Here is a 70,461-nt window from a genome sequence, read left to right as displayed (position 1 = left end):
GTTGACAGCAAAATGACTCTGCAACATGTTGCATTGTCCAAGGCAAACAGTGGAAGTCCAAAAATACACACCCTTTTCTCCACTGAATGTTCATTGTATTTTGACTGGCAAACTGTTGCGCTCATGCACAGCTTTCGTTTAAGCGGACAGCCTGGTAATATTACACGCTTATTGAGTTGTACAGATGAGGACTTGAAGAACTATAAGGGCCACGACCTTGCTCCAACACACCATGTTCCATCTATGAACCGACATCCATTGACAGGGGACTGGTACAAACCTCATTGTTTAACGTTGTTTCTAAAGCTATTTTTCAAGACGACCCCCTCACTTTGTTCTTTTGCTAGGTACCCTGCAATTAATAAACCTGCAGCAGTTCTCCATTGGCTCTACCATGTGCAGACAGATGCCGAGTTCATTGTTATCCTGGATGCTGATATGATCATGAGAGGCCCCATCATCCCATGGGAATACGGTGCGAAACGTGGCCATCCTGTTTCTACTCCCTATGAGTAAGACCTTACTCTGTTACTGAATTTGTGGCATGTGCTTGGTCATTTAGTAATTTTCCTATTATGTTTTCTGTTACCAGATATGTGATTGGTTGACTTGAAGCATGTGTTCAACCACGTAGTAATATTACCCTCTTGATGTGTATCAGATACCTCATTGGTTGTGATAACATACTTGCGAAGATACACACTCGCAATCCATCGGCATGTGACAAGGTTGGTGGTGTCATTATCATGCATATTGATGATCTCCGGCGTTTTGCTCTGCTGTGGCTGCACAAATCAGAGGAGGTTCGTGCAGACAAAGCTCACTATGCAACAAACATTACTGGTGACATATATGAATCTGGCTGGATTAGTGAGATGTATGGTTACTCTTTTGCAGCAGCTGAGGTATGTGTGGTTGTAATTTTCTTTTCATTCTGGCAAGAACCACAAGCTTCATTCATACAATGCAAGTGTAATGCATGTATCTGAACTCTTATGGCTGTAATATCAACACAATGCCGTGTTCGTAACATCTAGAAAGGTAGTATGAACAGTTGCACTCATACGTTCTTGAAAGATAGTGTGGGTGGCATCAATTAGCAGTTTACGTGTCTCGTTTCAAGCAGTGAAATTTTCTTCATCCAGTCCCTGTTCATAGTTTATCTTGCCTGATGACACTTCCTTTGCAGATTAACTTACGGCACATCATAAGGAGGGACATAATGATATATCCAGGATACGTTCCACTACCTGGAGCAAAATATAAGGTTTTCCATTACGGTTTGAGATTTGGAGTTGGTAATTGGAGCTTTGACAAGGCTGATTGGAGAAATACTGATGTGGTAAATACATGCTGGGCCAAGTTCCCTGAACCACCTGATCCAGCTACTATCATGAAAGAAGATCTAGATGCACGTGAGAGGGATCTTCTCAGCATTGAGTGTGGGAGGGCCTTGAACAAAGCCCTATACCTGCACCATAAACGCAGAAATTGCCCCCGACTAGACACCATCCGCAGCACATCTAAGAGAATCGACAAAGTTTCAGCCTCTAACAAAATTGAAAAAGTTACACAGGAGTCATCCAGAAGTAGTAAGAGAGGAAACGTTGTATCCATGGATATGGCGCGGAAGAAGACTGTTGAAAGAGCTGCTGCCACTGTACCACCTGTACATAGATCAAGGAGACTCGCCAGATCTTCCAGGATGTGGATAATTGTTGTCTGGGCAGTATCAGTCATAGTGTTCTTACTGGTAATCTCTATGTTTTTCTCTGACCGAAAGAGAAGCATCTCGAGATCTAGGGCTCCTAGAAGCCTAAAAGCTCATGCCTGATTTTTTTTTAAGGACACCGTATCTGACTATAGAATAGACAAATATGCTCATAAGGTATTTCCTCTGAGAACGCTATACATAAAAGGGTACAGTCCCAGGACTCTAGAGGCGAACAACATCTGTTTGAGCTATCAGAAGAAGCCAGAGGACTTGGACCTTGTAAAACAATCTTTCTTTTGTCAAATTTCTTTGAGTTGCCAGCAGGTTTTGATGCTGCTGCTGCTTTATTCAATTCAATAGACGCTTTTAGAATGATGTAAAGTCTCACATCCCCCCCCCCCCCCTATATAGTTTCCCCTTGTCAGAAACTGTCAATTTGTAGAAGTATTAACTGAGCATAGAGGTACAATAATCTATTCTTTTGTTCGAAACTCATGGCTCTGGTGTGCAACAGTTTTTACTCTGATGCTACATAAACCACAAAGTGTTACCCATGTACTGGCAAGATATGTGTTGTATGTTCTGGCAGGAGTAATGGGACAATGTTGGATAAAATCTGGTGGCCTTTTAAAACTCGTATAACAATCCGATTGTCTGAAGCCGTAGAGTTCAATTGCCATACCAAAACACTGCATGCCACTGCATTGACATGATTCATGATGACCTCATACATTGACAAACAATTTTTTTTTTAGCTGGTCGTACTCATACATTTTTTTTAGGGATGGTCATACTCAGAGCATGTACAATGGATGCTTATAAAAAACCGTTTTTTTCTGTATTGGCACATGCGATTAGGTGGAGGATAATATACTTATTAAGCACTACCACTTATATTAATACTAATAAGATAGTTAATCATGTTTAAACATATGTAGCTTTTGTTTCTATTAAAAATTATAAATTTTATATAGGTATTTAACACTAATTTTCCTTAAGTATATAGGCATAAGCACCTAGCATTAGAATTGGCAATCATGTGACCAGGAAACGGCAAAAACCAAGTGTTGCCATCTCAGCCCACTAAAAGCCCAACTCCGCCATCTCACTGACTGAGTTTTTTTTATTTTTATATTTTTTTGAGTTTAAATTTAAATAAATAGATTCCCGGCGAAAACATTTGCAAAAGTAGGCGCCCACCGCCCTCTCAGAGGGCTGCAGCCCTCTCAGAAGGCGGGTACGGGTGCTAACCGCCCCCTGAGAGGGCGGTAGGCCTAACCGCCCCCTCAGAGGGCGGCAAGAGGGGGTAACCACCCTCTCAGGGGGCGGTTAGGCCCTAGCCGCCCTCTGAGAGGGCGGTTAGGGGCTTTTTTCATGTAAAATTAATTTTTTTCCATTTTATCCTATAAAAATGTATTATTTTTTAATTGAAGGAAAAAAAAGAAAGGGTGTAAGGAAATTAAGAAATTGAATTTGGAGTAGGTTATGTAATAACGGGAGGAAAAAATCAGTAATTAGTAGTTGCAGCATTTTACGTGGGTATGGGGTGCGAACGAGGACAAACATAGTATTGAACACATGGTGAAAACATTACAATACACTGTAACCGCGACGACACGATGAGGAAACAAAGGTGGCATGTACGGTTCGCACTAAGACCTTATTAGTGCGCCGATCCTAATCATAACATGCCTTAGGGAAGGACAGTATGTCGGGTTACATTAGGTACTCTCTACTGCGTGCATCTAGGATACTTTCCCTTTCGGAGGGCATCGGGACCTGCCGCCTTAGCACGGCGGGCTCTCTCCCGCTTCCTTTCCCTCTCAGCCTCTCGAGCCTGAGCCACGGTACGGTCGTGCGCCGCCTTCCTCATGCGCTCTTCTTCCTCCCGCTTGAGACGAAGTTCCTCTTGCTGTTGCTCGTACTCCCGACGTGCGTACGCTTCCCTTATCCACCTCATGTTCATGTCGACCCACAGCTTCTGTGAGTCATTTTGCTCATTGTCGAGCCACTGAATAAAATCACAGAGCGGTGGAGGGGACTGAACAAATGGAACAAGATGAGCGGTTAGTAAAAGAGGGTGCGTAATCGGAAGAGATGAGGCGAACATCTGTTACCGTACCGGTCGATAACCAGTTGTTGCATTGCGAGGCTTGTCATACTCGTAGTTGGCACACATGAAGAAGCGTAGTCCATAGGTGTATGAGATGTCCTGCGACTCGCGGAACTTACAAAGGTCACCACAGAAGCACATTGGTGGTTCGAGACCTTCAGGTATGGTAGTCCCCCAATGTTTCTTTGGTGGGCTTGATGGAGCTGAGGAAGACATTGCACTTGAGATATTTGAGAAATGAGCGATGCTTCTCCGTAAGGAGGTTTGGCTACTTATAGTTGGGGGAGGCAGGAGCATTGGATTCGCTCTTAAAGAAAGGAATTAGGGCATGGGCATAGCTGGCGGGAGGAGCATCGGATTCTATATTGAAGAATAGGACAGTTTTGTCATTGCCCATGGTCAGAGATTCCACGTTTATTGGTACCCGTGTTGTCATTTACTGATTTGAAAAAGCTGGGTAGTGTTGTCACATCTTGTTTAAAGCCTGCGGCAGGAGGCATGTGTTGTCAAGTCATGGTTAAAGTTTAGTGGTGTGGTCACTTGTTCATTGAACGTGTCTGAATATGAAATGTATTTACGAAATGGTAAGTCGACCATACAAAGTGAACGTGTCTTAATACATATGAGCATATCACGAAGCGAATACGCATATGTTAGTTACAAAAAATGTAAAATGCTACTCATGCCTCCCTCGTTGCCGTCGTCCGTGCGCCCCATCGTGGTCCCGATGCCGCTGGTTAACCCTCACGTGACCCCTGGAGTAGGTGAGGGGGTCAGGTGGGCCGACGTGTCTGCTAGGCCTAGTAGGGACCACCGGTATCGAGGGCTCGTCATGCGTGGGCTGGGTCCGAAGCGGTGCACTGGAAACCTGGGACCGCTGAAGGACGTCGTAGTCAGGTGTGCCCCTGAAGAAGTCACGGACGATGTCGTATGCGGTGTCGGGGCCAGTCTCATCCTCCTGACTAGGGTAGGAGGACTGTGAAGGCTCGGCAGGCGTCCATGTGTACTGGCTGGAGGGGCCTGTGAACAAATAATCACGTGAGATACGAACAATATGGTATTGAAAGTAGTAGTAAAAAATGTATAATTATACCTGCGTGGTACGACGGTGCAGCAGAAGAAGGCCACGCTGACGTGCCGTAGTACGTTGCGGGGGGGGGGTAGGGTGTGGGGCCGCCGAAGACGGACCGGCCTCATCACCGAAGTAATCTGAGCAAAGTTGTAACTTATTTTGCTGAAAGTACTAGAAATTAGGAAGAAGGGTTCCCGGAGTACCTGACTGTGGACGTACAGGGCTCAATCTGCGAGGCTGCGTCGGGACTTGTGCAGACGGACCTAATGAATGTTTAATAACAATAAGTAAAGGATATTGATCAATAATTTTCAAAAGTATAATTCGTACCATGTTGCTCGGACCCTCCAAGACGTGATAGAAGGGGTCGTGTGGGTGCCGATACTGAAGATCGGCGGTGCACGTTTGACGGCCGAGACGACTCGGCGTGTGCACCACTCGTCCTGGGAGGCGGCCCTGCTACATCTGTGGTAGATCGGCAGGAGGTGAGTTTCAGGGCGCGCGTCGTCTTGTCGAAAACCCGTCTAATGAAGCTCGCAACATCCGACGCACTTAGGTGATGCCCTTGCCGGACGCGGTCCATGGCAGCAGCTGCATCCCTATTTACATCATAAATGATATCTGTCTGCGGATACGAACAATAGTGAACAATTAAAGTATACGTTTATGTTCATTCAATATGTAGTACGGACTTCAAAAAATGACTTACTGCTAAAGCGGCGTCCTCGTCCCAATGCATCGGGTATGTCTCCGTTGTCGATGCGACGTGGCCCCGGACATCATCAGGGGTGTAGGTGACACGAGTCCGCGTACGAGGTACGTACCACCGTAGGTACTCCCTAAAGTTTCCCTCGGTGTGGGGACGCGCCTCCTCTACGACGTCCTGTAGCGCTTGGGCCCATGTTGCCACGTAAGGGGCCAAGCGGTCCGCCCAGAGGTGGCCAGCTGGCTGGCCTTTCCGCGTGTACCTGCATTGAAATCACGGTAAATGTAAGGCAAACTGAAACGAAGGTTGCTCAAACTAAAATTTATCAAATGTACCTGTGGACGTGCAAGGGGATTGTACGGATGGGGACGAGCGGGAATGTCTGGTGACGGCCAAACTGCCGCATGACGCGCTGCGGTGAATACTCTTCGACGTAGATGTCGAAGACAAGGGGCGCCTTGGTAAGCCAGTACTCCTCGTCACGGGCCGCAACCTCGGGGTTCTCTGTCGATCGGGCCTCGACCAACCAGCAAAGCGGTAGGAGTCCGGCCGCTCCCAACCTATGTACATCAATAATATGTAACAACAGCAGCGAAATGATATGTAACACCATCAGCTTTTCTAAGTACCTATGGGTCCAGCGCTCGTCTACCGTCAGCAGCTCTCCAGGGCCTCGTGGGCGAAACACTCCTAGGTCCGTCTTGTCCACGGCAGGGGCCAAAAGCTCTGGGGTCGAAGGCTGAGCCATCTCTGCATTTGAAAGACATGTACATTAATACATTGAGAAATAAATACAAGAACAACATACTTCGAATGCAAATTAACCGTACGCGAAATTAACACATATTAAAATGGTACAAAACTAGCTGACCTAGACAACAGGTGCATCACCGCCTGCATTTTTGGGACAATATTTGTAAGTGTGACCTACTTCATTGCACTGACTGCATCGCTTAATCCTAGGGCCAGCCTCGGATTCATCCATATCGTTACGAATCCGCCGAGATTGTCTTCGGCCCGGTGCGTTCTTCATCTTTCCCAAATCAGGCACATATATTCTTGAAGGCCCTGGGTATATCGTTACGAATCCGCCGAGATTGTCTTCGGCCCGGTGCGTTCTTCATCTTTCCCAAATCAGGCACATATATTCTTGAAGGCCCTGGGTTACTTGTAAATGTCTCAACAATACCGTAACCATACAGCTTCTGGTTCCAGGTGTTCAGTACTTGATCTTTCATGAAATATTGTGACACATATTGCCTTGGAAGCATATGGTGCTCCGCGCACGCAGCTATGACATGTGTACAAGGTTTGTGGAGTAATTGTGGCTTCTGACAACTACATATGCATGTCCCACTCCTTAGCACACACTCTTGAACATGCCGCTCACGTCTACCCCCCCTCCGACCCTTATCCCGACACAGGACACTGAACCTGTGCTCTGCTGTGCCCTCTTGATTTGCGCGATGCATGTGGGCCTTCCTATTTGCCTTCTCCATATACTCACATAGCATCCGGCCATAAAGCATACGATTGTCCTCCATTATAACCTTAGCAGCTGCAAACCGATCAATGAAGTACTTACAGGTGCCATGCAAAATGCCTTCTACAATTCCAACTAGTGGTAGGGACCTCATTCCTCGCATGACCCAGTTATAAACCTCTGCAAGGTTTGTAGTCATTACTCCATACCTGGCACCACCATTGTCGTACAGCAGAGCCTATTTTTCATTGGGCTCATTGCGTATCCACTGTGAAAAGCTCCTAATAGATGCTCCAGATCTCCGTACAATCTGCGAAGTATCGGTTGGGAGCCGACCGAGAGCTATTGGTTCCTCACGGTTAGGTGCGGCCTCCGCAGTTTGTTTAAGAGTTAGTTCATCAAGTCTTGCCCATAATGCATTGAACTTACGTTGTTGGTTCTGACTGCACAACTTCTTAAAGAGCTTCATTAACTCTTTGTTTTTAAACTGTCTGTAGAAGTTCGCACCCATATGCCGCATGCACCACCTGCTTTTGAGATCTGGCCACTGTACTGGTACACCCCGTCGCACGCTACCGTGTTGCATATCCAGCAAAGCCTGTAACAATCCTGCATGTCTATCATGAATGAGACACACAGCTGGTCGGTCAAGAACAATTGCATGCTTCACCCGCTCTAGGAACCAATACCAGCTGTCCCCATTCTCACTCTCCACGAACGCAAACCCTAGTGGCATCACTTGGTTGTTACCGTCGACCCCTATTGCAGACAATATCTGCCCTTTGTACTTCCCAGTTAGGAATGTTCCATCTAGGCATATGATGGGTCGGCAATATCTAAATGCTTTGATAGTTGCACCGAATGCAAAGAAAGCACGCTGCAACACTCTTTTTCCGTTGTACTCCACATCAGTAGAGGGGTAATGCTTGATATCATAGTAGCTGCCTGGATTTCTTGCATAAATTGTGGCTAATTGACGAGGTAGATTGTGATACGAATCTTCATATGTACCGAACCTAATCTCAATAGCCTTTTGTTTCGCCCTCCATGCCTTTCGCATAATTTATTGTGTACTGGAACCTTTGCTCAATAGCACGGATTATTGATCGTGGCTCATACCTTAGGTTGTCCACAATCTCTCCGTACATAACATTTGCAATGAAAGCAGAAGACAGGTTCCGATGGGCGAACTCTATTTCCTCAATATGACAATTATGTTCCTTAACTATTAAGCATTGCCAGTAGTCTGCCCATTTCCCTCTAAATGCGTGCACCCGCCAAGGGCACTCAGGAACCAAGCACTTCACATCGTACTCTCTTTTACTTGATTTAACAACCTTGAATTGCCTACGGAGAGACAACGACCAGAATTTCACAGCATCAATAACTGCCTCTTTTGTAGGGTACATAGCACCCTGTGACACCTCATTCTCATGGTATGGCCACGGTGTCTGGTCAGCCTCTCTAACCACCAACTTCGAAAATTCTTGATCCCGCCACTCCGCAGGAACTGCAGCATTACCCTCCTCATCAGAAGAATCCCCATCGGCAAGGCCTTCCTCCAACTCTTCATCCTCCAAATCCATATCTTCAATGATGCTAGGGATGTGCTCCCCTTCATCAACTACACCCATCGGCTCCAGGTCTGGAGCATCACCAACCTCCTCTCTGGACCCTACATTAGCCGCCTCTGACTCATCTTCCACTGCCTCACTTGGTCCTGCTACTGCTTCTTCAGAGTTCACCTCATTTTGATCATTCAGGTACGCCGCAGCTAATAAAACAAGCGGCATGCCACGTTCACAGCATATATCTACATACTGCCTCCAAGTTGATGTGGCTTCGATGGGAACAAGCTCACCAAAGTATCCATGACTAGCACGGCTCAGAACACCTTTCAACTTCAGCTCATATTGCTGCGGATCCAGTTGGAAAAACCGCATGAGCCATTTGCACACCCCCACAATAGTCCTCTCATTAGCCTTACTAAGCCCCTTCATAACATGGCGAAATCCAGAGAGATCTACACCGTTGGGACAGTACATAATTTCACTCTTACCATAATATATCTGAAAAATTAATTTATCTCCCATTCCTGAAAACACCCACAAACATAACACATGTTAAGACAACAAACTATATTTCTGATTATCGGATAAAATAGTTTTTAAATGCTACTCTAGGTTCGCAAATTATCATCTACTGTTCACTCATACGTCTGCATGTACAAGTAATATACTATAAACTATATACTACAAACAACATACTGAAAATAATATACTACAAATAATATACTACAGGTAACAAATTGAAAATAATGTACTAAAAATAATATTCTATATTCAACTATTATCGTGCAATTTTCTAACTAAATTTTACAATTTTTTAAACCCTAGATCTAACTATCTAAAATCTATGTCATATACTACTACTGCACTAATTAACAACAATAAAAAGAATAAAAAGATTGACCTGAATTTTTTTTCCAAATCCGCAGCCCAAATGCAGCAGAACTTCACCGATCTCTCTTCCTCCCCTCTCCTCTCCTCTCTTCTCCTCTCTCTTCTCAACTTTTCTTTTTTTCCGAATTTTCTGGTTTTTTCTCTAATTTTCGGGGTTTTTATAGACTCACGGCGCAGGGGGGCCGGCGCGAGGCGGCGGACGGGAGGAGCTCTTAAAGGACCTCTACCCGCCCCGTGAGGGGGCGGTAAGCAGGGGGGCCCGGGCGGGAAGGCCTACCGCCCTCTCAGGGGGCGGTTAGCCCCGTACCTGCCCTCTGAGAGGGATGCAGCCCTCTGAGAGGACGGTGGGCGGCTACTTTTGCAAATCTTTTCGCCGGGAATCTATTTATTTAAATTTAAACTAAAAAAATATAAAAATAAAAAAACTCTCACTGACTCGGCATCACTGATCTCCACTCGGTCGCCCCCGCCAGTTCACTTCAGACGGGGTGACGCGCCCCTCCTTCCCATGCCTGACCCGTCCACCTCGAACATTTCGAAATCTCCAACCCCCGGAAGGGCGAAGGCCCCGACGCCTCGAAAATTTCCCGCCCAAACCCCAAACCCTAGCCCGATCTTCGGGCCGGCGAAGCCACCGGCGGGCGGCGAGATGCACATCAAGGAGGTAACCCTGGAGGGGTTCACGTCGTACGCGGGGCGGACGGTGGTGTCGGGGTTCGACCCGCTGTTCAACGCCATAACCGGGCTCAACGGCTCCGGCAAATCCAACACCCTCGACTCCATCTGCTTCGTGCTCGGCATCACTGACCTCCGCCAGGTGCGCGCAGCCTCGCTTCAGGAGCTCGTCTACAAGCAGGGCCAGGCCGGCGTCACCAAGGCCACAGTCTCCATCGTCTTTGACAACTCCGACCGCTCCCGCTCCCCGCTCGGCTACGAGGACTCGCCCGAGATCAGCGTCACGCGCCAGGTTACACATCCTTGCCGCATCCTCCGTTATGCCATGCCACCTTCTGAAGTTTCTCCATGCTATGCTCGTGCGTTTTTGAGCTGCGTGGGGAATTTTGTGATGCGATTTAGGGCTTACGCTACAGTTTTGCCCTTAGCATGTTCTCAAAATCGGCACTATTTGTTTGCTGATGAGTTATAGTGGGTTTATGTGTAGTCTCTGAAGATGAGCTGCTGATTGAGGTGGTTTGGGGGCGTAGGGAGATGGTGATTTGTAAGGTCTGCAGCTGGTATTTTGAGGGGATTTTGGTTCTACGGATATGTAGATAATTTGGGTCGTTGCTGAGTGTGGACAGCTGACCTTATTAGGGCATTTCAGGAGTTCAGTTGTGATTTTGGCCTTCAAGTCTCAGAGTTGTTGAATTTCTCGATGCCAGGGTTCAAGTGGTTGCATGCTGTTTTGGTTTCTGTGGACTGGAAGCAGCTTTGTATGGTTTGGACGCTGAGAATGGATATGGCGATTGTAGAGTTGGATTTTCGAAGGGATTTAGTGTTTTTGCTAAATAATCGTATCAATTTGGGGCTTACAATTGGTTGATATGTTGGTTATGAGTGTAAATGGGTGTATTTGTTAATTTTTGTGTATCTAGAGCAGATTTCGATAGTTTCAGATTGCAAGGAGCCAGGGATTGTAATGATCAAACACTTCTTTCAGATTGCCTAAACGTTTTTTGATTTGCTGTGTCCGCAGCTGGAATTTTGAGGCGATTTTAGGAGTTTGGTTGTAATGATAGTAGTGTGATATGGTGTCGATTTGTGGAGAGCTGGCCTTTTGATATTTTGGGAGTTCAGCTGTAATTTGACCCTGCAAGCAGTGTTACCTGGACACGGACACGGGTGTCGGAATCCGACTCGGACTCGAGTGTCTGATTCGGCAAAGAAAATTTGGATACGCGAAATACAACTCGGAATCCGACTCGGATTCGGGGTGTCCGATTCGGCAAATGAATTTAGACACGGGTGTCCAGGTAACACTGCCTGCAAGGCCTACAGTTGTTGAATTTATCAATACCAGGGTTCAGACGGTTGTATGCTGTTTTAGTTTTTATGGGTTGGTGGCAGATTTGGATGGTTAGGATACTGAAAGGTTGGATATATCAATTATGGAGTTGGCTGTTTTGAAGGAATGTGGGTTGTTAATGAAAAGGGTATCTGTTTGAGGCTTAGAGTTGGTAGATCTTTTGATCCAAGAGTTTAAATGGGTTTACTAGTTAGTTTTTGTTCATGTAGGGCTGATTTGGTTAGTTTTAGATTGCAAGGATTTGGGATTGCAATGTCTGAACTATGAAGTTGGATTTGTTCTGATTTGTTAAGGTGTTCTAGCTGACCCATTGTTTGAGTCGAACACTTAGTCTCAGTGGTGTATGGACAGTTATGCTTTATGGTTCTTAATTTACTATATAGGTATCGTTCACGATTTTAGTACATCTATTGATCTTCTCATCTCATTTTGCTTGATTAGTTGAGTAAACACATATCTTTTGCATTTTGGTTCCACCTTTTTTTTTAATAATCCGTGGTGTTTCCTGTGGACCAAATTCGTCCCAAGTTTACTGGGTATCAGTTAATTACTGTCCTGTATTTGTAGATTGTAGTTGGTGGATGGAACAAATACCTTATCAATGGCCATCTCGCACAACCTTCCCGGGTGCAGGCCCTTTTCCATGCAGTGCAGCTTAATGTAAACAATCCCCACTTTCTAATTATGCAAGGGCGCATAACAAAAGTGCTGAACATGAAGCCTCCAGAAATTTTGTCCATGTTAGAAGAGGCGGCAGGCACAAGAATGTACGAAATGAAGAAAGAATCTGCTCTTAAGACACTTGAGAAGAAGCAGAATAAAGTTGATGAGATCAATAAACTCCTTGATGTTGAAATCCTTCCTGCACTAGAGAAGCTTAGAAAAGAGCGATGCCAGTACATGAAATGGGCCAATGGCAATGTCGAACTAGATCTACTCAAAAGATTCTGCATTGCTTACGAGTTTGTTCAGGCTGAGAGAGTGCGAGATGGTGCACTCAATGATGTCAAACAAATCAGGGCAAAGATTTTTGAGCTGGATGAAAGAACAGAAAAGCTAAAAGCAGACATACAGGAAATGGACAAGAGTATCTACCTTGGCTGCTGAAAAGGAAACTAAACTCTGTGGTGAGATGAAGGCTTTGTCAGATAAAGTAGATAAGCTATCACATGCACTTATTAAGGAAACTTCAGTGATGAATAATCAAGAGGAAACCCTGAAATCTGAGGAAAAGGGCACTGAGAAGGTGATGGCACTGATGTCAGTTGCTAGATATGCTAAATTTTATTTCGAACGCCTAGGTGATTGGAAGGGGTTGGCTCGCCATGCCTCGCCTTACCGTCTTAAAAACCATGTCTCTCTCTCTCTCCCTCCCTCCCTCCCTCCCTCCCTCCCTCCCTCTCTCTCTCTCTCTCTCTCTCTCTCTCTCTCTCTCTCTCTCTCTCTCTCTCGCTGGTGCAACATTTGTTTGCCGTAACATGGAGGCCGCAAAGGACGTAATGCTGTTTTTTTTTTTCCAGAAATAAGTTTAGTTACGTTAATGTTAGCCTGGTATAATACAAATTATGTGGTTTATACTGTCACAGTTAATTCTCTTCTTGACACAGGTTACATTTAATAGAGAAGTTGGCTGTACTAGTGTGACTCTTGAAGGTGACACTTTTAAGCCTAGTGGTACTTTGACTGGAGGAAGTAACAGGTAACATGTTAGTTATCATATTTTACTTAGTGTTATTATTTAGACATGAGTCTTGTTTTTTGTTGTTGAATTTGGTATTGGATGTTCCTGTGATATACTTTTTCTTTGAAATTGCGCAAATGCTTTTTTCTACGAAGAACAGTGTTTTTTCCAGCATTTTTTAGGGAGTCTAGGACCGAAATGCTCATCAGACGCTCTTAATTGTTTTGGATTGAATAGATGAAACTCGCAGCACGCATGCTTGTTTTTGGATTGTCATTGTTCTTGCTGGTTATAAGTAGATGGTTGTCAGAAAGTTAAATAACTATCCTGGATTACTGTGATCAGATAAACACATTTGTCATTTCCCTTGGTAACAACTACCATAATAATGCAGTGATCGTGGAAAAGTGTTAAGGAAACTCCATGAATTAGCTAAAGCTTAGGGTGATCTCACCAATCATGAGAAAAGGCTCTCTGTCATTGAGCAGAAGGTATTCACTAAATGCACAATGCCAGTCATGAATTTTATTCTTCTTCCTGTTCCCTATTTAATTTGTAGGACTCTCCAAATTCACACATCCACCAACCACCTTTTGCCATTAAAGAGCTGTTTTCATCTATGTTTATGTTTCCACATATTAATATTTATAAAGCTTGTAAATTCATATTATATATATGTGTCCACATAAGACAGAAAATCATGAAACATGATTGCACATCTATGTTGTCAAATACTTAACGACAAAATACTGTTTGCACTGTAATTCTTGTAATGGTACATACCTTTAGCATGCATGCACTATAATAGAAATATATTTCATTCACAGTGCTGTCATTTAATTTGCAGTTGATTAGATTTCCTAGATAATCAAGCCTGTGTTATTGTGTTGGTCTATATTGATTATCTCTCTTCATTGCTACTGAACATGTTATATTTTGGTTATGTAACTTACGTTGAATTTTATTTCTAGAAATTCTAATCTACCTTGTTTTCTAGATTGCGGCACTTTTACCTCTGCAGAAAAAGTACACAGAGTTGAAATCTCAGTTTGAACTCAAGTCATATGATCTCTCATTATTTCAAAACAGAGTTCAGCAAAATGAGCATCACAAGGTATTATCTTACACCATCGATATGGTTGCCTTACCATTTTCCACTTCAAACTCAATTAACAATTGTTGTATTTATACTTCAGTTAGGTGAACTTGTAAAAAAAGTTGAATAAGAGCTTCAGGAATCATAACAAGAGTTGACCGAAAAGCAAGCACAGTATGAAAAATGTGTATCTACTGTCTCTGGGTTAGAAAAAACAATCAAGACTTATGGCACTGAGCGTGAAGGTAGATTCAAAGCTCTGGAGAAAAAGATCAAATCATTGAAATCAGAGGTGCAGTCCATGTCGAAGCAACTAAAGGTTCTTTCTGTTTAATTGTTGCCATAAGTGATTTATTGCTTACAAATTCTCTAGAGCATTTTCAATATAGATAGTATATGTCTTGATATAGGCAGTCTTATGTCTTGATACATATAATCAGTTAGATGGAGATAGGTAGGATACTTTCTTTAGGCTGCTTATTGCTGAAAATTTAGAATTTCATTGACTGCCATGAGTTAATTGAAAGCTCTTGCTGAAGAAACATGCAAGATTGCAGAATCATCTGTTTAGTTTCGGTGCAGAGGCTAGATAGCTACCTGTGTGTTATGGTAATCATCCGCCGTGAAGATAGCCGGGCGACGTCGGTTGCTAGGGGGGAGATTAGACCATAGATTGGGGAGACAACATATTGGGAGAGACTAGAGAAGGGGATTGAGAACTAGATCTATTCTTGTTGCTTGATTACAATGACGCACGGCTACCCCTTTATATAGAGAGGGGAGATTACAGTCCTAAATCAACTTCAAATCCTAACTTACCAAACTTATCCCCTATTGAATTGAAAATTAAATCAAACTTATCTCCTAACCAAACTAAATCCAACTCCTACCAAACTTATCTCCTAATTAAATTGCAATGCTTGATCTCCTACCGTAACATCAACTAATCGAGTGCTACAGTAACCACCACAGCAACAATGGTACTGTCCACACATGTGAACAGTAATTCCATCACATAACAGGAAGAGTATGTAACATTTCAATTCTGTTGAATTTCTGGTGTTATACGGTCTGTGACTTCATTCTTTTCCATTTACTTGAACAGTAATCTTGACGATTAAATCTTTTACCATATTTCATTGTCTCTTATTGCATATTTGAGATAGGCTTATGAAAGTGAGAGGGAGAGACATATTATGGAGAAGGATGCAGTTGCTAATGAACTTGCTGTGCTAGAAGACCAATTACTGACTTCAAAAGCTCAAATTACTACTCTGTCTGAAACCTTGGATAAACAAAAGGACAAGGTAGTGCAAGTTGCTGTGTGATAGTTTCTTTGTGCCTGGTGTTTCTACCAACTTCCACATTTCATTAATTAAATATGCTGTTGTGCTTCACTTACGGAATGCAGGTGACTTCCATAAAGCAAGACTACGATCAAGCTGAACATGAGCTTGATGCTGGGTGTTCTAAACTGAAGGAATGCGACTCACAGATAAACAACATGACCAAGGAGCAGCAAAAACTTTAATAGCAATTAGGTGATTCAAATGTTGAAATGAAAAAAATGGAAAATGAGGTAGTTGTCGGTTGTAATATCTGATGCATATTTCTGTTTTATAATTGATTGCTTGAGCAGGCTTTTATATCTGAATAACATATTAGGTTAAGAGGATGGAGATAGAACAGAAGGACTGCTCTTCAAAAGTTGATAAGCTAGTGGTGAAGTATAGTTGGATTGCAACTGAGAAACAGTTGTTTGGAAAAAGTGGTACAGATTATGATTTATGACTTCGCATCTTGTGAACCTCATAAAGCACGAGAGGAGCTTGAAAATCTTCGAACTCAACAATCCAGGTACATCTGATGGTTCTATTAGCTCCATGACTCACTATGAATTTTGAATTATCAGGTGATGCTTGTGCTTCTGAATAATGTATCCATATCAATTGCTTAACTGTATACTTCCTCCGTTAAAAAATACAAGGTGTATTTTATTTTGAAAAAGTCAAACTTTGTATATTTTGACCAATAATTAGTCAAATTATAAGTATCCTTAGTGTATAAAAATTAAATAACTAGATTCATATTTGAAAATACTTTCACACTATATTTTTTGTAGCTATAAATGGTATATTTTGTGAGAAAACAATGGTCAAAGTCTAATTTTGAATACCGTGCCACAATAAAATACGCCTTGTATTCTTGAACGGAGGGAGTAATTTGCAACGCAAGCACCGCTTATCATTACCTACTAAATGCAGTCTTAAGAAGAGGGTCAATAAGAAAGTTATGGCAATGTTTGAGAAGGCAGAGGATGAGTACAACGATTTGATGTCAAAGAAAAACATCATCGAGGTGGGTCCATATGTATAGTCATCCTGTAACCTGGGAATGATTTTGATAGCAGCTCACATGTACCTTTTGTCATCTGTAGAATGACAAGGCAAAAATCAAGAACGTGATAGAAGAGTTGGATGAGAAGAAGAAAGACCTTGAAAGTCACATGGCTCAAAGTAAACAAGTCAGTATATCAATCCTCTAATAGGGAAAAATGCAACCCCCCCCCCCAATGTCACTTGGATTTTGACTTTCCCCCCCTAAAAGTTGTTTTGTTGCAAAAAAACCTCCCAAAAGTTTGATTTTGTTGCAAAAAACCCACCAAAAATTAAAAAAATAAAAAATCACAAAAAATTCTAAAAAAAACTAGAGACAATTCTAGACGTTCTGTGAAATTTGTTTTCAAAAATAATATCCTTTGCATCATATTTCATGGAGAGGAAGTTTGGAAAAAAAAGAAAAATGTGCAGCTCATTTATTAACTCATGTTATTTTAACTTTGTCATGTCTACCATTATTTTTCCTACACAAATAATTGTTTAAGTAAACTAATAAAAATGGTTTCACTAATTTTGGGGGTGTTGGATTAGTTATGAATTAATCTATCTGCAACACATTTACTCAATCCTGCACGTTACAATAACTATTTCAGAATTTCATGTATTTTTAGAAGATAGAGGGTCATGTAAGAAGATTAAAAAAATTTGTTTCATGATTTTTGGATTAGTAAATAATTAACTATGCATTTAACTCGAATTAATAAATGAGTTGCGCGTTTTTCTTTTTTTTTTCAAACTTACTCTCCATGAAATATGATGCAAAGGATATTATTTTTGAAAACAAATTTCACAAAAGGTCTTAGAATTGTCTCTAGTTTTTTTTAGAAATTTTTGTGATTTTGTTTAAATTGTTTTGAATTTTTGGGGGTGTTTTTGCAACAAAACCAAACCTTTAGTGGATTTTTTGCAACAAAACAACTTTTGGGGGGGAAAATCAAAATCCAAGTGACTTTTGGGGTTTTTTTTCATTTCCCCCCTCTAATAACATTATTTTTCCATCAGATGCGCCGGTGCATAAAATATTGCTTAGGGCTTAGTCCAAGTGTTACCCTATCCCAACTTGCTTGGGACTAAAAGGCTTTGTTGTTGTTGTTGCTTAGTCCAAGTGTGATGTTATTCTTTTATTCGTAAATACGCAAGTTGGTGTCTAACCTCTCCATCCTATTTCCATAGTGATTTTGGATCTATATTCAGTACTCTTTTACCTGGTACAATGGCAAAACTTGAACCTCCTGAAGGTGGTACTTTCTTGGATGGTCTTGAAGTTCGTGTGGCGTTTGGGACAATTTGGAAGCAGTCTCTATCTGAACTTAGTGGAGGGCAACGCTCCCTTCTTGCTCTTAGTCTTATCCTGGCGCTGCTTCTTTTCAAACCTGCACCGCTTTACATATTAGATGAGGTATGTCTGCATATTGTTTGTGATTTAAATTCCTTACCACTTTTATGTACTGTTGTCATGACTCATGAGCAAACATAACTTTGCCTCGTTAGCAAGACTAAGGCAGTGTTGCACAGGAAATACGATAGGCCAATTTTGCGAAAGATGTTTCACTGAAACTTTAGCAAAGTCAGCTTCAATGCTATTAAACTGATGAAACATTCATGAGATCAGTTACTTGAAGATATTTGAAAACCGGAAATGATCAATAGTGAGAAGTTAGACTAAAGCAACTATTCAAAGCATGATTCCACCTAGTTGGCAAACCTATTAGTCTTGCTCAATTTTATACACAATGAGGTGAAGACCGAGTAGGCCACGTTATGTATTAGGGAGGACTGATACCACATTGTACCATTGCAAGTTGTTCTCATGCTAGGGTCTCCTTTGTTGGATAAAGTGGTTCTGGTCCAGCAGGTATGCCATGAACTGAAAGAACTGAAAAGTGTTATGATGACCAGAACTACTGGGGCTTCTGTGCTAATATGGATAGATTTTTTTTTAGCAAAAAAGAGAGCTTTATAGAGTGCTTTCGGTTGCTGGTAAGAGTTCCCTTTGGTGTGCGGTTGGTGCTATGCATCTCGGTGCCTTATTATCTGGGCAGTAGTTTGTTTTTTATTCTTGTTTTTTTTTCTTTTCGTGTCCTGTTTCTTATTTTTTCTCTTGTTTTTTTCGGGTGCTCTTGCCTCTGTTGTTTTTCTCTTGTTCTTTTCTCTCTTTGGTGTGGGTTCTGTTGTTGTACCTTATTTTCTTGCTCTATAATGGAATGAAACGCAGCTCTCCTGTGCGTTTGAGAAAAGATTGGTTTATTTAGAAGACTTATTTCAGTCTAATTTGGGCCTTTGTTCATTTCATAACAATGTAGTTAGGAATCCATGGTTTTGGGAAGGATATTTTATTATGATTTCTTGTAGTCTTGTGTGTCTGATTTCTCAGCCATTTGATTGGTTTAGTTAGACATGATAGGAATTGCCTTGGGAAAGTAGTCGTTTTCTTCTGAGCTGGATGTTTATGCGCTGCAGATTGATGCTGCCCTGGATCTGAGCCATACCCAAAACATTGGTAGAATGATCAAGGCTCATTTCCACATTCACAGGTAATCCAAATGATGCAGTTCTATAACAATTCATAATTATGTGTATTACAGTAGGTGGGGAGGGTATTGCATTTAAATTTATAGCTGGTGAACTTTGTTTCAAATGACAAAGATTTACAGGGTAACGAGTCCCTTGCCACTACTGGTTTCTGAAAAGTTGGTTTCCTTGTGTACTCCCAATTCAGATGCTGCGACATCTGCCTTCGCAGTTCATAGTTGTCTCACTGAAAGAGGGTATGTTCAACAACGCTAATGTGATATTCCGAACAAAATTTGTTGATGGTGTGTCCACTGTGACACGAACGGTCCCTTCGAAACAGAGATGATCGGTTTATACACCATGTATCTTCTGAAGGTATGTTCTGAACCAGAAACTAAGCGTACAATTCTGAAGCTGTCATTTACAGAAGCTATTATAATTACAAGTTTTTCTACTCTTTACTGTGTCCTAATAATGCAGGAGCGTGATTCTATGAAGCTGAACTTCACAATTACTAGGTTGCCAAATGGTTTGCTAACTTATGGGTGCTATTACTTGGTGCTGTTGCGGCAAAAATGTGTCGAGCTCCTCGCTTCAGGCCATGGCATCAAAATAGGCGCTGTAACCCTTGACTCATGCCATTACGTTCATGACCTCGTCAGCCGTCTTTGCTGTATGTACTTTGATCTGACGGATCGTGTAATTAGCGGTTGAACCATTTCGTTTAGAAGTTTGAACACCGTAGCGTACTGACATGATGTGCCTAGCATGGTGTGCAGTGGCCATCTATTATCATGGTTTGTTGTGACGTACTAACCCCGGTTGGATATGGTTTTTTTTCAGCTTTTCCTTAAAAAAAAGTCAGAAACTATCGAAACTGTTGTTTTCTAGCACTGCCTTTTCTGTTTGTTTTTGGCTGCTTAAGTAAGTGGTTATGTTTAAAATAAACTAAAAGCTGAAAAGTAGATTTTGACGGGCTTTTTTGTCTTTTAATTGTACTGAGAAGTTAAAAGTTTATTATAAAAATCAATAATTAAAATTCAACAGCTAAAGTCGCTTTTTAGCAGCTAGAAGCTCTGAAGCCATAGCTTTATCTAAACAGGCCATAAGACCTTGTTAGTTAGAGTTTTAGCTCCAAGCTTTACATCATTTCCTATGTTTGTAAGTTAAAATTAAGTGGTTTAAGTCTTTATTTTTAGACTAAATAGAAATAAAATAGTTTGTCTAAACATCTTTAGTGTATTTATAGCTCTAGCTCTATAAATTCTTAAGTTGGTCCTAACTTGCGGAATTTGTGAAGGCAGAGTTCTGCCAAACATACCTAATTTGTTTTTCTTTGCTGCATTGCAGAAAGAAACGCCACAAGATTATACTCTTATACTCTTGCAATATGTTTACTTGATGCAACGGATTGTACATCTCAACGGAAAGTTTTCTGCTGCCCTTTTGCTTTGTTTGCGACCATGATCGAGTGTATATATGTCACGGTGAAACTGTTTTTTTTCTCCCTGCTCCATCCATCTCCGCCACGGCCTTAGGAGCAAAACAGAAGCATCTAAAGCTACTGCCGTGTCTAGGTGCCTCCGTTTTTGCTCCTGAATTTGTTTCAAAATTCCAGATGTCAAAATGCGAGGAGTATTTATTGCTGCTTTTATATATGTATATTTTGGCCCTCTACGTTACAATTTTTTCTTAAAAATAGATTATTCTGAAACCATATAATGTATACGCTCGGGATATGTTCAGGTGCCAACCTTCCTGTCGAAGTATCAATAACCGACCGGCGGAATCCCGGCATCCTGTCTCGAAGAATCCCAGCATCCTTCATTCGCCATCCTTCCACGGTTCCACCCCTCCGCTACGAAACATTGCGTTTTTTTTAAGAACTCTGTTGAAAAAGATTTATTAAAAGCTCAAAGATAGAGCACGTCTGTACAGAGCCTAAGAGTAGGCAAGACCTAACGGACAGAAAAGAAGAGATACTAAGTTAGTGTTTAGTGTTTGATTGGTCGAATAAAATTGAATGCAACAGTTCTCGTCGGTATGGCTCTGAATAAGTTGGCACAAGTAGTTTATTTGGTTAGATTAGGGATGTCAATGGGCTTCGATCCTTGTTCCCTAACATAAAATTATTCTATTAGAGGGCGGAGATGAGACCAATTTTCCCTTCGCAGCAGGTTTAATAGCAGAAAAGTAATCCTCATCGGTATGGTCGGGGCGAGAATGGTTCTCTATCCTCCATCCTTGTTTCCCTGCACGTTCGATTTCCTAAAATTCCTAAACTCATGGCCCATATATGTAAGAAATAGATTAACTAAAGTCCAACTTGCCCTTCACCGTGGAGCAGCAGGCGCGTCGGTCGTCCTTCGCCATGTTGTCTATATGAGGACGGGAACCCATCGAGTACACATTCCCTACGTGGGGTGTGGATGAGAGAATTTTCTCCCCCACGGGACGGAGAGGGGAAATTTCCCCCAATCAGGGGTGGGGATGGTTACTCAATCCCCGCGGGAATTCTCCTCGCTACCACGCTTATGTTAGATATATGGGATAGTACATAAATGTATTTGTTTGGATGTATCGTATGGTACGAGAATATGTTTAATTGTTTAAAAGACATATATTATATCAATGTATAACTTAATTATTTTACAAAAATAATAATTTTATATTTGTTATTATCAACAAACTATGCTAATGAATAATAATCATTACTAATTTCAGTTAATCATAACTTAAATTATGGATAGTAATCACTAAATACTCATAATAATAATTAGCTATGGTTAATAACATCTAATTATAACTAATGTTAAACGAGAAATATTTAATAACCACTAATCATCACTAACCATAAATAATAAAAATGCATATAAATTGAGCATTACAAAGGAAATTTCTTTTTCACCATATAATCTAGGATTAAAAATAATTCTAAAAATTAGTCCATCTTATAAGAAGAGTATTAGTAAATTTTCTAGATTTTTAGCAATTTATTTGAGTCCTAACAATTGCTATAAGTTATAAAAAAGTAGACTTTTTTTTAGAGAATTTTAGTTTAAATGGTACACAGGTTTGTTTGGTAAACTCAATTAAAATGGGTTGTACATAGATTATAAAATATGTAAAAAAATTAGAATTTTTGGAGCGACAAAAGACCATTATTTTGAATGGAGGGAAATTGAATCCACTATTTATATGTGACGATTTGTCCTTATGTCATGTGGTACAGCAGATTTTGGCATACCTGTTGGTTCAGCATACGAGGAGAATATGCTTAGAATCTGTATGAGGCTTTATCCTTGACGATGAATGATTCAGATATCCAACACACACGGACAAACCCTCTGTGTAGCTGTAATGAGTGAAGAGAGCTGTTAAATCTGTGTAGCTGTAAGTACACAGTATTCATAAAGTTTGAGCATTAGCACGCTAAAAGTATTTACATTCGTTTGTTTTCAAAATTCTCTAGCTACAATGGCAAATACTTTTATAAAAAACTAATGGTGAAAAGCGTGCACTGCTTCATAAAGTATATAAAAAAATCAGCAGACAGCTTCCAAGTAATAAAACGTTGTGTTGCTACGAACACACGGGCTCGCGGAGGCTATGGCCGGTTCCGAACAATCGTCCTGCAATCAAATGGGAGATCGCAAGCTGCAAGGGGGCTAGGGGTGACGCTCTGGCAAGTCTTAATTAACCAATGTGAAATTGTTGTACACCTCGTCTAAACAAAGTAAAAGGTGATACATCCACGTAATCGTACAAGTATTTTTGGACTCTGGCTGCATTGCAGTGAACATAACTCTTTTAGTATGTATGTAATTTTAATGATTAATGATAACATAGTTAATAAGATTAATATATTTGTTAAGTATATATTTTAATATATTTTATGGATGTTATATATAAAGAAGCTATCAAAGTCGAACTCAAGAAAGTTTGAATTAGACGAGTTCAAAAAAAATTACACTCACCGGATGGTCTGATATTTAAAAAAAAATAACACAACGGATATCTAAGTAATTAGAGAGTCATACTCACTGGAGTGTTTTCAGCAAAAGGAGCTTAAGTTTGTACACATCGGGTGGTTCGATACTTATACTCACCAGAGTATTTTTATACATCAGAGTATTTTATAGGAGTTGTGATTTTGGGTAGCAGAAGGAATTCTATACACCAGATGGTCCGTTGCATACAGAGGAGAATTTATCGAATCATTTGTTCCAGAGGAGGCTGCAACTGTTGAAGATTGAAGTTCTACATACCAGATGGTCCGGTGCTCTGAATATCTATACGCCGGACAATGAACAGTGCAGAAGAAGTGGCTCGCTTGGCTCAAGTATACACACCGAAAGATCTGGTGATGGAGTTGAAGTATACATAGAACATCTGGTGTTCATAAATGGGTTTGAGTAGAGTTTCAACAGCTAGTTTGTATTATTATATACACCGAATGGTCCAATGCGAGTACTACTATTGATATCGGATCATCCGATGTTCACAATTAGTTTGAGTCATTGGATCAACGACTAGTTTGTGGGGTTAAGACTATAAATACCCCTCACTTGATCATTTAAAGGTGCTAGAGTTTATAAAAGACCTAGACACTTGAGAAAACATCCAAACTACCAAAGTATTTAAAGTGATCATTTGATGCAATTAAGCATATGATTAGTGGGTGATTAGTGCTAATAAACCTTAAGAGAGTTTTTTTTTTGCGGGGAAAGGAAATATATTACTCAACTCCAGAAGTTATATAGTCATCTTCAACAAGATGAGAAACAAAATTCACCGACTGACCTTCCCATATCATGGACATACCATGAGTACGGCCATGATTTGCTAACTCATGGCAAACTCTATTATGACTACGAGCAATTTTCCTAAACTCCAAAGCCCTACCATTAGAACGCAAAAACTTTAGCCCCCTCACAATATGGGCAAGACTTGATCTATCCTCTTCACGTGCATCCGCTAGGCGTAACACATTCACACTATCCGTCTCCACAATTAATGGCGTGGACACATACTACTGCGCCAGCACAATCCCCTCCAAATAGGCCACAAGTTCCGCCTCCAACGCCTCCATGCATTGAGACAATGGCCTAGAAGCAGTGATTATTGTCTGCCCATGACAGTCACACAATCATACCAATTCCGACTCCACCATTCTGGGCAGAGAACGACCCATCCACACTCAGCGTGTGCCAACCAGTAGGTGGCCTGGTCCAGTGTTTCAGCACCTGAGGTTGAGTCTCAGTACTACGGCGCAGCCTATGAATTTCAGCTACAGGCTGCCCAATAACCTGCTTTCCTTTCACGATGTCCCGGTGAGGGTCTTGCTTGATCAACAAAAAAGATTGGACATAGCTTTCCAAGAATCGCCTGGACACCTCCACCGACGGAGCCAGCTTATAGTGCACCAACTCATTCCGTACATGCCAGATACGCCACAGCAACATCAGCACAAATATACGATCAGTGTTCGAAATCTCATTTAACAGACATAGCAGTCAGTTCGTACCTTCAATTTAGAGTTGTTCAGCTGAAGGAAGGGGCCAAACTTCTCTCATTGCCATCCACAACACCCTAGCATTTGGGCACCGGCATAAGGCATGGTAAACATCCTCCTTCTCAATGGCACAAACACTACATATATTGTTCATCTCCAGTTTACGACGACACTTATTATCTCGAGTTGCTAAACAATTTGTCACCGCTCACCAAGCAAATATACAAACCTTTTGCGGTACCGGACATTTCCAAATATATTGCCAAACTAGATTTCTCCCATCTGGCCGAATACTGGACGCCACCTCACCTTCTTTCCGGCTCAGAAGGTCCATAGCCAGCCTGTATGCACTCTTCACAGAGAAGATGCCATTTTTCTCAAGATGCCAAGCTAGGAAATCATTTTCCTGCCGTGGTGTTGCTGGCTAGAGAGTAGATTAAATAATGATCTTATATTGTACTAAGTGTTACGTCGGCACTTAAAATCTTGGTGGCTCAAGCTTGTTGATCATCTGACTTGGTGTAAAACGGTGGTAAGAAGTTTGTACGAGATGTGAAGACCCTTATTTTGGTGGCTCAAATTTTGAAGTAAAGACGACGACAAGTGTTCGAAAGAACGGCTTGGTGTAAACCTTATCTTTGTGGTTTGGTGATTAAGAGTCATGACATTAAAAGTTTTGACGACCATGATCATATCTTTAGTAGAACTTCAACGTAGATTAGGGATGATATTTTTGTTATCAATACCATATGATAAAAATCTCTTATGCTAAATTTACGCTCACTATCTTACTCACGTTTTCGTATTTACATAATTACAATCTATCTTAGTATATTTACCTTCCTAAGTAGCTTGCTAGGGTTGAATATAGGTTACAAACTTTTTTAAAAATAGAGTAGACACACTAGATAAATTTAGAGTCTATTTAGATAGAAATTGATATAGACTTATTTTATAAAAATTTTAGAGCTTAATTCTAAGTGTTCTAATACATCCCTGTTAAGAGGCAACCGATCCTTACATGCATGAATTCATAGCGGCCACTCAGCCGAAGAGATCTGGCAGAATAGAGATCTGATAGAGTAAACAGTCAACATATGATGAGATCTGATAGAAGAGATCTGGCAGAACATATGGTGAGAACTAAAGGTGTCTAATTCCAACAAGTCAATCATCTCCAACTATATAATTTCTACAAACTTTCATCACCCCTTTCTATCGTCAACACAGTTACTGTTGTGCAGTAGTTGATCATCTTCTTGTGCTGTGTGTTCAAATCTAAACGCTCAATCCTGGGAGCAGTTTTTGATACATGGTAGGCATGCTTGATTCAGTAATCACAATGTGAACTTGTCTGGAGACTATTGCTCCATCATTTCCTTCTTTGGGGATCCCGACTAAGGTCGTGCTTTCTCAAAGTTCTGATGTAATTTCGCATCAGACTGAACTTGTTCGAACCCAGATGGTGCAAGTAATCCCAGGTAAAAATCCCTGTCTTGTGCAAATCATCAAATAATATCCTACATGCAAACAACAAGTCACGGATGAGCGTCGCAAAAAAAAAAAGTCACGGATGAGACTTGCACATAAAAATAAAAAAATGTTTCTAATTGATAGAAATGTCATAACTAATTTCCTTCTGCAAGATGATATGGGAAACATGTGCCATGAATTGTTGTGACCCTCACCTGACTCCGTAGTTTCCTACTGATTCAGCTGACATTATTCCAACATGACGGCGCCCAAATATTACCTGATCAGACATAATTTCCAATGTAAAAGCATAAAACTCTGAATATTTGGGAAGTGCAGACCCAGAACAATATATTAATCTCCTAAAGACAACGTTGAGGATTTTATATGAATGATCTGCATTCCAGAATTGAAGGGCAACAGCTCTGGAAATTTGCAGATTCATTCACAGGAAAGTTACTCTTCAAAAGCTACAAGAGCGTGTTTTTTCTCCCTACAGCAATGGCTACGAGTTATATGTAAATAGATATCTGTTGTTTGGACTAACCAAGAAGCTCAAGACCTACTTCAACATGAGGTGCATAAAGTGTACTAGGAACTTACCTTTTCACCGCCCACTGATCTGATTTTGCTATCAGCTGCTGGGCTGTATACCCTGAGAAACTCTGCTGACAGATGAAATGAGCTACCATCCGCAAATTCAACCTCAACCTGGGATGAACCAGACATCAGTTCACTTCAAAACAGATACACAACCCATACCTTAACCAATCATACAACTAATGCCAGAGAAATTTCGCTGCAAGCTCAAAAGTGTGGCAAATCAAGGGGAAAAAATGACTCTTACAATTTTAAGAACAATATGCACATGCACTAACAAGAGCTCTATTGGGGTGGTTATCATATTTCGAAAATGTGGCACTCTCGTGATTTTGTTGCAAACATGGCTAAAATCATAGACTATAAAATAATCAACAACCAGGATACAAATGTCAAACATATATTCTGTTTCTTCAGCAAACAATCTCGTGTAACGCTGCAGTATGGATGATCTGTCTATCGATGTGACAGTAGTTGCTTGCTAGCAGTTAGTAATTGCCCACTCACAAGATGTACACACCAAATTCTTCCAGATAAGATGCATATGGTCCTAAAGTATGGATGCGATAAGGTCAGATTTGGAAACACCTAGACAACGAAACAAGGTCGGAACTTAAAAAAAGACGCGAGACAGATCAATATCTCCTAACACAGATTGCGAGTTCCACCTTGACCGCAGCATGATCTCACACCAATTCCAGTGCAAATAGGGGGTTTCTTGTCACACATTCACATTTCGGACATAGTACAGAAATAATATTTCGCTAACGAGTTCTCCCCCGTGAACAATAAGGAGCATTTCGTTCTACTCCTATGCATGGCAACCAAAGAATAATCTGCACAGAAGCTCTCCACATTATTAGCAACATTGGCGCAGTCGCAAGACAGCGTTGCCGTGATAAATATCAGGTGAAGAACGGTGCCCCGACGCGCCGTTGTTGTGAACTTGACATTTGAGACGGGAGCAGTACTCTAGATCAAACCAAATCGAACACTAACCACCACACGAGCAGTAGAAAGTCGCAGGAATTAGCTAAGGTCGATGTTCTAAGGAGGAGGAGGAGGTGGTGGTGGTTGTCCGGGAAGCGGAGACTCACGCATTTGGGCGGGCGCAGCGCGAGCTTCGTCAGGCGCGGGGGCTGCGCCGCCGCCGCGTGAAACCGCCGGATCACAGCGCCCGCCGCCGCCGCCATAGACGATTTGGCAAAGGAGAATCCGGTGGAGCGCGAGAGGCACCTGCCGGGCTCCAACTCGTGCCTGCAGACAAGCGGTGTGCGTGGCTTCTCCGGCTCGTGGGACGCCTCTGTGCGCCCCTTGCCGGACAGCCGGAGGAAGGAAGCTGCTCCCGGGCCGCCGCCGACGCCGGAGACGACCGTCTTTGGCTTGGATTGGGCTTTGCGTTCCTTTTCTTTTCCGTCCCTTTCTTGTTGGGCTTTGCGTTCGATGCGCCGAGGGGTGGTTAAGGCTGGGCCTCCGGAGCCCGGCCGCACGGATCTCGTTGCCGTTCCCGCTACCAGCAGGCACCGCGCTGAGGCTGCAACAAGCAGAGCTTTTTTTTATTTTTTATATTTTTTCGATTAAAAATTTAAATAAATAGATTTCTCATAAAAAAAAAAATTAGACGTCTACCGTCCTCTCAGTAGGCGGTAATGACCTAACTATCTCCTGAGAGAGCGGTAAGCAGTCCCACAGACTCTTACCATACTCTCAGAGATGAGTAGGCTTACACGTCTCTGAAACGGCGGTAAGCTACAGTACATAAACACAGTGAACAATACTCTGAAGTTTAATTTCTCTTCTATCTTCTCTATTCAAAATTTAAAATAGTGATGTTATGTTGCTCCAAAAATTTTAAATTTTTTTTACGTGTTACATAATTCATGTGCAACCCATTTTAATTAAATTCACCAAAAATCCTGTGTAGAATTTAAACTAAAATTCTCCAAAAGAGCTACTTTTATAGCTTCTAGCAATTGTTAGGCCTCAAATAAATTTCTAAAAAACTTGTAAAATTCACTAATATTCTTCTTATGTGATGTGATAATTTCTAAAATTATTTTGAGCACTAGTTTTATATATGTTTGAATTCAAATTAAGTTAAAAGAAGAATATCACATGAAATTGTAAAAATACATATAAATGGTGCATTACAAATAAATCCACTTTTTTACCATATAATCTAGGGCTGAAAATAATTTTAGAAATTATCACATCACATAAGAAGAATATTAGTGAATTTTACCATATTTTTAGAAATTTATTTGAGGGCCTAACAATTGCTAGAAGTTATAAAAGTAGTATTTTTTTGGAGAATTTTAGTTTAAATTCTACATAGTATTTTTGGATGAATTTAATTAAAATAGGTTGCACATGGATTATGTAACACGTACAAAAAGTTTTAGGATTTTTGGAGCAACAAAATATTACTGTTTTGAATAGAGAAGATAAGAGGTAAATTGAACTTCGGAGTACTTTTTACCGTGTAGCTTACCGCCCCGCTGTAAGCCTACCTGTCCCATAAAAAGACGGTAAGAGTCTGTGGGATTGTTTACCGTCCTCTAAGAAGCGGTTAGACCCTTACTGTCCTTGAAAGAGTGATAGACGTCTAGTTTTACAATTTTTTCTACGAAGAATCTATTTATTTTAAATTTTTAATTGAAAAATAAAAAAAATAAAAAAAGCTCCAACAAGCATGGCCTCCACGATCTGGCCGCGGAGTTGTTGTCGGGAGGCCACGAGATCTGGTTGCAGATGGGGAGAGGGGCGGATGGAGAAGGAGCGGCGAGGTCGTTAGAGATGGCCATGGGGTCGTTAAAACGTAGCCCATCGCAATGTGTAAATTGCAACAACTATATGGAGTAGCATTTTGCAAGCCCCACCTGTAGAACTGAATAGGCCATAAGTTAGTGGCGCGCGCAGGCACGCATCGTAGATTTCGTAGTCGCGCCGGCCTCGCCGTACGCCGATAGCCGTCCGTGCCGCGGCCCACCAGGTACGAAAGGAACAGGATGGCGCAACCGCCGCGGCCCGCCCACACAGGCATGTTGGCTGCTACAGGCAGGCTTGAGCAGCAAGTTGGGAGTCCAAAAATATTGAGCTCGGCCTAAAGCATTAAATTAAATTATTTTTCAACATGAAATCATAGGTGACATGACCTGACCATAACTCGATTTTGCTGTCCAGTAGGATTTTAGGCCATGCCTAGGAAAGCATTTTAGGTTCGAAATATATTAGGCTTCTCTTCGCCCTAGCTCAGTCCATGCTCTGATCTAACGGCTCGTACGGATCTTAAATGCTAACTCACAACTATCGGTCCATTCCTTTATATTAGGGCACCATCACCACCATCCTATTACTAGCCCGCTTACCGTGCGTATTTCACGCGCAATAACGGTAGCAAGGTACAAACATTACCAATACGAGATAGCAATAAAAAATAGCGCTCCTAAGGCCACTTCAGTTGTCACAAATTTAGTGACCATAGCAGTTCATTACTTACACAAAATACCTTTTAGATCTAAGATTTTTTTAAAAACTTTTATTGTCCTATTATCTTGTTATATATACAAGTTATCCTTTTAAACTCTAAGTTTTAATTAAACAAGTCCAGTATGTTTTTAACGATTGGGGAAATCATAATATATACACTGTTACACAATACCATGTCCAATCCACCCATCAAAGCAGCTACAATGAGTAATAGCGAGTTTCCTTTCAAGGGAGGAGAAAAAAAAAATCATATTTTCGTTGCGGTTCAAGCATGTCCGTTAATCGGATGCCAATCCGCTATTTGTTAGTTTGGTCGTGGGACCATGCGAGCTCGCGAAAAGTCCACACACCTCGCACATTGCACCCGACACGCCTCCGCCCGCATGCTAGATTCGTAGTGGGCCAGCCTGCCCTACGCTGATAGCCACACAGCACAAGCCGTCCATCTCTCTTCCAACGCAGCCGCGGCCTCGCCTCGTCCCATCCATCCACCCGCCCGCCCGCAATGCCGCTCGCGCTCGCGCAGCTGCAGGACCTGAGGGACCGCCTCTCCGACCGCCTCCGCCCGTGGAGCCGCACAGCGCAGTTCTGGGTCCGCGCCGCCGACATCTACACCAGCTACAAGGTACGCGCGCGGCCTCGCTACCTCCTCCTGCTCCACTGGCATGCCTCCGAGGTGCTTGTTGATGTGCCTCTGAGGTGTGGGATTTCGCATGGCCGTTCCAGGTGTGCCAGCTGCGCGCGGGGTTCGTCAAGGATGAGGAGGAGCGGGAGGCCATGTGGGAGCAGCAGCACGAGCTTGGCGCGCAGAAGATGTACTCGCTCTGCTCCGAGCTCGGCGGACTCTTCCTCAAGGTGCTGTGGACAGCTTCCCCTTATTTCTCTCTCCGTTTATCTGCAGGCTTGATGAATTATTGGGGAATTCTCCAAATTCGGATTATGATGTAACTGTAATTGCGCCTGGATTATCCTGTAACTGTAATTGCGCCTGGATTATGTTGTTACTGAAATTGTGCCTGGGGTGCTTTAATACGATTGGGTTGTATTGTCTCTTCCCTGATTGGATTGCTCTGTGACACTGGATTTTGAACAGGCTGCTCAAATTCTGGGTAAACCCGATTTGGCACCGATGGCTTGGGTGAAGAGACTTGTTACGCTGTGTGATAAGGCTCCAGCCACGCCATTTGATGTGGTTAGAGATGTGGTGGAGAAACAGTTCCGAAAGAACTTCGATGAGATATTTGAATACTTCGATGTCGAGCCTGTTGGATCTGCTTCTATTGCACAGGTTCGTGTTTAGGTACTTCTCTTCATCTGTAAAATCTAGGAAATGGTAACATCTGTGCTTTCAACAATTTTTTCCGACTTAGGCCTGTGTATGTATCATTCCCTTCTTTGTAACATAGCACTTTATTGCATACTTACCTGTAACAGATCACTTATGCTCTCACTTATTAAATATTGCTTCATATTTGTTAGGTGCATCGAGCAAGGCTCAGACTATCAAAGACAGACGTTGCTGTCAAGGTTAGGACTACATTTATGTGTTCTGTAAACAATTGTTTTATTATCTTAGATGTGACTAATGTGTCATAGTGGATCTGAAACTGATCAGGTTCAACATCCGGGAGCTGAACATCTGATGATGGTTGATATCCGAAACATGCAAGCATTTGCCTTGTTTTTGCAGAAGTATGACATCAACTTTGATCTGTACTCTGCCACCAAAGAAATGGAGAAGCAGGTTTATTTTCTATTCCAATAGCTTTTCGTTTCTATGCTTGTCATGGTATACTTCTCGACACCTGTTTCTGAACATCAAGGAATATTCAGCCTCTTACATAATTTATTATTTTTCGGAATTGACATTTTAATTATTAGAAACAAGAAAATAGGCACTGTTTGCAGTTGCACCATTATTGAGTAATTACATATTTACATTGACCTTAGGAGACCAGCTGTTTGATTGATTAATCTGCATAAAATTGTATCTCTTATACGATAATACCTCATGTTAACTTCAGTTTTGTTCTGATTTAGGTTGTACTTCTTTTAAGTTTTAGAAAATATTTTGCTGTGTAGCTTGCGTTCTTATTCTTTGTTACAAACCTCTAGACTTAGTTTTTTTTTTCATTGATGCTTCATTGCTTCTGAAGATATGCTATGAGTTTGACTTTGTGCGCGAAGCGAGGGCAATGGATAGAATACGAGAATTTTTACGTGCCACCAATAAGAAACCTCCAGTTGTGGTGCCCCGTGTGATTCCTGGAATGATTAGCAGGTATAGTATCATATCTACTAAGTTAATCAAGTGTTTTTCAGGTCATTTTATTGAATCCTACTTCTGCACCGTATGTACAAGTAGATGCTAGGGCTGTCATTATTTTGATGGATTCAACAGAGCAATTTTAAATCAGTCATTTGCTGATACCTGGATTTTTGAATCGAATGAGATATTCTTCTTTTTCCTTCACGAAAGATTGTTCCGTCGTGAGGCACTTCTTTACACGAAGTTAATATTTGCATTTTGCAGCGTGTTTTCCTCCAGCAAACATTGCATTTATGCTATTGGAACATTTTAGCCTATTGTTTATAGTAAATCTTCCTTCCCCTCTAGGCTTTATATCTGCCATTTCAGGGACCTCGTGTCCCGACTTGTTTGGAATTTGTAGTTCATGAGCAAAGAAATGTTTGTCACAAGTTTATCTGCTGCCATTTTATCACATCAAGATGTCTGATGCTAATTTTATATCATATCTTGTCATTATTCCTTCTTGGGTTGCAAATGTAGGAAATGTTGTGATTTATCCGCTGCAGTAGTGTTAGATAAAATAAACACTTAACTGAGATGTGGCATACTTTGCATAATCAGTATATGAGTTTCTTTTTTTGAGACCAATCAATACATAAGGTTATTCTGTGTTAGTATGAATTAAGTGGGGATTTTTGTTTCTTTGCTTTGTTAGGGAGGTTCTGGTAATGGAATTCATTGAAGGGACCCCAATAATGAATCTTGGCAATGAAATGGCTAAAAGGGGCATAGATCCTGGTGGTAAGATTGCAGCAATGGCAAAGCAGTAAGCCCCTTCATCCCAAACGAGTATGGTTCTCATTTGCTTAGTATACAAAACCTTATGTTAGTTTTATCTCCTGCAGAATCTTTTGTTATGGGTCAGTGCTACAATAAAATTCCATAGTCACGATTAGTAGGCCTTGTAAAATAATTGATAATAACACCATTTTGCAAATTTAATTTGTTTTATAGTGTGTCCTTTAATTGTTTTTAGTGCTTAGATGATCTTAAAAGTACCTATTTTTAATGCAGGAAGATTTTATCAGATCTTACACTTGCCTATGGCCAAATGATCTTGAAGGATGGTTTTTTCCATGCAGATCCACATCCAGGAAACATCCTTATCTGTAAGAACACAGAGGCAAGCGACATTTTCTGAAGTCCTCCCTCCCCTTCTTTTATACGGCAATGGCAGCTTCTGGTTAATATTTTTCTTTGTGGTCCTCTGTTGAGCTGTTAGGTGGCTTTACTTGATTATGGACAAGTGAAAGAAATGCCAGAAGATTTACGACTTGCTTATGCAAATCTTGTAATTGCAATGGCTGATGATGACTTTTTGAGGGCTGAAGAAAGTTTCAGGTATACTCAATTGCATGCCATGTTATTGCTCTGTGTGCAACTATCTGAATAATTGGAGTTTTTTAAGAAATAAAATAAATATTCTATGTTGTTTTGTAACAAAACAATCTGGGCTAGAAAACTAATGACAAGATGGAATAGTGATTCCTGTTTAAAATTAAGCAATATAGTGAAGGGCAAGACAGGATGATGACTCTTGATGAATTGTTATTGGTATATTACTTATTTTGCTCATAGACTACAAAATATTTCAGGGAGCTCGGTATCAAAACATGGACTGTAGCTGATAATGAGCTAGAAGAACTATTTCAATTATCTCTGCGAATGTTCGATACACGATTACCACCTGGAGTAACTGTTATGTCACCCTTTGCCGATGATTCTTCACTTCATAAAGTTGGAGTGCAGGTATAAGACTGTATGATCCACACCTTCAGAATCCAAACATGTAAACAAATAACCTATGTGTTCATCCATTTATTTGCAATTTCTTACAGACATGGGCGATTTCTCTATGTATTTTCTAAACTGCTTCCTTAAATGACTTCTTTCTATTTGTTTCCTTTTTGAAGAGCTTCCCAGAAGAGCTGTTTTCAGTGCTTCGAACAATACAACTTTTGCGTGGGCTTACTGTAGGGATGGGCCTTAGTTTCTCATGTGCTCAGCAATGGAGACCAATTGCTGAGGAAGCTTTGTTAAAAGCTGGGAGATTAAGAGGTAATGGTGTTTTGATCTGCATGACTTGTTATATTCGTCAATCTAATCAGCCTAAATCATGTTCAACATCACTTTGCATATCTATATAATGAAGACATTTTTTTCCTGTGCGTTCGGGTTGAGTAGTTGACTTACTTGAACTTTATGTTGATGCAGCTGCAAAATCAAGAAAGCAAAAGATAAGTTTTCTCAGGAGACTATTTTGATGAAGTAGAGATAGCGATCACCAAAGAATGTGATATATGAACATTCTGCAACGATTGGCAATTGCCAAAGGCTTGAGCCTTCGATTCTTGATTACGGTACATCTGTACACATTCCTTTGCTTTTGGGTGCGTGTTATTTAACTCAATCATATTGTTTAATCCTTGTATGGCAATGCCTATTTTGGCACTTAGACGAGAAATCTTCTTAGTTTGGATTCTCGTTTCTTATTTTGGATTGGATGGTTAGGGATTCTATTGGAAGCTGAGTACTTCATGTGAAGGCGTGACTTTTTCTAAGATGTACAAAATCACCACTATATACTCAACATAGTTGATATTGTGTGGAGAAACATAATACTTCCTCCGTTTGTTTTTATTTGTTGTATTGGGCATATGCGGTCTCGAATACATTCCTTTGACCATTATTTTTTCTACATATATTTGCATATATTATTTAAAAATGTTTAAAATATAATGATTTGAGCCAAACAGGCTTTTCTTGCGTTTCATTTGGTGATTGAATCGAAGGGTATAAGGTTACTAAGGAATGAAAGGGTACAAACAATGAAACAATATCAACGGACTTGCCTAAATGGGCGGTTCATGCTATTGATAAGATACGCCAAGGTTTTCTTTGGAAAGGCAGAAAAGATATCAATGGTGAACATTGTCTAGTGGTGTGGGAAAAAGTTTGCAGGCCGCTAAACCTTGGAGGACTGGGTATTCATAGCTTGGAGAAACTCGGTTGGGCTCTAAAGATAAGGTGGTTGTGGTTGAAGAAGACTCAACCTGATTGACCTTGGGCTTAGTTTCAAATCTCAGTGCACACAAATATCTCTTCCATGTTCGCTATTTCCATCACCACTCAAGTGGGCATGGGTATTCTCTTATGGATTTAGCTCCCAATTTGGTTGCAGCTATTCCAAAGAGGATTACAAAGCAGCAAACTATGGCCCAATCCCTTGAAGATCGCCTTTGGGTTAGTGACATCCAGGGTCCTCTCACAATGACGGTTTTGACTGAATACTTGCAAGTGTGGGAAGTCTTGAAGGAGTTTGAGCTACATCCAAAGGTACCTGATGTTCATACTTGGAAGCATTCTTATTCGGGCCTTTTCTCCACAAGATTGGCATATAAAACATTTTGTGGGAGCCGTTGGATTTGAACCATGGAAGAGACTATGGAAGTCTTGGGCTTCTTTGAAATGCAAATTCTTTTTATGGCTGGCTATTCGCAACGGTTGTTGGACAGTTGATCGTTTAGAGCGCCGAGGGCTTGATCATCCCGAACATTGTCCTCTTGGTGATCAAGTAGATGAGAACGCCCAACATATCCTTACCAATTGTGTGTTTGCAAGAAGTGTTTGGCATCAACTATTTCAGCACCTTGGCCTTCAAATGCTTACCCCTAATCAGATGGTTTCCAACTTCTCAAATTGGTGGAGGCACGCTCATAAGAGAGTAGAAAAGCATCACCGCAAGGGTTTCAGCACATTGGTTATTTTAGCTGCGTGTGTTTGTGGAAACATCACAACGATTGTGTCTTCAACGGTGCTGCTCCGGATGCATACAGGGTGCTAAATGCCATCAAGGATGAGGGTCATCTCTGGTGTATGGCAGGGGCTATAGATCTTAGGAAAATTTGGCCAGGCTGAGGATGTTATTGTTTTCTGGTCATGTGTTTAGGTTTGTCACAGACCCTGTGCTAGCGGTGGAGATGGAACGTAGGCAGTAGTCGTGGAAGGTTGGATGCTGTGGCTGTCGGAGGGTTAACTCCTATCGCAGGGATCCTGAGGGACCCCTTTTTGAGATTCGGCCGGGGGGATGATTCTGAATATGTTTGCTGGAGAAATAAACGGATGTAAATGCAATGGCAGGTGGTGTGGAATGATCTAATGCAGAATGCAGTAAATGCACTGGAGGGATTTTTAGACAGGTTCGAGCCGCACTGAGCGTAATACCCTACTCCTGTATGGATGCTATAAATGCCCTGAGAATGTCTCTCAGGAATGTTGCTGGTTACAAGAGTGTCTGTCTATCCTAGAGCTTCGGGCTCCTTGTTCTTCGGCTTCTATGCTTGTACGAAATGTTCTTCGGTTTCTGAGCAGGAGTCTGAGAGTTCGAGCGCCCTCTGTGCTTCAGTTCACCTTTGATCCTATCTCATTTGTCCGTGCCTGCCGGCTGCCTTAAATACCCGCCGACGGTAGCGTGCCTCGAAAGGGAGAGCACGAGTTCTAAGGCACCATAAATGTAAAGAGAGTCATCATGACCTCTGCGCGAAGTGACGGGGGGTTGAAAACGCGCCCCCCGTCCGGTCTTCGGTTGTCATAATGGCGCTGGCAACGGGCGCCGTGGAGAGGGCCCACCGGACAGCCGCAGAGCGGCCCGGTGTGCCCGTTCGGTCTTGTACGTCTGCCACAGCAGGGCGGCAGACGGGGCGCCTCGGGCCTTGCGAAGCTATCCCGAGGCGCGCCGGATGACGTGGGATGGGACCCGTGCATTAAATGTCCCCACGCCCTTCTGCCAGAATATGGCAGGGACTGACACCGAGCGTGATGGGAGCAGTTGGAGGTGACAGGCCACGCGCGCTCTTAAATGCGGCATCGGGCCTTTCACTGGCTGACACCTCATCGCTGGACCTCTGTGGGGGCCACCGACGGGAGACTTCTTGGGCCGTCGGGGAACCGAGTGCTCGGGGTCACTGTTCACCTCCCCGAGCACTCTCTCCCGAGAACGCCCTCCCTTGATCCTCGGGGAACCGAGTGCTCGGGGACCACTGTTCACGGCCCCGAGCACTCTCTCCCGGAACTACCTTCCTTGGGTCCTCGGGGTACTCGGGTGCCCGGGGAGCCACTGTTCGCAGCCCCGAGCACACCCTTCCCAGTACTCAGCTTTTCTGGTCGTCGGAGGACTTGGGTGCTCGGGGGTCACTATTCATCTCCCCGAGCATTCTCTTCCCGGTCACTTGGTCTTCGCGGATCATCGGGGAACCTGGGTACTCGGGGACCACTGTTCATGGCCTCGAGCGCCCTCTCCTGGGACTTAGTCTTTTCGTACCTCGCGGAGATGAACCCCGCAGGAAGATGCCACATGGCGGATTGCTGGCCTGGCCTCGGGATTCGGGGACCCCTGGTTCCTGATTCACCGACAGTGGCCCTGGACCTCGTCGGTGCGGCTTGGTAGCCGTGATCGGCTATCGCACCAGCAAGGCCGGGATAAGAGAAGGAGAGGGTAATTAAGAGATTAATTTTGCTTGCTTTATTCCATCAGCCGTACCCCTTTTATAGATGAAGGGGGGCACTAACAAACTGCCTAACAATCAAATCCAAATCCTAACAAAAATAAAACAACCAAAGTTTTAACCTAGCTTATCCCCTAAGCAATGCACAAGTAGTTCAGCTAGCCCTGGCATCGTCTTCTCTCAGCCACGTTGCTGTCTGTAGGTTTGGCCCACCGTGACATCTCTCCCCTCCTTTGCAAATAGCTTGTCCTCGAGCTCGTACGCTGGATAATGCTTCTAAAACTTGTCCAGAGGCTCCCATGATGCTTCAGCTACAGTTAGGCCATCCCATTGAACCAACAACTCCTTACGTCCCCTGGCAAGGTGGGCTCAAATGATCTTGGCCAGTTTAGGCAACACACGGCCATGGAGCAAAGGCGGCAAGGAAGCTGGCGAGGAAGGTGGAGCCCCATGGAATGGCTTGAGCATGCCGACGTGAAAGACATCGTGAACACGTGCGTGAGCGGGTAGACGGAGCCTGTAAGCCACCTCATTTACGCGTTCCACCACCTGAAAAGGCCTGAAGTAACGTGAGTCCAACTTGGAATGGTCCTGTACGGAAAGAGACGAGGCATGGTGGTGAAGAAGTCGGAGCCACACCCATTGTCCGACCTCGTACTCCTTGTCGCGGCGGCTGGCGGCGTAGTGGCGCTTGTGGTATTGTTGGGCTTGTTCCAGACGGGCACGAACGTCGGTGATGAACTCATCGCAGTCTGCCAGCAACCGATCCACCGCCAGAAGATGGACAGCGCCGTCAACATAGGAGCGAAGTGACGGTGGCGGCCAGCCATAGACGATCTTGAAAGGGTCGTCTAAATGGAGGTCTGGTACGAGGTGTTGTAAGCGAACTCCGCCCATGGCAGCCAGCGAAGCCATTCACGAGGACGGTCCCCAGTCAGGCACCGCAGATACATGGTGATTATTTTATTCACCACTTCGGACTGGCCATCGGTTTGCGGATGAAAAGCGGAGCTAAGATTTAGCTTGATGTCAGCCAATTGAAAGAGCTTGCTCCAAAACCCACTGGTGAATACTAGGTCTCTGTTGTTGACGATGGAGACAGGCATGCCATGGAGGCGCATGATCTCATCGAAGAACTCCCGCGCCACCGATTGAGCCGTGTAAGGATGGCCGAGGGCTAGGAAGTGCACCATCTTGGAGAACCTGTCGACGACGATGAGGATCACCGACTTGCCATGCATGCGCGATAGCCCTTCGATGAAGTCCATGGAGATATTAGACCACATCGTTGTGGGCACGTCGAGCGGTTGAAGGAGGTTAGCGGGGTAGAGCTGCTCGGCCTTGTTCTTCTAACAAGTGTTGCAGGAGCGCACGTATTCTTGCACCACTGTTCGTGCATTAGGCACATGGAAGTCGGTGCGAAGGCGATGGAGCATCTTCTGAACACCCTCGTGCCCCACGTCGTGTACTGCAGCCAGGACGGTCAGCAAGGACAACGACGACGTAGGGATGTAGATGCGCCCCTTGAACGTGATGAGACCACCCTGAATGCCCATGGACCGCACCGCTCGCCTGCTTCAATTGTGGTTTGGAGCAATTGCAACTTGTTTGTTATCGATACTTCATGGTGGAGGACGTCAAAGATCGTGAAGTGGGTGACAGAGAGCCATGGCAGATAGCTGATCATCCGTGTCGCGATGTGACAGCGCGCTCGCTACCACATTGCTGATTCCCGACTTGTACTCAACATGGAAGTCGAAGCCGAGTTGCTTGCTAACCCATTGATGCTGCGGAACTGTCGAGAGACGTTGATCAAGCAAAAAATTTAAGCTGTAATGGTCTGTCCGTACTAGAAAATGTTGCCCCTATAGATATGGTCTGTAGTAGCGCACAGCCTGGACGAGGTCAATGAGCTCGTGCTTGTAAGCGGCGACTTGGCATGATGAATGGCGATTTGTCGATTGAAGAAGGCAATGACGCTGGTGCCTTGGTGTAGGACGACGTCGAAACCGTGACATGGCGCGTCACACTCCACGACGAACTCGACTCTGAAGTCCGGGAGTTGCAACGTAGGGGCTGATGTCAACACTGTCATGAGGGCCTGGAACATCTGCACCGCGTCGCTGGTATAGGCGAAAGCCTCCTTCTTGAGGAGCTTGGTTAGGGGCTCGATGATATCACCGAATCCGTGTATGAAACGGCGGTAATACCCTGCCAGCTCGAGGAAGGCACACACCGTGCGCACTAAGCGGGGCGTCGGCCAGTCTTGCATTGCTTGCACCTTTTCAGCGTCCATGGACATGCCGGCCTCCGAGACGACGTGGCCCAAGTAAGCCACCATGTCCTTGCTAAAGGAGCACTTGCTTCGCTTGAGGAATAGTTGGTGTTGGCGGAGCGTTTAGAAGACGGTGCGCACATGTTGTAGGTGCTCTGCCTAGGAGTTGCTATACACCGTGATGTTGTCGAAGAAGACGAGGATGAAACGATGCAGGAACGGGCAAAGGATATCGTTCATTAGCGCCTGGAACATGGTAGGCGTGTTGGAGAGGCTGAAGGGCATCACGAGGAACTCAAATAGTCCCTGGTGCATGTGGAAGGCAGTCTTCTCGATGTCGTCCATGTGCATGAGGATCTGATGGTATCCGAACCGTAAGTCAAGCTTGGTGAAGAACTTGGCACCGCGTAACTCATCAAGGAGCTCATTCACGATAGGGATGGGGAATTTGTCTTTGATGGTGCAAGCGTTCAGGGCGTGGTAGTCCATGCAAAACCGCCAGGAGCTGTCGCGCTTCTTGACGAGAATGACTGGGGAGGAGAATGCGGAGGAGCTGCATCGGATTGTGCCTTGTCGAAACATCTCGTCGCACTATCGTTCCAATTTGTCTTTCTGGAGTTGTGCATCGCAGTAGGGCCTCACCGCTACGACCTCTGTCCCAGGCTTCAGATGTATCCGATGGTGGTGCTCGCGGGTCGGGGGCAAACGAGTTGGTTCTTTAAAGAGGTCGTCGAATGCTGCCAGCAACTCGTACATCCAATCGTGTCTCGTGCAGATCAGGGTGGTCGTTGCGCGGTGGTTGCTTGGTAGGCCATGCCATAGGATGTGGCAACTATCGAGCACGAAGGCCATGGTGAACTTGGTGAAATCCCATGTGATAGGCCCGAGGGTACTCAGCCACTGCACACCTAGCACAAGATCGAACTCGACTGGCGGGATGGCATAAAAGTCCAGCCGAAACGCGTCGTCACCGGTCTTCGTCATGTCACAACACATGCCCAGGTTGTCCACACGATCACCATTGGCCATCGTCACACTGATGCGGGGCGAGCATGGATGGGGACGTCTGCGACGACGGCGGCGCGGGCGGCAATGAAATTATGCGTGGAGCTCGAGTCAAAGAGGGCGATCAAGCTAACACCATTGACGTTGTGACCCGGATTGTTTGCGCTGCGCGATGCTCGATGTCGAGGAGGGCGATCAAGCTAATGCCGTTGACGCACGCCGCGACCCGGATTGTTTGCGTTGCGCGATGCTCGATGCTGGTCAGCATGGACAAGGATATACTTGGATCCTTCATGTTGTCGCCATCTTCTGGCTCGTTGTCACACATGGCGAACGAGTTAACTTCCAGGACCAAGAGTTTCTTGCACTTATGGCCAACATGAAACTTTTCTTCGCAATTGAAGCAAAGACCTTCAGCCCGGCGTGTGGCCATCTCTGCTGGTGTCAGGACACGACGTGACAGATTATGGGCCGATGTCGATGCCGACGAGTTGCTTAGAGGCACGCGTAGTGATCTACCCATGGACAGGCGTGTCGGCTGAATGGCAGCGCAATTTGCGTGCCGTTCGTATGATCGGGCCAGCGTCATCACCCATTCCAACGTCTCCGGTGCTTGGAGCTCGGTGTCGACCTACATCGGTTCTGGCAGTCCAGTAGTGAAGATGTTCACCTGTTGTGTTTCCATTAGCGGCCCCGCCCATGGCAATTTCATCAGGAATTGCTCGCAGAATTCGTCCACGGTGGTGGTGCACTTGAGAGCCGTTAGCTCTCTGAACGGATTGGTGCGTGCCGGCGGGCCGAAGCGTGTGTTGACAAGGTTTGTGAACACCAGCCAAGATGGTGTTTCGTGCTCTCATTCCAGCCTATAGTACCAAAGAATGGCCGGTGCTTCCATGTTGAATGAGGCTAGTCAAACTTTGTCCTCCTCAGCGTGCGCTGACCCTGGAAGTACTGCTCGCAACGATGCAACCATGGCAGAGGATTTTCTTTGCCGTTGAAGACCGAAAAGTTTAACTTGTCAATCTGCTGCCAGATGCATCATGATCCGTGGAGAGGGGTTTCTGAGAGGGCTTGCCGAAGATGTCATCGCCGCCCGCCCCCTTGGTCGCGCTGGCAATGGTGTTGCCGTTCTCTTGGTCAATCTCCCCCAGAGATTTGCCGTTGCCGGTCTCTAGGCGGCCGATGGCGATATGGTGAGCGTTTTGTTGCTATTGTAGGTCTTTAAGGGTGGTCAAGATGTACTCCAGTGTGTTAGACTGTTTCTTTAGTGCCAATGTCAAGTGGTTGATGTCGTCATGCATCTGCATGTCATCGTTGCTACCGGACAACATGGGTGTGGCTGGTGGAGAAGCTCTGGACACTGATACCAAAGATGTCACAGGCCCCGTGCTAGTGGTAGAGATGGAACGTGGGCAGTAATCGTGGATGGTTGGAGGCTGTGGCCTTGGACCTCGTCGGTGCGGCTTGGTAGCCGTGATCGGCCACCGCACCGGCGAGGCAGGGACAAGAGAAGGAGAGGGTAATTAGGAGATTGATTCTACTTGCTTTATTCCATCAGCCGTACCCCTTTTATAGATGAAGAGAGGCACTAACAAACTACCTAACAATCAAATCCAAATCCTAACAAGAATAAAACAACCAAAGTTATCCCCTAAGCAATGCTCAAGCAGTTCAACTGGTCCTGGCATCGTCTTCTCTCAGTCACGTCGCTGTCTGTAGGTTCGGCCCACCATGACAAGGTCATTTTATTGCTGCCTGTAGTGTTGTACAAGTTTCAGGGTGTGGTGCGAGTGTGTTTTCGGCTCCCCTAGTTGGGGGCCTTTCTGATGTATTCGGACTTTATCTTCTTTTCTTTTAATACAAAGATACATAGCTTTTCTGCGTATTCGAGAAAAAAATATACCCCCTCCGTTCAAAAATACAAGGCAGATTTTATTTTGGAGAAGTCAAACTTTGGATATTTTGACCAATAATTATTCAAAATATAAGTATGCTAAGTGTATAAAAATGGTACAATTAGATTCATATTTTAAAATGTTTTCACGTATTAGTTTTATAGCTACAAATGATCTATTTTGTGAGAAAACAATTGTCAAACTCTAATTTTGAAGACTAGGCCGCATTAAAAACCTTGTATAGTCTTGAGCGGTGGGGGCACCTTATAAAATTCCAAGCACACTGACAAATCAAATTGCTCAAATAAGACATCTATGCTAAAACTAGGAACAGCATCCGAAAGTTACGGGTGCTTAAATGTACCAACAGAAGCCCAGAAAGATGCATAATCGAGGCGATGCATATTCAGACATAACAGGTAGCTTACAATTTGAACTGAATAATCATCCTGGTTTCAGCAATAGTTGGATAACTCTGTCATCACCAACGGTGATTGCGCTGTCAACATCAGTGTCATACAACAGCATATGATCTGAAACATAGGTGGTGCAATGGTTATTTTTCCACGAAAAGATTCAGGCCCCGGCAAAATTTTCATTTCAATGATGCCCTCCAATGCTTTCTTAACATGTCCAAATATCATATCCACCTCACTAAGCCAGCTATCAACAGTTTCCCTTCGAAACAGAGAGTTAATTTTGTTACCATTCGCATCAACCATTGCTTTGTTGAATTGTCTGTCATCGCTCTGTCTTCCTTGATCTTCAGATTTATCTCAAAATAGGCATCACTAAGAAAAACAACTCCTCTACTTGGGCCAGTTAGAATCAGAGATTCACCCTACAGGTAAATCTACAGAAAATGTAGATATGCCACAAGGGATAAGGTACAAGTCATATATAAATGTATACAATGGTGGCATTTACATATAAAAGAACCTACGTGATAGAACGTTATAATGCCTTCAATAGCAGGATTCCATTATAAAAGACTGATAAAGCAATTATGTGCATATGCAAAAAGGGGGGAAATGTGATGTTTAAGCCATATAGTCTTTCAATTACCTCTGACTTGACAAGTTGGCAATTGTCCCTGTCACGCCTAAAGATGTAGTTACATTTCATAACCAAACCGTCTCTGATTATCACAGTCCCATGCAGATTAATAGGGTAGCCAGTATCTGAGGACATTATCTTCAGACAAAGTACATTTAACGAGTCAGTCTAACTCGTGGCCCTCTCCGATAGGTGAATTCCGTAAAGCGAATAGGGCCATATTATGCTGAGAAAAAAAGGAAAGTGATGTTAGTACGTATCTAGGTAGGAATAATATTGTAACACAAGTACATATTGATACCATATACCAGTTACAAAGGACAAGAAGTTTTCATAGCCTCCAATACGAACTCACATGAGGATTAGTGTTTTACGTTGGGTAGAGCTTTGTAAAATTGGTCAGTGCAGAATGCAATAAAAGATGAAAGTCAATTATGATAAAGGAAAGGCAAACATGACGGAAATATGATTCCAGATGCTATGCATGTCAGCATTGTTGAACAACTATTGGTAATCATCGTCTGGTTAAGCAGGCGTCATAGCACCGATCCACAAAACTATTGATCCTAGGAGCTACCGTACTATGCCGGCCATAGATGTCGATCTACACGGTGGATGGGTGTGTGCAATAGGAGAGGAGGAAAGAGAGTTACAAAGCGCATAGTTTGCATGTTTGAACGCTGTCGATTGTCCCCATTGCCACTTTGGTGGTTTACTGACCTGACTTAGTCGACATAAACTTCCTGCTGGGTTCAGGGAGGCGATCAGATAGATTCAACAAAGTTACTTGTTTGATTCACCAGTGAAACATTTCGCTCCCCCCCCCCCCCCCCCCCCTCATAAGCAGGGCATCTTTCTGTGCAAGACAATCGATCAAGTGCCTTCCATCTCTTCTTACTCAATAGAGGACCATTTCAGTTCTATGGACAAAGAACATCAGTTTCTATTCCTCCATGAAACATTACATTTCCCGTTATAACAAGACCCGGGAGGGGGGGGGGAGATTAAGATACAAGAAATCAAAATCTCCATGATGCAGTTAAATCAGTTAAAAAGGACCTACACAAAATCTGTCAAAGAACAAGCAAATGTGAGGGCCTTATTTATACAATTGTGTTCAAGCACATATAATAGCTTGAAGAGCCGTGAGCTCAACTGCCTGCCATGCGTATGCCGCTAAGCCTGAGCTCTTTATTCATCTACCCTCGCCATGCACACCCATCCACCGTGTAGATCGACATCTATGGCCAGCATGCAGTAGTAGTACTGTATATGCATGCATAGCATGCACGGTGCTGGATGGTATACCTCATTGCCTCTCCGGCGGCCGGCGCGGCAGCTGCGAGCCGGTAGTCTAGCACTTCCAGTAGGACGCGGCGATGATGGGCTTGCCCTTCCAGCCGAGGACGAGGCAACCCTTCTCCTCGGCCACCGTATACCCGCCGCCGCCGGCGTTCTCCTGCAGCCACTCCCGCGCCTTGGCCGCCATCCTGATCGGCACGGACTGGAACCCCGCGCGGCTCATGCGGCGCCGCCACTGGTCCGCGCGCTCGTGCCGCTCCACGCGCGCTGCGCCCTCGCACCCGACCACGTTACGGATCTCCGCGCCGAAGTGGAACTGCTCCACGCGCGCGCGGCGCGCGTCGTAGCGCGGGAGCTCCGCGTCCAGCGCGTCGAACACCGCGGCGTAGTAGTGGAGCGCTTCCATGAACCGGCCCAGGAAGAAGGGCCCGTTGTGACCAGCGTCCTGCTCCACGAGCACGAATGCCTTGGGGGACAGCTTGCGGATGGTCTGGAGCACCGAGTTGAGCGCCCCGCGGCTCTCCTTCACCACACAGTGGAGCTCAAGGATGCTGTTGATGGCCACGGCCTCGTCGGCGCCAATGCCGAGGTCGTCAGTGTGAAGGCTCTCGAGGCTACGGTCGATGGCCCTGAACTCGAGGCGCATCCCGAGCCCCTCCGCGTACGCCTCCAGCTCACGGCCGATGGCTCTCATGGTGTCCATGGGAGCGCCGACGCCGGTGACGCGCACGCGAGCCGGCTTGGCTCCCGCGCGGGCGGCGAGGCCGTCGAGGAGGCCGCGCCACTGGTGGCCGTGGTCGAGGCTCAGCGTCATGCCCAGGTCCACCACGTGGACATTGCTCTCTCCCTCAAAGGTTTCCAAGATGGAGGCGTTCGCCACGAAGTGCGCGAACCGCAGGTACGGGCACAGCTCGTAGGCCAGCGCGAGCGCCTCGCCGCGCGCGCCATCGCGCCGCCCGCACGACGGCGGGATGCAGAACGCCATGCTCGCCGGCCCCAGCGCCGGCGGGTGCGCAAGCGCCAGCCGGTCCGCCAGGCCCTGCACGAAGCACGACGCCACGCGCTGGAACGCCGTGCCGTGCACGGGCGCGCCGGACTGCAGCTCCCGCAGCAGCGCCGCGGCCTGAGCGCGGTCGCGGCACGCCACGGCCTCGGCGCAAGCGACCAGCAGTTGTACCAGCCGCATGCCATCAGCGCCGCCACCTCCCCCGCCACCAGCACCACCACTATCCCCCATCCCAACCCCCACCTCGCTTTCCTGGAACGCCACCGGGGACTCCATGGCCTCCATGGCCTCGACCTTCTGCTTGCAGCTCTCAAGAACGTCCCGGAACCTCTGCTTCCGGGCGCGCGACGACTCGGCGGTGGCTGCGGCAACGTCGGCACGAGCCAGTGGCCACAAGTTTTGGCAAGGCGAGCTGAGGTAGTCAACCTTGGTAGCCTTGGAAGCCCGGCCGAAGCAGAGCTCTAGCTCCTCCCCATCGAATGCCGCCGCCTGCTCAGTGCCGTTGTAGTAGGGAAAGCCCAGTCCTGGTTCAGTGCAAAGCGCAGCATCCTGCTGTGGCAGGTGAAGATTTTGCTGGGAGGAGCAGTAGGGCATGGTGAACGAGTTGGGCTTCGTCCCGCATGGCGGCTCAGATGCGCCCATGTGTATTTGAGCTGCACTCGTTAGTTAGGCCCTCCTGCATTTATAGAGGTAGGGGATGACTTGGTTTTTTTTTTGGCTTCTTTCTTTTGAAAGAGGTGAGTTGGTTTAATTAATTTCCATTGTTTTATTAACAAACTAAAAATTGCTGCGTTATACAACTCAGGTTTGCCTGCACCACTTTTTGTTAAGTATTGAAAGACTTGGCATTAGGCTCATATATTGTAAAAAGGAAATATAATGTTAATGAAATATGGTGCAAAAAATCATAATTGTTTGGCTGAAAGAGACTAGTACTGTTAATTGGTAGAGAGTGTGAATATACACATAAACCACTCAAGTTCAACTATTCTTTGATGTCAATTTAAGTGTCTATTTTTTTTAATATCAAAGTCACCTAGCTTTTGGTAGGTTGATTGAGACCCTGTTTGTTTCCTGCTTCTGCTTCTGTTACTGGCAGAAATCAGAAGCCAGAACAAACAGGGTTCTGGAGAAGTGGTTTCTGGAGAAGCCAGAAGACTGCTTCTGAGGAAAATGAACTAAACCTGAGAAGCTCGCTGAGATATGTTTTTCTGAGAAGCTATGTGTTGATAAACTAAAAATTTGTTGTAGAAACCAACAACCTATTTTCAAAAGCAACTTTTCAGAAAAACCAAAAGTATAGCTTTTTAGAAAAACTCAAAAGCAGAAACTCGAAGAAACAGACCCTGAGTACGATGAATTTAATATCAAAATTATATATTTTTTCTTAGATTGGTCGAGTTTTTGAAAGAGATTATTACTCAAGAATTATTTGGCTCTATTAACTCCTGCAATGGCGTTTAATTTTTCGATGGAATAACAAATAAATCGTGCACACACATGGATAGTAGTGATAAGTTCCAAGACAGAACGGAGGATCGCGTTTGCAGCACGAAAGGTGTCCCAAGGCAAAGGGGTTTTAGTCCGGTTTCGCTTGGCTGGAGAGAAAGCTGTAAGACAGACGGCGCTAAGCTGTTGAAGATGCAGTAGCAATGTGAATAAATTACAGGATCTTACCAAGTTATAAGTAGTGCTAAGTTAGTGTAGCGCGCAGAGGGGACAGATGAATTAGTCGCGTCGTTAGGATCAAAGTTTCTTGATCTTTAGTTAACTTTTCTGGTCATCAGTGCATCGCATCCGACAGTGTTCTTCGCTAGTTCAACAGATAAGCGGACAGATACATACAGGGAAAATTAACCCATTGTGTTCAGTATATATCCAACTGATTGATCAGCCAACCTGCGAACCTGCGCTGTTGGTAACTGTCAAACAGGATAGTAAAAATACTGACCAGAATACCTGACGCGAAACGATAATATAAAGTTCACAAGAATCTTGTAAAACGGACACACATCTGAAGATTAATCAAGATGCTGCGTTCAGTGTGTATATATCAGGAAAAAAAAATTGGTCCGGTATATCTAATATATCCAATTTACCGGATTTACTAGTGAACCCGTTATAAAAAATTTACCATATTTACCAGTATTTTATTTATAATTTACTTGAATGTTATTCAGTATATCTAATAAATAAATCATGTTTACCCGTGATCTACGGTAAATTTTTATTTACTGGTTAAAAAAATCCTAGTATATATGCAGTGATGCAAACTTGCAAATTAAGTGCGTACATGGATCAGTTGATCTCGGCAAGAAGGGACGAAGATCTACCGCGAAAACTCTCTCGCCGGCCGTGATCGCCCGCAAGAAGAGAGGTTAATGTCCAGCTGCACGCAATCGGGCACGCATGCATGATTCGCTATCGGGCTCGCAGAAAAATAGTGGGCGATATTGGGACCCTTTCAACGGAGACGTCACCCGCGACGCCATCTCCGTTGGGAGCCACCGGCGCAGCCGCGCTCGAGATCGCCTCCGACCGACCGGGTCGAGGGCTCGACGACACCGACGATGCGCGCATGTGGAAGATCGATTAGTTTTGCACGTTAACTCTCCTCCATCGACGATGCACAGGAGAGAGGAGATGCTTGACAAGTGCCGGCCGTACTCTGTCATGCCAACAATGCACGAGCTGAGCTAAGTAATTAAGCTGCTGCTGGTGCATGCTCTTCTGCCAGCTATGGAGACATGTGCAGTGTCCATCACCATGTATGCGTGGCTCGACTTGCACTATGTATCGAGCATGCAGCTGGACTATGCATGCGTGAGAGATGTTGACAGTAATCGAGCATGCAGCTGGACCATTGTTTTTTTTTAAAAAAAAAAAACAGTGGTAAGAGTGTTGTCGTTCCTTAAAAAAGAACAGAGGTTTTTACATTAAAAAAATTATCGAGCGAAATAACGGTTAAAAAGATAACAACCAGCTAATAGCTACAAACAAGAAAAGTGTTCGAGCTTGAAAATAATGGTGCTACCTAGTATGAATAAGATGATCCACGTGACTTGCTTTTGGCCTCGGACACGTACCGACTCCGATCGAAAGGATCGATCTTGTCTCATTCCAGTTCAGGTGGATCGATCAACCGCGTTCATGTACCTGATGTGCGCCATCGGTTCAGCTGGTACGTGATGTCTTTTGCTAGCTTGTAATGTGCTCGATCGGCGTAAGCGAACCTTTTTGGAAGTTGTTCTGAACAGTCGCTGAAACTCGAGAAATCCTCATCCTTGGTCCCACATGTCAGTGTCAGTGATTAGCGTGCACCCATGACATAATAAAATTCGTGTTCATTTTGGCAGTAGATCCGGCCTTGTCAACATATGCATGAAGATTTCGTCGTGAATGTGCGTGTCTTAATTTGTAAATTTGCTCTTGTGCTAGCAAAGCCGTACTGTTACAGCTCACAACGCATTCCAAATTTTCATTTCAGCAACGAGTACGAGAATTGGTCATTCATCACGGCTCTCTATTTGTCACATTCTGCGTTTCCAATTCGATCCATCTCAACAGAATATGCCAAAGTCGTCCTTTGACAACCTGCATTGGTATATCCTTCGAGGTTTCGCAAGAAAAGAAACCGCGTGCTATGTTTTGAATGTGATGCTTAGGATCATGATCGATCTGAAGAGGTCTTCTTAAGTTTGCCTTAGATATTAATTATTGTTAATCGTAGGGGTTAATGCGAGAATAATTTGTGTATAGTATTTCTAACTCAAAGGAGACTTCAATAATTAGTTGATTATCGGGACGAGTTGATGCGTCCTAAAAAAATAAACCTAACTTTGATACTATATTAGGAATAACAATATGTATTTACTAGAGCGCTCATTGTTGAAATTAATCTCAGCTCCTAATGTGCACTCTAACAAAACCAAAAAAATGGGGGAGCCCCACTTCCACATGCATCCTGATCGAGGGTGCAACCAACCTCAGTTGGGTTGCCATCCCACACTATGCGACATTGTATAAGAAGAAAGAGAGTTCTTCTTTGTAGATGGGTTTTTGAGCAATGTGAGATCCAGCTGCCTTCCTAAACCCTAACCGATCCTTAAGGGCATCGTCAACAGGGTGAAGACCGTCTCCCTTGCAGCACCCATGCCGGCCACATCTTCACCAAGCCTTGCATCACGCTGACAATCAACTACATCAAGCCGGTGACTTCTTCCTCTGGCTAGTCTTAATTAGTTTTGGTTGATGGGTTTTATGCCTTTGTGTTAGACAATTCATGTTGATTAACTCATGTTTAGGCTTGGACTAGCAAAATTAGATCCCAGTCATGTGCAATATTTTGGGGTAATTTTGCCTCAGGTTAGATCTAATTAGTCATGAATTATCCCTTTATTGACATATTCATGTTGTTATGTTTGGTTTTGGGGATATTTTTATGCTTGGGTTGATCGATTAGAGCTCGAGAAAACATTTAGAAGGAGGGAAATTGGGGAATCCAAGAAAATCTAATGCAAACCCTAAAGAAAACTCCAATTCCCCAATCCAAAACTATAAATTCTCAATTTGAATCCCTAATCCCCAAATTCGAGGCACTTTCCCCAATTCAGTAACCCCTAAACCAAAACCCTAAAATGCTAAGAAGGGGGAGGCGTATCTTACGTGTTTGTGAGCTCATTGTCAACTTTAAGGCCACCGAAGGCCCTAGACCTTCTCTTCCTCCGGCGGATCCACTTTCTCCACCAAGGGTGCGCGCAGGATTCCTAAGCCGACGACGTCTTTGGCGTCGGCCACCCCTTCTCACTGTGCGCGTCTTCAACGTGGGCACCACCACAGCTTTAACCGATGGAGCCACGCACAACCGTGGCCACACGTGTGCTCCGGCAGGTAGGCCCACGTTAGCACCGCCTCTCTCATGTGGTGCTGCTCCCTCTCTCACCTCTCGCTCTCTCTCTTCTTCGCCAGTGGTTTTTTGTCGTCGGAGCTCTCGTCGCCGCCTCTTTCTCTCTTGTTTTTCTCTCATGCGGCGAACTCGGGACAAGAGGGAGTAAATGGATTAGGTTTAGGGTTCGGGGCTGGCGCACGTCGACGGGTTTTGTTTCGGCAAAATTGGCGGTAGACCATCCGATGCGATCGGATGGCTACGGGACGTCGTGCGTGCAGGTTGGGCCACGCGTGAGAAGAAATGGGCCGTGACACTTGGATGGGCCAGCTTCGTGCCTTTTGGCCGATAAGATGCGCACCCACACTTGGGCTGATCCGCCGGCAATGGGCTGACTCACATTTTTGGGCCGAAAGGGCGGTTTTAAGTTTTTTTTCTAGGCTATTTTTCTTTAAATTGAATTTTTCCAGTGAATATTAATGTTTTCCCTTTTATGAACTGGATTTCTTAATGATTTTAGCCCAAATAAATAATGTTTAATGCAATAGAATTTTTCAGTGAATTTACTGTTTTTCTTTTATATATTGGTTTAATTGACTAATGTGGCTCATAATTATGACATTTTTATGCGCTATAATTTATGAAAAAATTTCTTGATAAATTGGAACCAACGGAAAAATTTATTTAGAGAAATTTGATGTTATTTTGGTCGTGGTTGCATACTAACTAACGTTGTTTGAGATCATGTGCTAAAATTTTACGAAGGTCCATTATTAATTTCTGACTAACGTTGATTGTGATTTTGTGCCATTTACATATTTATTAAATTCTTTTTCATCTTCTACCCAATGGTGATACGGATTGGAAACGAGTTTTGCATGTTTTTAATCAGACAAATGTAGGATTAATTTTGCCCAAACACTATTTCATGATGTTTCTCTAATCTTGCCTAGTCTTTTTCTCAGCTCTTAACACTTCCTCTATTGCTGCCACAATTGACGGCATAGATCAACTTATGGGGAATAACTTTTCCGCTTGGAAAGCTAAAGTGACGGTTGTCCTTAGTGTTTTGGACCTTGACTATGCACTCAGGGTTGATGGTCCCGCTGCTCTTGCCGTTGGCGTGAAGAATTATGACGAATTAAAGAAAAATTATGATGTACTTTCTGAGAAGTGGGAGAGGTCTAACCATATGTCACTTATGATAATGAGGAACTCAATCTTAGATGCTATAAGGGAAGCAATCTCTAGCTCAGAGAAAGGTAAGACGTACTTGACATCCATAGAGGAGCAATTCAAAGACACCTCCAAACTTTATGCCAATACACTTATTCAAAAACTCCTCAATACTAAGTATAATGAGTCTAGTAGCATAAGGGAACATATTATGATGATGACTGACATGACTGCCAAACTCAAGGGCATAGACATAGAAATTTCTGATGATTTTCTTATACACTTCATTATAACCTCTCTCTCTCTCTCTCTTGAGTTTTTTCCCTTCAAGATTAACTACAATACTCAAAAGGAGAAATGGATCATGAGCGACTTGATCGTGATGTGTGTCCAAGAGGAAGAGAAGATGAGGGATGAAAATAAAGATTATGCTAATCAAGTAAGCAGCCCCAGGAACAAAAAGAAACTCCAAGCGGATTATAAATCTAAGAAAAAGTTGCTTTTCATCGCTAAGCATGACAAGGCAGTGCAGAGGGTGCCCCAGGCATATGCTCCTTTTGCCCATGACACTGAAGAAACTGAGGATGATGACCGCCACTTCTGCAACAAAAGTAGACATTACCAAAAAGACTATCCCGGTTTCCTGAAGTGGCTTGCAAGAAAGGGTAATAATATAATAACGTTTAATAATGAATCTCTTTATGATAATTTCTCCCTTATTTTGTTGACTCAGGTACCATTGTATACGTTGCCAACTCATTATAGGCATTCCATATCATGAGAACCATAAAAGAGGGAGGAGGGGGGGTTCATTTTCCTTCCATCAGGATGGATCTTTCTTTAATTTTTTCATTGGATGATTATGGTTATTAATGTAATTTCGGAGACAATAATTGTATCATTAAGTTTAAATTAAGAAATTATTAGTCTTGCTTTCTCGGAATGAGTTCTTGATATCTCTAAATATTTGTGATGTGAAGAACAAGACTTATTTGAAACCGTGCGTTGTCTTTTTGGCTACATTTCAAAGGGGAAAATAGAGCGTCTCATTAAGGAAGAGATTCTCCACCCTTTAAACTTCTCTGACTTTGATCATTGCATAGATAAAGGGGAGATGTTAAAGTTTCTGAAATTCCTAATGAAGCACCTAACGATGTGCCTCAACAGTCCCAGAAGATCCCAACTCATATAAAGAATGTTCACGTGAGTGGCTTAGTGCCATGAATGATTAATTAAAGTTTATGAGCAATAATGATGAATGAGACTTAGTAGAAACTCCCGTCAGAGTCAAAATAGTAGGATGCAAATGGGTCTACAAAACAAAGTGTGACTCTAAGGGGAAACATCGAAAGGCTCAAAGCAACGCTCAAAGAGAAGGGATTGATAATAATAAAGCTCGTTTTTAGTTCAAATAATAAGGAAATTGATAACTGCATTTAAGTAAAGTTTAGAAATGAGAAAATTCATCATCTTAATCATAAGAAGGATTTCGGTGAAGCTTCTTACTTCCTTTATAATGATATTAACCGAAATAATTCTAAAGGCATACATATACAGAGTACTAAAGAATTGACATGATGCATAAGTGCTTTTTCTCTCCTGCTCCTATTGTTAAGGGTAATAAGTTTGAGACACTTTAATATGCGATGTCCGAGGAACCATTATAAAGCTGATCAGATGAAGATAGTTCCTTCTGCTTTAGTTGGTAGAAGCATTATGTATGCACCCTTATTTAGCTTTCATAACCAGGATACTTGGCAGATATCAGTCAAATCCAGAACTGCACCACCGGAAAGCCGGTGAGAAAGTCCTTTGCTATTCGCAAGGCACTAAGTACTACATGCTCATGTTTAACCATTTGCGAAGTGTGTGGATACTGAGAAAACCACGATATGTTATATTCTCATCCTCACCAGAGGAGCTATCTCGTGAAAAAGCTCCAAACAAACACTTTCGGCATCGTCACCAATGCAAATTGAGTTTGTAGCATGTTATGAGGCTTCCAGACATATTGTATGGCTAAAGAACTCTATACCCAGATTAAGAGTGGAAAACAGCATTTTAGAATCGCTTACACAATTTTTCTAAGTTGTGTGGTACTGTCAAACACATCGACGTTAAGTATCATGTTGTGAAAGATAGAATTCAGAATCAAACAATCAGTGTCAAGCATATTAATACTGAATTAATGCTTGCAGTGCCACTCACAAAAGCTTACCATCTCATATTTTTTTTATTATGTTACCAACATAGGGTTATTAGAAAACCTATGATTCTGGATAAGAGGACCATAAAGCAAACCAACTTTTATTAAGTATAACGAATTTCCATTTTGAGATAAAGTGGTATACTATAGGTATTTACGTTTTAGTGGTATTTCATTAGATGTTGTGATGATTTGCCTTGGTGTGTTGTGATGCTTTGTCTTGATGTGCTGTTTCATTAGAGTATATATACATGTACTTTATATAGAAAACCCTTGAAAAAAGGATATTACATATGCACAATAAAACACAATATATCTCTAACAATTCACAACCTTTTTCGGTCTAAAACCGCCTGTGTGGTTAGTTTCAGAAGAATAGAAATAGGGGTTAATTTCTTATAGTAATGATGTCAGTATTATCTGTCCCACTTGTTGTGTGTAGCTGTCGGGGGAAGCAAAACAGGCAGTCACATCGTTGCAGTCGCTTTCGGGGCAGAATCAAATTTGGGAATCATTTTCTAGCTATGCTGTGATTATGAGTGATATACTGATATGGTATACTAAGCATCGGAGGTGAAGTACAGACACGTACGAGGTCGTCACTAGTGACGCACGGTGCGCTGTCGCGCCTCGGTTCGTAATCCATCGATCGTTAACCCCTAACCTGTCGTCATTACCGATGCAACTTCCATACGATGGAAGTGTCAATTTGACCTGCAAGGTGCCGAGGCATGCAGCACTCACAATCGCAGAAACCATAAGGGAAACGCTATTTATCAACGTCTTTTTTTTCAACGACGGCTGTGAGCTATTAGATGGCTAATAGCCATCTTCAACCTTCCGCTCATCTCTTATCTTGTCTCCGTCTTCAACTGTCCATCGGCTTGTCTTTTGACAGGTGAATTGTGATCTTTTTGTTACACAAATGTTTGTCCAGTCCAGAGATCATTAGTCAACTGCAGGCCTTTGTTTCGTTATACATGGGCCCAAGAGCTTAATGAGGCTTAATTCTCTTGGGCCTTAATTTGTGCAACGGCACCCCTATAAGTCTCTCTCTCTCTCTCTCTCTCTCTCTCTCTCTCTCTCTCTCTCTCTCTCTCTCTCTCTCTCTCAGTCCAATTTTATTTCACCACGCACGTGCACTGCAGTCCGATTCACACCGTCGGGTATGGGTGTACAGCTGTACACCAATTTTTTTTCAAAAAACTACTATACATTATATGTAATAGTTGTAATATTTTTTGTTGTTTATCTATCAATAGATTTTTTCAGGAACATTCTGTCAAATTTGTGGTTGTTTGATTTGCTCTGAAAATTATACTTTGTCTTATTAACCGTTGGTGGATTTTTTTCCTTATTGGTTATTTGATCAACAACACAACCCTTTAAGAAACACCACCATTGTTTTTGGCAGAGATCGGCTTGAAAATTCAGCCTCAATTTCCATGTCTCTCTCTTACATTGTCCTAACCAGCAGCTTCTCTCTCCTTTTTTCTCTAAGTCTTGTGTTCTCTCTCTTCTCTCTCCCTTCTCTCTCTCCCTTCCTCATTCTCCATTCCTCATCCAGATTGCTCTTAATCTCTGACAATGTATCCAGGGTATGTTGGACGATGGGTGTGTGATCAACGTTACTGGTGTTTCGCGGATTCGAAACAATGCTGTTGTGTTCAAATTGTTGTATTGTAGAACTGTGAATATAACAACTGCGGGTGTGCCAGTATACACAAAGTATACAAAGTATAGAGATAATAACTAAATGGAAACGCTGTCACTTTATTAATCCATTTGAATCCATAAAGTACAAGTTTTCGATTACATCTCATTATCAGACACGCCGTAGACACGCACACATGTATCTGACTAAACATTTGGCGACTATGTCCTCCTGGTTCCCGTGGCCTCGTGAAGCCTCCGTTTAATTACGCCCGTCTCTCGAGCTATCTCCGATTAAGCTACGCTGCTGGTCGTCATACTCAGGTTGTCTTTGAGTCTACAAGGCTATAGTCACATACATCACAGATCAAGCCAAATAAGCGTTAGAAAACAAAACAGTAGAAAAGACGGGACAAACAATCTCGCGTGAACTTTATGGACTGTCTATATATCCCGAACCATCATTGGCCACACAGGCCTCAGAAACTGCAGCCCCTCATCATCGGCCGTAGCCTCAGGTGCTACACGAGGACAGAGGGAGAGAGAATCTAGCTACACGGCAGTCTGCCGGATACAACCTAACGGGAGCCTGACGAACTGACCAATACCTCTAAACTTCTATCTATGACCTCTATCACTATCCCACAATAACAGAGCCATGAAGGCTAGCACCACAAAGGCGAAGGGTAATAACAAGCTGCAAAGGCACTGTCGGGCCTCGCTATACGTCATTTGCCGCGACACAATACCAAATTCCTTAACCACGAGCTTATTAATCATCATCGGTCCTGACCATCAGACTATCAATAAAGTTACTAGCAAAAGACCTCAGATTACCACACGATTAGATCACAAAGTCTACAACAGTAGGGTTGCAACAGCAGAGCCACAGCAGCAACACATGAAAGGCCACAAAGGCCGCAGGGTAATCACCAAGGCATCACAAAGGGGCAAGCAACAACAAGCCTTATCACATCAAAGGCACAAGGGCAATAAGGCAATAACAACCGGCACCTGGAGCAACCTGATGGTTCATGAGCCAATGCCAGTACCAGATCAGGGCAATCAACAAGAATAGCCCTCTGAACAATTTCATCCTGCAACCCAACATAACCACCAGCAGGCCAAATAACAGAGAATAATCCGTATGAATGCATGATCAGCCATCAAGACAATCCTCAAGGGGGCCTTCAGTACCAGAGAAGTGGCAATAGAGGACAAGTAAACAGCATGGATAGCTACATAAACAAGCCCACTCCCAGAACAGGTAAAATGCACAGCATGTGCAGAAACTCCAACAATTAGATCAACTAGCCACCAACTCAGGCAACAAAGGGGTGCAAATGCGACTCAATCCGTAGCAACGACAATGATCACACGATCGGGCGCCACAACACAACACCTAGTCGGGAATGACACAGACATGCCACGAGCATTTGGCTGCTCCCAGACCCCAGGCCAGCGTGCCGGTGGCCCTCTAGCTCCCAACCGGTGACCATACTCATGGCAACACCTCTCCACGGTTACGGTACACGGCCGGCCGAACTCCATCACCAAGCAAAAATGAACAGCCACCACCACAAAGCAAAACAAACCGGCTGCCACCACAAAGTAGAATAGACCGGTAAATAGATGGCAAAACAGCCCGTCACCATCTGCTCATCGCACGGCGCGGTGCGACGCTGCGGCCGGCAGCAAACACCACCTCAACGGCTCGACTGCCAGAACAACAGCACCCAGCTCATCACCGGCACGACCAAAACTCACATGGTCGGAGAAGGATCTGTAGCAGATTAAGAAGGAGGGGAAGCATATGGCACTGAAGCATCTCTCTACGGCCAAAAGACGAATCCCCTCAACCTGCTCGGCCAAAAGGCCTGGCTCAAAGGCCACCTACTCGCACGACACAGGATGTTGTTACGACAATAGGTAATTGTTTCTTTTTAATCTCTATCTCTTTTTGTTTGTTGTATTTCTATGTATTCCTTTAGATATTTATGTCTATAGATGCAATATTTCCAATGGTCATATGAATGATCTAGAGCTTGCCTTTTTTTTATCTCTATGTATGCCGGCAGCAGTTTGGCCATAGGCTGCACTTTACATTGCAAAGAATCATGCATAATTAAGCTTTTTTACTATTGTATCTGTTATCTGTGTCTAATGAAGTTGATTAATTAGTACACACAATCAACGAATCAATTTTGCTAATATGTATGTATGATTATGCATACATATTGATGGAGCTACAAGTGTTGATAAATATTGTATTTGTGTCAATATTGTATCTGTGTCTAATTGATTAGGGTAGGGTTTTTATATGCATACTCGTGCTACTGTTATTGCTAGCTCATCTCCATCGATCAAAAAAGAAGCTAGCAGTAGTTGTATACACGATTATATATATAGAACACCGATCTGCAACAATAGAAATTGAATAAGGGTTGGGGGGGGATCTCCAGAGCCTTCCTGTTTCTTCTGCTTTCTATTGCCATTTTCTCCAGGTTCCTTGATATTGCTTTTTCTTCCTCCATTGGTGTTACTTTTTTTTTTCTTTTTCTGTCGCTATAGTGTTTACAGCCAGGAGAGGAACGGCTATGTTTAGGTTCTTCTTGTGCTGCAAGATGATGTTTTTGTGGTTTTTTTCATTTTTTTCCCTATGGGCCTTTTTCTGCATATAGTCGCACCATGTCTATGTGTGTGGGCCTTCCTGATCGTACGTGCACTACGTATTCATATTAGTGGATTCTTTATTGGACCCTTACTATACTTCATGGACCGGCCCGTTATCCTTAATGAATTTGGGCTAAAAAATATGACATAATTCACTGAAAAAATTATGCGAATTTAGAAACGGATATTATTTTTGTCTATTACGTGACGCAACTTGATTGGATACAATAAATGACAGACTTTGTCATAAAAATCTGTCAATAGATAGCTAGACAGGTTCTAGTTGTAAATATCAGTAGTTGTTACTATTCAAACTATTTTGCATGTTGTATTTTCACTCAACGGACTATTCAAACTATTCTAGTTTTTTTTATTACCGCACTTCACCATCTCATAGCCTAAATATGCAAGGTAGCTTAGTAATCGAATAATTATTTTTAGCTATGTCTATTTATTATTAAAATACTGAACTGGCCACTGCCTCACAGTCCCAGCACCCAGCATCAAGCTCCCTTCCCGACCATACACGCCGGTGCCACTGCCTCTGTCGTGTTGTGCGGTGCCGGATTGAGCTGTCGACGTTCCAATCTTTCGCGTTTCATGTCGATCTCCTTTGTCTTGTCGATCCATTTCAGCACCCCAGTCAACATGCATCCTGATTCAGTCGAATCGCCCTTGTAGGCAAAGCAGCCAACAGTTGGTGGAGGTGTCTCCTTTGACCTGTTCGATCCCCACTCATCTGCTCCGCTCGCGCAGCAAGCACCGGAGGCGCGCGATTCGCCTCTCGCATCCGAGCGGAGCGAGCAGCCGCGCGGTTGAGGTCACGCGACCGCGACGACGGTGGCTGCTATGATTGATAGTTTGATACGCTGCACCCAGCTACCTACCGATGAGCGATTAAGACGCTGATGAGCAGACATATTCTTCAGTACTCCATTTTTTATTTTACCATTGGTTGCTGGATCATCAGTTCATCGCCATCTCCGGCGATCCTTAGTTTTGGTTGTAGGTTGCTGAAATAGCTGCATGCCACGAACCTACTACTAATCTTATTAATTAATTAAGTAGCCACCTTAATCAATATGAAATTAGTCCACGGTCTTCTTGTACGTGTACCACCGCGCGATGAGCAGGTAGACGATGAAGTTGCCGAAGCAGAGCACGGCGAGCAGCCAGAAGAAGTCGTCGAGGTGTCCACGGTTGATATCGTCGGGAATCCACCCGCCCTGCCCGCCCCGCGCCGTCGCGCGAGCCACGGCGGTCAGGAGCGCCGAGCTCAAGTAGTTTCCCAACGCGAACGATGTCGCGGACAGCCCCGAGCAAAGGCTCCTCATGGCGTCCGGAGCCTGGTGGTAGAAGAACTCCATCTGCCCGATGAACGTGAACACCTCCGACGCGCCCACCACAAAGTACTGCGGCACCTGCCAGAAGATGGACAACGGCAGGTACGCCCCGTCCGCTCCCGTGTTAGAGTCGTACATGCCGTGCCGCGCGATGACGCGACGCCGCTCCACCTCGAGCGTGCCGGCGGCCAGCATGGCGACGGCGAGCACGACGAGGCCCACGCCCATGCGCGCCAGCTGCGTGAACCCGCGCCCGTGGCCCGTGACGCGGCGCGCGAGCGGGACGATGAGACGGTCGTAGAGCGGCACCCAGAGCATGACGCTGAGGGTGTCGAAGACGGAGAGCACGGCGGCGGGGACGCGGAAGCCGCCGACGTACGGGTCCAGCGTGTCTCCCTGGAGGATGAAGGTGGTGCCCATCTGCGTGTACGCCGCCGCGAAGATGATGCCGCTTGCCCACACCGGCATCAACCGGAGCAGGCACTTGAGCTCCTCCACTTGCGTCACCGTGCACAGACGCCACGGGCTCGGCTGCGCCTTGTCGTCCGCCGTCTCCACCGCCGCCTTGTCCAGGAACCTAACAGCGATCAACAACAGCTACGTATCTGATACCAAGTTGGATAAAGTTGCACTCAACTACAGTAACAATGAATTTTTGCAAGTATTAATTTTGACCCTTGATTTCAGTAAAAGATGCCACGACTTGCATGGAATAATCTGCAAATTGATTCCTGACGTACATAGCAGTTGCAGGTATGGACGGTAATTATGCCCGATAACTCGTCTACCCTAAAAAAATATTCCAATAGAACCGGGTTGTTTTTTTTCTTCATTCACAGGCACGTTTGTGGGCCAGCAGCTCTGCCCGACAAGCAAAAGTTATAGATTAGGTTTACCTGTGCCTATGTCGCCTATTTATCCATGTACTTGTATGATAAATAGGCTAAAAGGTGAAACCGAAACCTCTAACCTGCCATGGGTGATGGATAGTTCCTAATTCTTTACCTATCGCTACTAACGAGTATGCCCACCGGTGAGAAAACTCTAATTAGTATAGGTATAGGGAAGTTCAGCTTATGTCCACCGTGCCCAATTATCATCCGTAGTTGTCTCGATCTGAAAATGACCGGTGCAAAAGATAGAGGCAGTGTAACGAAACTGAAAATGATATGAAGTGGACCTTTTTACGTGCTCTGCCCCTTAAGCATGCTTGAGACAGACCTTTGGTCGGTGCAACAATAAACAATTCGGTGTTGCACCGTGCATGACTGTGGCTGATGTCACAGTGCACTGTGTACAGTGTCTGTTAGATCCGGTTTAACTGTTCAAGTTGCGTAGAGTATCGATCGGACTCGTATGATAGAGCTTCTGTCCTTGGTTTCAGAATTTCTTTTAAGGATATTTGCATATTTTTTAAAAAAGAGTTGCACTAAACGGAGAGGAGAAAAGAACACTAGCTGGATAGATAATCCATGAATTCATATTTTCTTTCCATTTTCTGGTGAAAATTTATACTTTGCAAATTAACGCTCAAATATCAAGGGAATGTACGGTTGATAATGTCCCCTAGATGCAAAGCTACAACGTGTTGCTACTCACCTGAACTGGTCGGTGTGCGCGAGCCGGCGGCTCCCCTGTATCGCGGACATGCCGTCGTCGGCCTCGCACTCGTGCAGCGTCGACGCGTCGGCCGGCGCCTCGAGGCGGTACTTCCTAACCGCGGCGACGATCACTTGTGCGACCCTGGTGAGCGGGCTGCCGCCCGGCTGCTGGTGGCGCGGGTACGCGGCGGTGCCGGCAAGGAACACCGCAACGGCCAGCACGCTGAACAGCGCTGGGATGCCGTACCCGAGCCCCCAGCTGACGCTGGACTGCACCCACACGAGCACGGTGCCGCCGACGAGCGAGCCCACGTTGATGGATTGGTAGAACCAGTTGAAGAAGGAGCTCTGCCGGTTGCGCTCCTCCTCGTCGGACTCGTCGAACTGGTCCGCCCCGAACGACGTCAGCACCGGTTGCAGCGCGCCGCCCAGCGCCAGCAGGTACAGCCCCGCGTAGAACGCCGCGCTCTGCAGCGCCGCCACGGCGCTCACCGTCAACACCACGTAGGCCTGCACGTGCAGCCCGGAAAACAAGACACGATGAGCGACAAGGTGGGCTAGCTCCCTTCACGACGGCCGGATCCGTACGTCGTGTGACTAGTATATGCCATGATGCACGCACCACGACGGAGATGAGCAAGAAGATCGCGATGGTCCAGTATCTGCCGAGGAAGGCGTCGGCGAGGAAGGCGGCGACGAGCGGCGTGATGGAGTTCGTTCCCTGCCAGTTGGTGACGCCGTTCGCGGCGGCCTTGCTGCCCTCGTGCAGCCGGTCCCTGAGGTAGTTCACCAGGTTGGTGGACACGCCGAAGTAGGCGGTGCACTGGAAGCTGTTGGTCGCTGAGCAACCATCACCGCGCGTGCATGCAGAGAGCGACGCATTTAGCCAAAAGGTTGCGATAGATGCTCATGCATAGTGGTGCTAGGTGAATCATCAACATCATATAGTTTGTATATGATCGAGTTACCGAGGATGAAAACGCAGGCCCAGAAAATCCAGCGACTCCTCACAGATGCCCGGCGTTCGGCGCCGTTTGATTCCGCGGCCTCCATCTCCATGGTTTCAGCAGTTCAGGAGATCCTGAAACTTTCCAGGGGTTTCAGAAACAGCAACATAAAAAGGTGAGAAGAGAAGAGGAATCAATGTATACGCTCAAAACTTTTGTTGTTAATCGCACATAAACTTCAAACTTTTGTTGTCGATCACATATAAAACCTGACTTAAAACGGTCCAAGAAAACAGACCTTTGCCTCGAGCTGATCGATAGTAATCTTATTTCCAGCTTCACCCTACGTACGCTCTTTGATGTTTTCGCCCTGTAGCTCTTATCAACGTCAACGCATTTGGTTACTCTGCAAATGGATCAGCAACTTGGTAGTGAGAGTGAGAGAGTGAGACTGATGTTAGCATGGGCAGAAGAGGACGACTATCAGGGTTATAATGCCAGAAACTGTAAGCTGAAGGAGAAAAGGTACCTTTAGCAAGGCTGCTAAGAGAGTGGTGGCGACAGCCTCTACATGTGCACGACGCCTGGACTGGATTAGTGTTAAGTAGTGTTTCCACCTTGGTGTCACAGAACGTCAGACAAACTGGGCGGTAGACAGCAAGTTGGCCAAATACTCTAAAAACTTCACTCTTTCTCCCCTCTTTTATAAATTCAACAAATGAACTTAGAGAGCTTCTAAAATTACACCGATTTTTATACTCATAAAATAAATAACAGAGAATCCATTTTAACTAGTTCCAACTAAAATTCTCTTACAAATTTTAAATGAAAATTTTCCAAATTTAAATTTTTAGAGCATAAATTTAATTTCCAAAAATCAGAAAAAATTCTTGAATATTCATCTAAACTAATATACTAATTTCTAAAATTATTGAAAACCCTAAGTTACTTGGGGAATTTTAGTGTTTAGTGTGTGCTACGTGTATATAGAAGAGGAATATAGCCGTTGCAAAAAATTAGGCATTGTAAAACATAGCTGTTTGAAAAAACTAGCCATTACAAATAAAATATAGTTAAATAGGATATGAAGAGTGGTATTTTACTAGTTTGCTGGAATGTGTAGAAATATGAAGAAGAAATTTTTTAGAGTAGATAGCCAAATAAAGATATAAAGAGTGAAATTTGATTAGTCTACGTGAGATTCTCTCACGACACATTTGTCATGAGACCTTGAGGCCCACATGAGAGGATGGCCCTGTGTTTTAATCACACTACTATAAGGATGAAAACGGCTCGAAATAGGTTGGAACAAGAGTTCACTGTATTTAAAACCATATTTTTTTTACTGGAAGCGGATACGAGTACAAATAGTTCAAATACGAATATGATCATAGATAATGTCGGAAACAAATACAAAATAAATATGGATAAAAAACGAATACAATCTGTAAATATTTATTGAAACATGAAAGACCGCTCAAATTATACATAAGATCATAACAAAAGCAATAAATATATTCATACTAGTAAGTTACTACGCAATAGTTGAGATAATATAGTCCATCACATGAACACTTAAATAATAAACGACACAACTTAGTTCATCACAACTCTCACAAGCTCACATGTTATAAAAAAAATAAAATTATAAATATATAAATAAAAAACCACAGTGTTTCATGGATTCTTATCTCCAAATGGACTGTGCAAACCAGCCCATAAGAGGATTCGATTCATGAACTTCTTTGTCTTTTTTTTCTTATTTTGTATGGCATATATCATATGTATATAATATGGGTTATTCAAATAATATCCGAACTCAGTCAATCCGGATGTCCGAATCCGATGTCGATTTCGTCAAAAACAGCTATGCCGATTCCGAACAAAATTATCCGATGCCGATTAAAAAAAGTAGCTGTTTCGATTCCGAGTAGAATCTGCTAAAAATTATCCAATCAGTTTTCACCCCTACACTAAACCAACTGCATGCTCTGATCTGTAGTTGGGCCCATGGTCTAGGGCTCTGGGCTCTGAGTGGGGGCTCATGGCCCTAGTGCTGGCGACGACTGCTCGTTATCGACTGCTATCTTGGTCGTTTGGTGCCGACTGGTGTTTTGCCACACATCACACATGCTACATTTCCCTTCAAGTTTACCAGGACGTGCGCCATGTGCCGCAAAAGCTGCGGGTTTTCTCAGGAATCGCACGGAGATTCGCTGCTGCGCTGGGACCGCACCGCAGGCGGCGTCGGGCGGGGCAACCCGGATGGGCACGCGTCGGTTATGGGGCCCAATCGCCGGTGCGCCAGGCGTTTGGTTCACGGAATTTCAGGCTCGCAGGAGATGTGGGGACGGCCGTGCATATGCTTTTTTTTTTTTTTGAAACCAATCATGACTCATGGAAAGGATAATTGCGAGCAATAATTTGGGTGGAGGGACGCGTCACGTGGTGGCCCCCGTGAGGGACTTGTTCATTCAAGGCTAGATAAAAAGAGTGTTTCGACTTAATGAATGGCTTTCTAGTACTGAATCGAATATTGGACCACCTCCTGCAATAGCAGCAGAAAATGTTATGGTTGCACGAGTCTTTCCGAGTTTTCTATTAAAAAAATGATCCCTGGTAGTGCTAGAGAAATCCATGCTGATTCATGGGCTATGACTATTGGCAAATGGTACAACAAAGTGTTATGGTTGCACAAGTCTTTAAGAGTTGCATTAATTGCAGATACTAGATTATCTTGCAAACCACTTTGGTATACCATTGCAGATACTAGATTATCTTGCAAAGCACTTCAGTTTCTTGCATTGAAAGAAATTCTCCTGCCTGCAGTAGTTTGGAAGTTGCCATACTTTTTTTTTCGAAGAAGAACTTTAAGAGAAATTAAGGAGTGATATTACAAGTTGGAGACGAGCTCCATCTTGGCTCAAAAAGAAACCAACACACTCACTACTGATAAACGGTCTAACGCACCCAAGGATATCACCAAACATAACTCTACTCTGATTTGATCTGATCGCTAACTGTGCCAACTCATGCGTAACTTTGTTCTGTTCCCTCCCAATCTTCTTGCTAACGAAGCTCTGAAGCTGTCAGCCTGCATATATAGCTTCCTGGATCAAATGAGCCACAGGAGAGCGATCCGAGACTCCTGCTTGAAGTTTTGCAACAGCCGTGGCACAGTCAGACTCAAGGATCATCTTCCTGTTAGGCCACCTGGATGCCAGCCAAAGACCTTCAAGACATGCTACAACCTTGGCATCTTCTGCATTCCTACAATGAAACAGAACTCGCAAAGCAGTTAGCATTGGATACCCTTTATAATCGCGGGTAGCAACTCCAATTGTAGCAGCTCCAGTTTTTTAAGGAAGCCACCGTCCATGTTGATGGTGAAAGCGTCCATAGCAGGAGGATTCCACCTCATGTTCTTGGCAATTATAGAGTGCACCTCGTTCCTCCTTCCTAAAAACAACAAGCTTTGTTTACCCTTGGCATCATTTAGCAAGCTATGTTATCGGATTTGGAGCAGGGAGACCATGTAACATTTCAAAAATTCAACTGAACCTTCAATCGAGATCTTGTCCCCCGCCTTTAGCACATTATTTCTAACACACCAGGTGCGCCATATGAGCATGAAGAAGTTTGAAACCACCTCAATAGAATGGAGATCAACAATCCTGAGGAGCCAGTCCGGTCCAGTTGGCCTAAGTCCTGTCTCATCCGGCAATAACCATAAACCTCTCATCACTTGTCGAAGAGCAACATCATGAGGGCAACCAACCACAGCATGAAAGCAATCTTCAACTTCAGAGCCGCAAAGCTCACAAAACATCTGTTGATCCAAATAACGGTAGCACAAATTAGCTCTAGTTGGAAGTCCATTATTAACTATCTTCCAGGCAAACACTTTGACTTTGGACGACACATAAGTCTACCAAAATTTGCCCCAAACTCGACGATCACCATCAGTCGAAGAGCTGCTCCCAATCACACCCACATCCTGGTGAAGCTGCAAAGCCACACCCACATCCTGGAGTTGCCATACTATCTAGCTTGTTATCTCCAAAATAGAATATTGCCCTCTAAATCCTAACTAATGTCAGGATGTTTTCCTTGTCTCACATCCCTGAGCTCCTTGTCTCTAATAATTTGCCAAGCAGAACCTACCAGTAAAATGAGCGCTTTATGCTGACATGCATATCATCTCGAACCTACCAGTAAAATGATAGCTCCTATTATGTTTGCCCCTCAAGCCATAATTCATCTTCAGTAGACGTTGTGCGAGAGTATATGTTTAGTGGTGTGAATATGCATAATGTCTACAAGTTGTACTTATGTTTTAAAAACTTCAAGACCCACATGACAAGGATGGTCCTGTATTTTAATCACCCGAATGCGTGATCCATAGTTCGCCCAATGATCTAGGCTGTGTATGGGGTCTGCCGTAGTAGCTGGTGACGGACGACTATTAGTATTATGCCTGTTATCATAGTTCATAGAGTGCTGGTTATCTTCGGAAGTAATTTTTATAAGACATGTCATGTGAAACACATTCTACTCTGTGATGACACGTGTCCACTTTCACTCTTTTCTTTTTAGCTTAATCATTATATCATGGGATGAATAATATGGATATAAACTCACGAGAATCTTTCGGAACAAATCCTATAAAAATTGTCTACTTGACCTTACTTTAATGGCTATCTATAGTATTTGGCCACACATGCTATATTTCAAGTTTACCGGAAAGTGCGCGGAGATTTCTTGTTTGATAATGCGCCGGCCGATGAAGGCCTGTCACCTAATTTGTAAGCACTTTGATGTCACTCTGCTACTCTTTCTAATATAATCGTGCATATGGTGGTTTAAAAAAAGATAATACGCCGGCCATTGCTTTTCCAGCAATGTGTGCATATCTAAATAATTGTCGGTCTGTCAGACCATAATGAAAACGGCCGGCTGCACCACCGTTCCATCGCAACCCGCAGGCTCTGAACGCAGCGGGTGTGCCGTGAGCCAAGTGGCCGGAACCGCGCAAAAACTGCGGTTCCGCGTGAGGTGCAAACACATGCGCGTATTGGTTATGGGGTGACCATGCGCAACGGATACTCTGCCGAGTCGCTGACGCCATGCGCCCGCCGTTCGGCCAAGGAATTTCAGGCTCGCCGGAGATGGCCGTGGATATACTTGTTTTTCACATGAATAAATCATTGATTCTTGCTGAGGAACTCCTACGGCAGCCCAGCGAATTGGGCCTTTTCTTCAGATGTAATGGCAGAATCAAGTTTGGCCTTTAAAATGACGCGACGCGGCCTAGATATCACACTGCGACAGAAGAGTCCCACAATATCGTCCCGTCTCGTAAATCCGGATGCATCTCGCCGTCCGCGCCGGTAGCCGCGGGCGAAGCAGCCGTGGCCCGTGGGAGCCTTGCCACGCCGGAGGAAAAAGGCGACGAGGGAGCTGAATTTTGCTATGATGGATCAGCTTTACGAGTACGACCCCAAGATGGGATACGGCTGCTACACCCGAGTTTGGTTCGTCGACTTCAGCACATTAGACATTGATGAAGAGAGTAATCCCTCAATCCTGACCTCCATTCGTATGTGAAGACCCAATCTCAATTGGGGTCGGATCTCACAGATTAGTACTGGCTGTTTGGGGGTAATTTGTGGGTAAATCGGATAATCTGGGTGAAAAGTAGAGGGGAGGATGGGAGAGCAGGAGGTGGGCTGTTCCGGGTAGGGCTGGGCTGGGCTGTTCTTGGGTCCATTTAGCCCACCTGGTCCATTCACTTAGCTGCACATACTTAGGTTGGAGGCCTCTTCTAATGCTCCAATATGATTGGTTTTTACATATTAATTAGGTGTTCATATAAATAAAAAGCTGACGTAGCAAACTAATTAAATATGAGAGATGTAGTTTGTTTTTATAGAAAAAATTAGTTCTTTAAGCAATCATAGATGATTATGAGACAATAAATAAGCAACATATATGTATACATTAAAAGCTTATTTTTTAACACTAATTTTGTATTAGGAGTGACCTTAGAGATGATAATTTATCTCAATTACCTGTTTACCTGCAGGTTAATACCCGAATAGAGTAAGGTATGGGTTGTATTTGTTATCCACGACTATATTCATGGACAGGAAATAATATCCGACAGGTAAACAGATATAGGTACGAATAAAACATATCGATACACACGAAACTCGTTTACCCGTGAATTAAGTCTGACAGGTGAGTCAACTCAACCCTCTAAATTCCAATTCCTTTCCCAGCACGCTGCTCTCTCTCCCGAGCCTCCCAGCACACCCTGCCGTCGCCTCACAGCCCCAGCCCCACCACCGCTAGCTCCTCCCGACTCTGCACCGCCCTCCCCGCCCGACACCACCTGCGCCGCCCCGCTTCGCAACACGCCGCCCCTCCCCGTCCTGCCCCCATTGCCGCTAGGGTCAGCCCATCCAATCATATTCACGGGTATACTCACAGGCGATGGGTACCCACGGGTGACAAATTTATTACCTGTTCTTCGCCCGTAGACATTCATGGGTACATGTAGGTAGGTAAAAACTGACAAATATAAATATATGTAAGCACTATTTATATTCGCCACATCTAATTTCTATCCCTAGCAGAAGTTGGTTCGTTTGGGTTTTCCTGGAAAGCGTGTCAGGTCTTGCGGAGGTTCAACCTGTGATGTGAACCTGTCTAACCATCTCCTCGAGGCAGTGACAGCGTAGTACTTGAGACCATCATAATGCAAATATGTATATACAGATTAAATACAATTTATTATTATTTATTAGTATGGACTATTGTATGTGTAATCCGGTTTCCATTTAATGGAAATTAGCTAAGGCTTGCTTGAGAAAAATAATATATGTGTATCAGGTTGTCAGATATATTTTTTTCTCTCTAAACTTAAAAACAAACATAGAGGTACCACAAAAGCGTTTTCATCGGACACATTATTGTACCTGTAAAGAATCATATTGTTTGTGGAGTGCTCTGTTTTATTAAAAAGAACTTAACTTGATTTATTTCTAGTACCAGTGTACCACTGAACACAAGATGGCATTTACAATGACATGCGTACCAAAGCCTACATTTCTCTACTCATGCTATTTTTCCCTCAAGCATAATTAAAACTTAGCTGTACAGAAAAGGAAATCCCAAAAGCACGTAGCAAATTTTCTTGGAGAGCTTGCGGCGTGCATAATTAAATCATATCTTATTGATGCGACACATATATTTGTTTTCATCTCCTTTTTCTTTTG

At 43.8% G+C, this 70,461-nt stretch overlaps 5 protein-coding genes, 1 long non-coding RNA gene and 1 pseudogene across 8 annotated transcripts in view; 3 read left to right on the top strand and 4 right to left on the bottom strand.

The window, feature by feature from the left end:
* LOC133926820 (peptidyl serine alpha-galactosyltransferase) overlaps window positions 1-2,223 on the top strand; it is a 4,489-nt gene extending 2,266 nt beyond the window's left edge. The window contains exons 5-8 of the mRNA XM_062372946.1: window positions 1-272; window positions 348-512; window positions 662-905; window positions 1,190-2,223. The exon at window positions 1-272 is cut by the window's left edge and continues 201 nt beyond it. Of these exons, the coding sequence (XP_062228930.1) occupies window positions 1-272; window positions 348-512; window positions 662-905; window positions 1,190-1,834 (1,326 nt within the window). The 3' untranslated portion in view covers window positions 1,835-2,223. The remainder of the gene's footprint in view (window positions 273-347; window positions 513-661; window positions 906-1,189) is intronic.
* Window positions 2,224-4,671: 2,448 nt separating this feature from the next.
* On the bottom strand, window positions 4,672-5,278 carry LOC133890717 (uncharacterized). Of its 2 annotated transcripts, XR_009904094.1 has the most exons (4): window positions 5,230-5,278; window positions 5,103-5,162; window positions 4,921-5,036; window positions 4,672-4,847 (listed from the first exon to the last, which is right to left on the bottom strand). It is a non-coding gene; the product is annotated as an uncharacterized LOC133890717 (long non-coding RNA). The 2 variants fall into 2 exon arrangements; XR_009904092.1 differs by having other exon boundaries at window positions 5,103-5,250.
* A 4,763-nt stretch (window positions 5,279-10,041) lies between these two features.
* On the top strand, window positions 10,042-20,111 carry LOC133926816 (structural maintenance of chromosomes protein 2-2-like; annotated as a pseudogene).
* Window positions 20,112-25,811: 5,700 nt separating this feature from the next.
* On the bottom strand, window positions 25,812-28,381 carry LOC133926808 (uncharacterized). The gene is made up of 4 exons (XM_062372919.1): window positions 27,952-28,381; window positions 26,858-26,965; window positions 26,470-26,534; window positions 25,812-26,301 (listed from the first exon to the last, which is right to left on the bottom strand). Exons 1-4 carry the CDS (start codon window positions 28,045-28,047, stop codon window positions 26,154-26,156), a joined length of 417 nt encoding a protein of 138 aa, XP_062228903.1. The 5' UTR covers window positions 28,048-28,381; the 3' UTR covers window positions 25,812-26,153.
* Window positions 28,382-30,800: 2,419 nt separating this feature from the next.
* LOC133926795 (uncharacterized) lies at window positions 30,801-35,352 on the top strand. 2 transcript variants are annotated; one of them, XM_062372898.1, is made up of 12 exons: window positions 30,807-30,968; window positions 31,070-31,198; window positions 31,437-31,631; window positions 31,823-31,870; window positions 31,959-32,087; window positions 32,500-32,624; window positions 33,310-33,420; window positions 33,669-33,777; window positions 33,877-33,995; window positions 34,250-34,403; window positions 34,568-34,712; window positions 34,869-35,352. In XM_062372898.1, exons 1-12 carry the CDS (start codon window positions 30,849-30,851, stop codon window positions 34,916-34,918), a joined length of 1,434 nt encoding a protein of 477 aa, XP_062228882.1. In that variant the 5' UTR covers window positions 30,807-30,848; the 3' UTR covers window positions 34,919-35,352. The 2 variants fall into 2 exon arrangements, with proteins under 2 accessions (XP_062228890.1, XP_062228882.1); XM_062372906.1 differs by lacking the exon at window positions 34,869-35,352 and having other exon boundaries at window positions 30,801-30,968; window positions 34,250-34,443; window positions 34,568-34,708.
* A 10,391-nt stretch (window positions 35,353-45,743) lies between these two features.
* LOC133886107 (GRAS family protein RAD1-like) lies at window positions 45,744-47,339 on the bottom strand. Its single transcript, XM_062325840.1, has one exon. It carries the CDS (start codon window positions 47,337-47,339, stop codon window positions 45,744-45,746), a length of 1,596 nt encoding a protein of 531 aa, XP_062181824.1.
* Window positions 47,340-60,241: 12,902 nt separating this feature from the next.
* LOC133890709 (protein NRT1/ PTR FAMILY 8.2-like) lies at window positions 60,242-63,809 on the bottom strand. The gene is made up of 6 exons (XM_062331215.1): window positions 63,711-63,809; window positions 63,480-63,587; window positions 63,203-63,315; window positions 62,857-63,074; window positions 62,233-62,744; window positions 60,242-61,210 (listed from the first exon to the last, which is right to left on the bottom strand). Exons 3-6 carry the CDS (start codon window positions 63,291-63,293, stop codon window positions 60,379-60,381), a joined length of 1,653 nt encoding a protein of 550 aa, XP_062187199.1. The 5' UTR covers window positions 63,294-63,315; window positions 63,480-63,587; window positions 63,711-63,809; the 3' UTR covers window positions 60,242-60,378.
* Between the last annotated feature and the right edge of the window lie 6,652 nt (window positions 63,810-70,461).

This window comes from Phragmites australis, chromosome 1, assembly GCF_958298935.1.
Source record: "Phragmites australis chromosome 1, lpPhrAust1.1, whole genome shotgun sequence".
Taxonomy (NCBI): domain Eukaryota; kingdom Viridiplantae; phylum Streptophyta; class Magnoliopsida; order Poales; family Poaceae; genus Phragmites; species Phragmites australis.
This window is presented reverse-complemented; position numbering and strand designations above follow the sequence as displayed.

What these genes read in the sequence shown, in the direction of transcription:
- LOC133926808 (XM_062372919.1), bottom strand. Translation starts at nt 28,047, where the DNA reads ATGGCGGCGGCGGCGGGCGCTGTGATCCGGCGGTTTCACGCGGCGGCG. An exon ending in GATCAGTGGGCGGTGAAAAG is followed by an intron (nt 26,535 to 26,857) that starts GTAAGTTCCTAG and finishes ATGTCTGATCAG; the next exon opens with GTAATATTTGGGCGCCGTCA. An exon ending in GTAGGAAACTACGGAGTCAG is followed by an intron (nt 26,302 to 26,469) that starts GTGAGGGTCACA and finishes GTTTGCATGTAG; the next exon opens with GATATTATTTGATGATTTGC.
- LOC133926795 (XM_062372898.1), top strand. Translation starts at nt 30,849, where the DNA reads ATGCCGCTCGCGCTCGCGCAGCTGCAGGACCTGAGGGACCGCCTCTCC. An exon ending in ACATCTACACCAGCTACAAG is followed by an intron (nt 30,969 to 31,069) that starts GTACGCGCGCGG and finishes TGGCCGTTCCAG; the next exon opens with GTGTGCCAGCTGCGCGCGGG. An exon ending in ATTGCAGCAATGGCAAAGCA is followed by an intron (nt 33,421 to 33,668) that starts GTAAGCCCCTTC and finishes TTTTTAATGCAG; the next exon opens with GAAGATTTTATCAGATCTTA.
- LOC133886107 (XM_062325840.1), bottom strand. Translation starts at nt 47,339, where the DNA reads ATGGGCGCATCTGAGCCGCCATGCGGGACGAAGCCCAACTCGTTCACC.
- LOC133890709 (XM_062331215.1), bottom strand. Translation starts at nt 63,293, where the DNA reads ATGGAGATGGAGGCCGCGGAATCAAACGGCGCCGAACGCCGGGCATCT. An exon ending in TCTTGCTCATCTCCGTCGTG is followed by an intron (nt 62,745 to 62,856) that starts GTGCGTGCATCA and finishes CTGCACGTGCAG; the next exon opens with GCCTACGTGGTGTTGACGGT. An exon ending in GCGCACACCGACCAGTTCAG is followed by an intron (nt 61,211 to 62,232) that starts GTGAGTAGCAAC and finishes GATCGCTGTTAG; the next exon opens with GTTCCTGGACAAGGCGGCGG.